The sequence below is a fragment of the Miscanthus floridulus genome, chromosome 17, assembly GCF_019320115.1.
Source record: "Miscanthus floridulus cultivar M001 chromosome 17, ASM1932011v1, whole genome shotgun sequence".
Lineage (NCBI taxonomy): Eukaryota > Viridiplantae > Streptophyta > Magnoliopsida > Poales > Poaceae > Miscanthus > Miscanthus floridulus.
Window position 1 is genome coordinate 17,357,241 of NC_089596.1, and position 72,089 is coordinate 17,429,329.

Below are 72,089 nucleotides of genomic sequence, written 5' to 3' on the forward strand. Positions count from 1 at the left end.
TCAGCTCTCCAACAGGGCGATCATCATCAGAATCAAGAGCCCTTGCCATCTCACATGGCTCCGAATCATTAATAATTTCAACACGGTTGGAGCCACGGAATCCATCTGCACAGTGTACTTACGCAGCAACAGGGGGCACATACACATTGTCAGGAATATCTCCTGCAACATAAGTAGAGAAATAAGAAAAGAATAAACAAATGGATGTAAGGAAGGGGCTAAGCTCCCAAAAACCAGGCGGATAAGACACTTACTCGGATGATGCAGTGTCAAAGGGATCTCATGAGGAAGTTCTCCCACGACATCATGACTCTGACAAGCATCTCCAACATGCTCATTGGGGGCAGATTGAGCATCGAGAACCGTAGGTGCAACATCCACATCCATATCAGGTTCCGGGACGGGAGGGACGAAGTGTGTCTGCTGACCCATTGGTGGAAAAAACCCAAGAGGGATGGGATCAACTAACAACCGACGCACAACCACGTTCAAACATTGCAGCTGGCTCTTCATAGCCGATCTCACATAGTTCTCCCACTGATCCGCACAACCAATTGGGATCATTCGCCTGAGAATGTTGGGAGGAGAACCTAGGTGCAGTACACCCTCAATTGCAATGCCATCATCATCATCTCCAAGGCAATGCAGCTCCTCCCGAGCCCTTGCAACCATTTCACTAAATGAAGGCCTATCATTAAATAGCACAGGCATGCTTTGCATGTCAACAAATTCAACATATCCATAGCGATCTCTTTCCATGGTGTCTCCATGATAAATGATCACTAGGTTGTCCATCTAGTTCAAACACATAACGAAACACATTTCCTTTAGTCCAAATTAGCCGATAATTTGTACCTAACAAGTACTTTCTAACTACAAACTAAGTAAATAAGATAATAACTACGTGTGTGTATATATATATAGTGTACCCACTAAAAAGCTACATTCTATTTAGTTAACTAAATATATAACTAACTATCTAAGTACCGAACTTACTGTATCTATGTACCAATGTATCTATATTTCTATCTATGTATATATCTATCTCACTACAAATAATCGAACTACTACACTGCAATTAAAGCTTACTAAGTAGCTACATTGCATTTTCACAATTTTTACATGTTCGACGAGTTCAAGAGCTTGAGCAGACAACGACGACGGCAGGAATTTGGACGGGTCCCGGACGTCGACGGAGTCGCAGTCGGGCGCTGCAGGGTCCGGGGCCAGCAATGGCACGCCCGAGCGATGCAGGGGCCGGGGCCAAGACCGACGGTGGCGCGGCCGGGCGCACAGGGGAAGTGGCCGGCCACGCAGGGACCGGGGCCGGGCGCAGCCACAGCGGGCGGGGCGTGGCCGGGCAGGGTGCGGCGGACGTGGGCAGGGAGCAGGCCGAGAGAGAGAGAGGAGAGAAAGGAGAAAGGGAAAGAGAGAGGAGAGAAAGGACTCGGGCCATATGGCAGCCGGCTTGGCGCCAACTATGACGCCAAGCTAAGGATCTAGATTCTAAAATGTTACCACTAAAGGCATATTTTTGAGAAACTTTCGAAAAAAATAACTAAAATATAAAAATTTCGGTCACTCCGTCAGTCCCGGTCGCCAAACCAAAACCAAACTGCCGACTGCGGGGGCTTATCCGCCCTCCGACCGGTGCCACCTCCTCTCAGCTCAGGCTCAGCCCGCCCCCAGTCCCCTCCGCAGTCCGCACTGCCGCCTCGCCATGGAGGCCGCCGCCGCCGCCGCCTTGTCCCCTCCCCGCGTCGCCCTCGACGCCCGCACACTCTTCTCCCCGCCCCCTTCCCTCCCCGCCTCGTCCTCATCCCAGCTCCGCCTCGCCGCCCGCCCCCGCGCGCTCGCCGCCGCCAAGCCGCGGTTCCTGAGCCCCCACCGAGAATCCGCCGTCGACGGCGGCCGCGGCGCCAGGGATGTTGTCGCGATGGTACGGTCCGCGCTTGGCCGAGCTCCGGGGAGCGAATTCGGCGTGTCTGGAGTGCGGTAACGCCTAAATGGTGTCTTTGTCTGTTGTTGCCGCCTGCAGGTGGTGCCGTTCCTGAGGGGGACCGCGTGGGAGCAGCCACCGCCGGATTTGGCCTCGTTCCTGTACAAGAACCGGATCGTGTACCTGGGGATGTGCCTCGTGCCGTCGGTCACGGAGCTCATGCTCGCCGAGTTCCTCTACCTCCAGTACGACGACGCCGAGAAGCCAATCTACCTGTACATCAACTCTACTGGCACCACCAAGGTTTGGTGCTGCTTATGATCCACCTTTCCTTAATTTCCTTGTATGGCGATTATTACTTGGTTGTATCAAATGAGTGCGGACGTAGATCAGAGCTCACAACCGAAATGGAAACACACCTACCTAGGAAAACAGTAAACATGATGAGGCTAGGAGCTTGAACTGTGCCTGGGTTATTGAGGCTTTTATCTGTGTACCCTTAAAAAAGATGTCACACTCCTGCGTACCCCTCAAAAGTTGGTCGTCACCTATATGCCCTCGCTCGAACTTTTCTTTTCCCTCACGCCATTCCGTCGGCATTCTGTTAGGTTTTGGCTGTTTGACGGCTCTGACATGTGGGACCGGGCTTGAAAAATATCCTCCTTGCCCTCCTTCCCCTTTCCTCCCCATTCTCCCATTCCACAAGCAGCGGCAGCAGCGGGTGAGCCCGCGCGCACGCGCGTGTCGGGGAGAGCCAGCGCAGAGGCGACGGCAGCCGGGATGCCCTCGCATGCCTGCTCGCCGGCGAGAGGGAGTCTGCGGCGCCGCGGACGCCCGGTGGCAGCGGCCCATCCGACATCGTGCTGGGGGCGCATGATCGGGATCTGGACAAGGCCACGGCGGCGGTCGCCGTTCACGACGGCGAGCTTGCCATCCATGACAGTGAGCTCGCCGCGTCGCACAATCACAGCGAGGCCGCAGCAGCGCTGGTCCGGCTGGGAGGCGGCGGCGGATCAGGCCGGCGCTGGTGCAGACCCCTTTGGCGAAAATCACAAGGTACCTAATCATTTGTTTTCTTGCTTCAGCATCGTTTTCAGTTCTTGCAGATCCTTAATCCTGTATGATAACACATGTACGTGGGTAGGATGAGGGACGAACGCAAGCATTTGTACATGGTGGGTGGTGTTGTTTCTAGAAACCAGGAGGCGTCGGAACTGCAGTAGTGATCATGGATGGTCAAGGACAAGGTGCCGCAAAAAAATAGTTTTCTTGCTTTCGGTGCCTTGTTTTCAGAGATTAGGTTATGTAGAAACCAGAATCATTGCTTTGGTTTCAGTAGGCATCAACCAAATTCAGCTACTTGTTTCAGAGAATACTGATTAGGTTCTGTAGAAATTAGACTCCATTGTTGCTTTATCTCCAGAAATTGATGCATTCTTCTTTTTTTCAGGCTGAGCAGCTGCCAGCAAAACATCGTAGGAAACATTCGTGCAACACAGCAGGGCATTAGAGCACAACAGATTCCCTTCTATGAGGTGCAACCAGGCAGCAAAATTAGTAAGTTGAGAACACTGCGACAGGTAGTCTATAAAAGTAAGTATTAGGAACCCCCTGAAGCTTACATGCCTGCAATATGTGATAGCCCATGATCTATATGCTATTAGTATGCCTGCAATATGTAATAGCCCAGGTTTATGTCAAATGATCATTTTTTCTGCTCCAATGATGAGTGATTGTCTTGAATAGCTGTTTTCAGTAAACTTATTCTAAGAGTAGCTGCAGAAATGTTCTAACAATGTTTTCAGTAAACTTGTTGTAAGAGTAGCTGCAGAAATAAACTTACATCTAATTTATTTATTTTTTGTGGTTTGCACATTTAGTTTTCTCATGTTTTACACATTCAGTACCTAGCAAAAGTGTGACTGGCTTTGTGTATATACCAAGTTGCATTATTCAAGTATTTTACTGATAAACTGGATATGGCTTTGTGCAGCAAAGAAAATAAAAGAAAATGTGTATATACCCCGTTGCATTATTCAAGTACTTTACTGGAGTAATAAACTGGATACTGCTTTGTGCTGCTGCAAAGAAAATAAAAGAAATGACCTTTTCTTATTGCTGTATCATGTCCTATAATTAATACACTGTTAAGAGTGGACAATAAAAATAGAAAAGTATACCTGGTTATTTTCTCCATACCTGTTAATGACCTTTTAAGCGGTTTGTTTTAAACAAAAAGGACAGCCAAGGTTTTTTTAGGTCTGTTTAGCATAGCTCCAACTTTAAGATCCTTATAGCATCTGAAGTTTTTTTTTTTGGAAACGGGCATCTGAAGTTTGTAGGACTAAATACGCATAATCCTTCCGTTCTGAATACATGGTACTGGCCTGGCAATGGCACAGGGGAAACGAAAAAGTTCAGACACCCATACAAGCCCAAGGGCAACTGAGTCATTCTCCAGAGCCGTTACCCACCGTTAGGAGCAAATGCCGACGGAATGGCGTGAGGGAAAAGAAAAGTTCGAGCGAGGGCATGTAGGTGACGACCAACTTTTGAGGGGTACGCAGGAGTGTGGCATCTTTTCTAAGGGTACACAGGTAAAAGCCTCTGGGTTATTTGACAGACCTTTGGCTCCAAAAACCTTTTGTAGGCTTGAATTGGACATCAATTTAGTTTAGCCTGTGGATTTTCGGTTCTTTAATACCTAACTTTGTTCACCTAGAATATGTGCAAGTGTATTTGTTTTCTTAGCCTGTGGATTTTTTGTTGTAGCAACTTGTCTCTAACAATCACAGATTATTTCTTGTTCTAATTCAATCTTCATATCATCTGATATGCTTTCTCCCTCCTTATTCAGAATGGCGAGAAGTTAGGTTATGAGACAGAAGCTCTTGCAGTATATGATGCTATGAGGTCAGCTTTGACATACTATGTATTTATACTGCTTTCTTGTTCCTTGCAAATCTATCTCTATTCCTAATCCCCCTCTTAAGGACTTCACTTGGCTGATGCTTTTCACATGTTCTTGAATCTTGATGTGAACTTGTATTGTATTTAGCTCATTATAAGAAACATGCCTATTTTTGTGGCTGCCTGGCAAGCATATGGCCTGAAAATCTAAGATTGAGCTCAAATATTTTATCTTCTATGTAGATCTGAGCCCTTTTGTATGGAAAACAATAGCTATTGAGTCCATGCTACTTATAAGAAACATGCCTATTTTTTTTGGCTGGCAAGCATGTTGTTATGGTGGGTCAAGTATATCAGAGGAAGAAGAGGAGCCGTGGCTGAAGGTCTGCGCGTGGGCCTGGGCGCGAACGTGCGGGACACGTTCACCACGGAGCTCCTCCGACGTCGTCGCTAGGATTAGGATCGGTTTGTTCAGTTTGTTAGATCTCCGAAACTTTGCATGAGTTGTTAGCTGGTTGTTAGGATTTAGCTATAAGTATTGAAACACTTGGTTAATGAAAGGTTAGCTGGAGATTGAGTTAATCTCTTCCGCTCTCTCGCTCTCTGCCTCACGCTCTTGTTCTGTTCGCCACGCACATCACCGAGACGCCGGGCCAGCAGCACGGCGTCTCAACCCCCCGCCGCCGGGAACCCAAACCCCGGCCTCCCACCTCACACGCATACTACCTACGCCACAGCAGCGGTTCCAACACATGTGGCTTGAAAAACTCAGACTGAACTCAAATATTTTATCTTCTATGTAGATCGGAGTGCTTTAGAATGGAAAACAAGCTGTTGAGTCCATGCCACTATCCCATTTTCACATCCCACCCATGCCTGCTTACCATCTCACCCCACTAGAAACTAGGAACTTTGTCCATGACCAAATACTATAACTACAACACATGTCCAAGTTCTCTTCGGGTCAATTCCATGTTTATTGCACTCCATGTCAAGATGCTATTTTGTCCATTTAATTCTTATCGCAGTACGTTAATAATCTGGCATTATGGAAGTTTTTTTAGTAATGAATCTGCCAGTACTTTTTTATACAGTCTTATTACTTTAATATGTTGTTAGTTAAAGCTATTAGAGTTCAATCATACTCATATTTCTAAAGTAACATATATGCTGGAATAAAGTGTGAAGCCGCATGCTTGGTGACCGGTGTTATATACAACAACAACAACAACAAAGCCTTTAAGTCCCAAACAAGTTGGGGTAGGCTAGAGTTGAAACCCAACAGAAGCAATCAAGGTTCAGGCACGTGAATAGCTGTCTTCCAAGCACTCCTATCTAAGGCTAAGTCTTTGGGTATATTCCATTCTTTCAAGTCTCCTTTTATTGCCTCTACCCAAGTCAACTTCGGTCTTTCTGCCTCTCTTCACGTTACTATCCTGACTTAGGATTCCACTACACACCGGTGCATCTGGAGGTCTCCGTTGCACATGTCTAAACCATCTCAACCGGTGTTGGACAAGCTTTTCTTCAATTGGCGCTACCCCTAATCTCTTACGTATATCATCGTTCCGAACTCGATCCCTTCTTGTATGACCGCAAATCCAACGCAACATACGCATTTCCGCGACACTTAGCTGTTGAATATGTCGTCTTTTCGTAGTCCAACATTCTGCACCATACAACATAGCAGGTCTAATCGCCGTCCTATAAAACTTGCCTTTTAGCTTCTGTGATACCCTTTTGTCACATAGGACACCAGACGCTTGCCGCCACTTCATCCACCCTGCTTTGATTCTATGGCTAACATCTTCATCAATATCCCCGTCTCTCTGAAAAAGGGAATGCAACACGAGGACTTCCCAGGAGGTCACCCATCCTAGTACTACTCTCGCCCAAGCACGCTTAACTGCGGAGTTCTGATGGGATCCGGTGCTTTAGTGCTTAACACGGTGACTGGTGTTATATATAACTACTTATTGGACTTCTGAGGTTTTGCCCTTCTATAACTGCTAAACTGATAAGCTTTCTACAAAAAAAGCAGGGCCAGGTGCCTTTGGTCCAATAACTGTTAAATTTCAAGAGTAGTTTAAGAACCACTTGTTTTTTCAAAAAAGGGATTTGGCTCAGGATTGCCCATTTTTCATTCCAGTAGCCTATGGGACTTTGCTGAGGTTTGAAGTTCTCCAAAATTTTGTGAGTCACACAGAATGACGTTGAAGTCTAGCACATTAAACACTACCCATATAGTTAATAAATAAAAATTAAGGTACAATGTTGATTCAGCTTCTTATATTTTGTCCCCTTGTACAAAATAGAGTAGTCCATTAGGTGTGCCTTCTTCAGTGATTCATAACATGCATTACTTTACTTGTAGTAGTCTGTTAACTTCCCCTTGTTCCAATTGGCATTACCATGCCAGCTCTTATTCCTTTTTTTTCTTTAAAAAATAACTATGGAGTACTAGCTTAATATCTCTACCCCCATCGCAGGTATGTTAAAGTTCCTATTTTCACTCTGTGTGTCGGTAATGCATGGGGAGAAGCTGCTTTGCTCTTAGCTGCTGGCGCTAAAGGTAACCGTGCTGCACTTCCATCATTGACAATAATGATAAAACAGGTTATTTCTTTTTCTTCTGTTGATATATACACATTCTAATTTCTTTGTTATTTGAGGTTGTTAGCTAATCTACTGCCACCTTGTGTGAAACACAGCAGAGGAAGGCGGCGCCGACTTTGCCCCCTGCTGTGATACTGTAGCCGCTGCAGGTGCAGGCGCCGCACGGCTCACCTGCAACACTGTAGGCACATGCAGTGGCCGGCGCAGAGTCAGCCCTGTATGCTTATCTAGTTATTGTTACAGCATGTGCGCTGTACTTTTTAGATAGATAGAGTTGTATAAATAGGGCACCAAGGCAACTCAGTAAAGAGAGCTCAGATTTGCCATCACACAGACAGGGCCTCGGCCAACGTTGTTGTCTTGTATTGTGCGTGCTTGCTCTGTTCTCCCTTCTTTTTCTAGCTCGATCCGTAGTGTGTGGGTACGGACACAACCGGTATAGTGGTCTGGGAGACTAGTGGTCTGGAGACTAGTGGTCTGGTCTGGGAGACTAGTGGTCTGGGAAGACTAGTGGTCTGGGAGACTAGTGGTCTGGTCTGGGAGACTAGTGGTCTGGGAGACTAGTGGTCTGGAGACTAGTTCACTGTCGTCAGCCGGTGATCCCATGGGCCAACAAGTGGTATCAGAGACGTACAAGCGCCGTCGTCATTCTAACCGATGGCGAGGACAGGCGGTTTGGAGTTGGGCGATGGCAGTGGCACTGTCATAGCTGCCCAGCCACTACCGGAGGTGGTTGTCCGCACGGTGCGGGAGGTCAGCGGCACCACTTGGCCGACGCTGACTCGCACTAACTATGGAGAGTGTCGGACATGAGCCTCAGAGCCCGACGGCTCTGGAATGTTGTTGACAAGGGCACCGACGTGGAAGAAGACGACATGTCAACGTTGGAGGCTATCCTCGCTGCTGTACCGGCGGAGTACAGGGAACCCTTGAAGACGAAGAGCTCAGCTAAGGAGGCGTGGGAGGCCATTGCGGCGATGCGCGTCGGTTCCGACCACGCAAAGAAGGCAACGGCCCAGCTTCTGAAGCAGGAGTATGCAAACCTCAAGTTCAAGGATGGTGAAACAGTGGAGGACTTTTCCCTCCGCCTGCAGACGCTCATCAGCAAGCTGAAGAGCCACGGCGTCACCATCGACGAAGAGGAGGCGGTCTCCAAATTCCTCCACTCCGTGCCGGCAAAGTACATCCAGATCGCTCTCTCCATAGAGACGATGCTGGACTTGTCCACCCTCACCATCGAGGATGTGGCAGGCCATCTGCGGGCGGTGGACGAGCGCCTGGAGCAGGCGACAGCAACGAAGGACAGCGGAAAACTCCTGCTGACGGAAGAGGAGTGGGCTGCTCGGCGAAACTCCGGGAAGGCAGCCTCCTCCAGTCGCGGTGGCAACGGCAAACATCGCGGCAGGGCTTCTTCGGAGAAGAAGCAAATCGACTCCAACGCCTGTCGGTGTTGCGGGAAGATGGGCCATTGGGCACGGGAGTGCCCAAATCGCAAGAAGGAAAAGAAGGCTCAGGCTCACCTGGCGAAAGCCGATGATGAGGATGAGGCCACTATCCTTATGGCGACGTTCTGTGCACTGCACGACGTCGAGGCCATGGAGAGGGAAGAGGCGACGACGGTGGAAGGATCTAGCAAGGCCCTGAAGACCGTCAACCTCGACGAACCACGCGCCCAAGTCCATCTTGGGCATGTGGGCGTCGACCAGGAGCAGCGGTGGTATCTGGACTCTGGTGCCAGTAACCACATGACGGGCTCCAAGGACTCCTCTCGAGCTCGACGGTGATGTTACCGGTACGGTGAAGTTTGGTGACGGCTCAAGGGTGGCTATCCAAGGGCGCGGCACCATCATCTTCAGATGCCAGAACGGGGAGCACCGCGCGCTAACGGATGTATACTACATCCCGCAGCTGCGTTCCAGCATCATCAGCATTGGTCAGCTAGGATGAGCGCGGTAGCGAGGTTCTGATCAAGGACGGCGTTCTGAGGATCAGAGACCGGGAGCAGCGACTTCTCGCCAAGGTGAAGAGGTCCCTGAACCGGTTGTACCTGCTCGACCTGAAGGTAGAGCAGCCGGTTTGCCTGGCGGCAAGGCACTCCGAGGAACCGTGGATGTGGCATGCCCGGTTCGGACATCTCAGCTTCGACGCGCTTGGTCGGCTGGGGAAGATGGTCCGAGGGCTACCCCACATCAAACACGGAGGCGAGCTGTGTGACAGCTGCCTGGCCGGGAAGCAGAGGAGGCTACCTTTCCCAAAGGCGGCCAAGTATCGCGCGAAGGAAGCTCTCGAGCTAGTTCACGGCGACCTCTGTGGGCCGATCACGCCTGCTACATGCGGTGGTCGGCGGTACTTCCTCCTACTCGTGGACGATTGCAGTCGCTACATGTGGCTGCAACTCCTGACGAGCAAGGACAAAGCGGCAGGTGGCGATCAAGAAGTTCAAGACGCGCGCGGAGGCCGAGAGCGGCAAGAAGCTCCGTGTACTGAGGACTGATCGGGGTGGCGAATTCACTTCGGTGGAGTTTGCTACGTACTGCGCGGATCAAGGTGTGGGGCAACATCACACCGCGCCGTACTCGCCACAACAGAATGGCGTGGTGGAGCGACGGAACCAGACAGTGGTCGGCATGGCCCGATCCATGATGAAGGCCAAAGGGATGCCGGCAAAGTTCTGGGGAGAGGCGGTGACCACGGCGGTGTTCATCCTCAACCGCGCTCCAACCAAAGCCCTAACGGGCAAGACGCCGTTCGAAGCTTGGTACGGGAGCAAGCCGAACGTGTCATTCCTCCGGACATTCGGTTGCATCGGCCACGTCAGGAAGACGAAGCCGAACCTCACCAAGCTGGAGGACAGGAGCACACCCATGGTGTTCCTGGGCTACGCGGAGGGTACCAAGGCGTACCGGCTCTATGACCCACGCGGAGACAAGGTGACTGTCTCGCGCGACGTTGTGTTCAACGAGGAGGCAGCTTGGGACTGGCACAGTCCGAGCACGGGGGAAGCGGGAGGCTTCACCAACACCTTCGTCGTCGAGCACTTGGTCATCCACGGCGGTGGAGACGCTGCGGAACAGGTGCCACGCACTCCGGGAGGAGCGCCGAGCACTCCGGCGGTAGAGTCGAGCACTTCTGGGGCAGTGCCGAGCACTTCAGGAGGGATGCCGAGCACTCCGGGAGGAGTGTCGAGCACTTCTGGAGGAATGCCGAGCACGCCAGGAGTGGAGCCAGGAGGTTCTGCAGTGGTGGCGACCACTTCAGGACGGGTGCCGAGCACTCCCGTGGCGGAGCCAAGACGTCTTACTGTGGTTCCGACCACTCCAAGACTGAGGCTGGGCACTCCTACAGTGTGGCCGAACACTGCAGGAGTTATGACGAGCAGTCCAGAAGCAGTGCCGAGCACTTCAGGTGCTATGCAGGGCACTCCGGCGGAAGAAGGAACTCCATCACCCCCGATCAAGTTCACCTCACCTCCAAGTGACATCACTGAGTTCGTGGACGCCTACCACGAAGGTGAGGAGTTGAGGTTCCGCAGTCTGGACGACATCGTCGGCGGCACAGGTCCCTCAGGTCTGGCGGGTAGGCTGCTCAACGACGCAGAGCTGCTACTCGTCAGTGCAGAGGAACCACCCACGTTCGCGCTAGCCGAGCGCGATGGAAACTGGCGACGGGCAATGCTGGAGGAGATGAAGGCGATCGAGGAAAATGAGACTTGGCAGCTCGTCGATCCACCCCCAGGATGCCGTCCAATCAGCCTGAAGTGGGTATACAAAGTCAAAAGGGACGAGCTCGGCGCCATTGTCAAGTACAAGGCGCGCCTCGTCGCCCGAGGCTTTGTCCAGCGCGAGGGCATCGATTTCGAGGAGGTCTTTGCACCAGTAGCGCGCATGGAGTCGGTCCGTTTGCTACTTGCTTTGGCGGCAGCAAAGGACTGGCGCGTCCATCACTTGGACGTTAAATCGGCCTTCCTCAACGGCGAGCTGGCGGAAACGGTCTTCGTCAGGCAACCTCCAGGGTTCGCTGTCAAGGGAGAGGAGCACAGGGTGCTCCGACTGCGCAAAGCGCTCTACGGGCTGAGGCAAGCCCCTCGAGCATGGAACGCCAAGCTTGACACCACGCTGGGCGAGCTTGGGTTTCAGAGGTGCGCAACCGAGCACGCGCTCTACACGCTGACGACGGGGGAAGGAAGAACTCGTGGTCGGCGTGTATGTGGATGACTTAATCGTCACCGGCGCGCGCACGGAGGATATCAACAGCTTCAAGCGAGAGATGGCAGCTCGTTTCCGAATGAGCGATCTCGGCGCTCTCTCCTACTACCTCGGCATCGAGGTGAGACAGGGGAAGGAGGAACTCACGCTCGGGCAAAGCGCGTATGCCTCCAAGCTGTTGGAGAGGAGCGGCATGGTGGAGTGCAAGCCATGCGTGACTCCGATGGAGGAGCGGCTGAAGCTGACGAAGGACAGCACCGGCGAAAAGTAGATGCAACACTCTACCGGAGCATCGTCGGCGGTCTGCGCTACCTAGTCCACACAAGGCCGGACATTGCGTTCGCCGTGGGCTACGTCAGTCGCTTCATGGAGGATCCCAGAGAGGATCACTGGGCTGCGGTGAAGCGGCTACTACGCTACGTCAAGGGGACGGTGAATCATGGAATCATCTTCCCAAAGACCAGGGGAAGTAGGCTGCAGCTCACGGTATTCAGCGATGCAGACATGGCGGGGGACATCGACGGACGACGGAGCACCTCTGGCGTACTCGTCTTCCTCGGGTCGGCCCCAATTTCATGGCTGTCGCTGAAACAGAAGGTGGTGGCGCTATCTACGTGCGAGGCAGAGTACGTAGCGGCGGCCACAGCGGCGTGCCAAGTTGTGTGGCTACGCCGGCTGCTGGGCGAGCTAACCGGCGTGGAAGCTCACCCACCAGCACTGATGGTGGACAACCAGCCCGCCATCGCCCTCGCGAAGAATCCGGTTCTGCACGACCGGAGTAAACACATCGACGTGAAGTTCCACTTCCTCAGGGACTGTGTTGATGGAGGGCAGATCGTCATCGAGTTTGTCGAAACTGGTCGGCAACTCGCGGACGTCCTCACCAAGCCGCTCGGACGACTTCGACTCACGGAGCTGAAGGAGATGATCGGCATGGAGGGGGTGCAAGGGTTAGCAGTAGGATTAGGGGAAGATTGTTAGCTAATCTACTGCCACCTTGTGTGAAACACAGCAGAGGAAGGCGGCGCCGACTTTGCCCCCTGCTGTAATACAGTAGCCGCTGTAGGTGCAGGCGCCGCATGGCTCACCTGCAGCACTGTAGGCACATGCAGTGGCCGGCGCAGAGTCAGCCCTGTATGCTTATCTAGTTACTGTTACAGCATGTGCGCTGTACTTTAGTTAGATAGATAGAGTTGTATAAATAGGGCACCAAGGCAACTCAGTAAAGAGAGCTCAGATTTGCCATCACACAGACAGGGCCTCGGCCAACGTTGTTGTCTTGTATTGTGCGTGCTTGCTCTGTTCTCCCTTCTTCTTCTAGCTCGATCCGTAGTGTGTGGGTACGGACACAACCGGTATAGTGGTCTGGGAGACTAGTGGTCTGGGAAGACTAGTGGTCTGGTCTGGGAGACTAGTGATCTGGAGACTAGTTCACTGTCGTCAGCCGGTGATCCCGTGGGCCAACAATGCTCATGGCACACAAATAAGAGTAACATTATACTGCAGAATGTACTATGATCTTACACCCTTGCTCCAATACCGTGCTGCACTTGAACATACTTTGTTTATGGACACACAAAATACGTGCAGTATCATTGGTATTTGTTTGCTAATAATGTGAAGCTAGAATGTCTTACCATTGTGACATGCAATGTGCAGCCAATTGGTCATTTTCAAGTTCAGGCGACAGATGTTGACATTGCAAGAAAGAGATTCGAAATGTCAAGATAGAAATGGTATTTTTCCATCTCTTGTATAAATAAAGATTTTTTTGAGGGCATGTATAGATAAAGAATTAATAAAATTATCGTGGATTTAAACTAATCTAGCATAGCTAATGCTACCTTGTTTTGAGCAGTTGATATTATTGCTCCACATTATCAATGTACAAACATAGAAAGTTGTGCTTGTGCAGTGTCAAACTTATATTTCTTCAATTCATTCACTTCATTGGTGATTGGAAGAACTATTGAGGAAAAAAGAAAGAAAATGACCATCCTACTATCGTTAATATGACCATCCATTCATCCAACTTTTTCCTAGTCTCGAAGTAACTCTTTTAGTTTCCAAATACAGGCAGGCCACATAAAGATCAGTAATTGTTGTTCATGGTTACTGGTTTAAAATGAGTTTGTGTTAAGAAGAGTTTGTGCATTGGGAAGCCATCTTTATGGTTTCTGGCTCATAGTGGTAGTCATGTGCCCTGGGAAACCTGGTTGTGCAGGGGAACTATGGTCCCCATGCTGCCTTGGTCATGTTCCTGTCTGTATAGAATCACAATGCAGTAAGAGGTAATTACCCCCAACCCACCCCATTTCTTTTCTAAAAAATAAAGTAAAACAAACCAGAAGGAAAGAGAGGGTGGGGTGGGGTGAGGTTGGGGGGGGGGGGGGGGGGGGGGGTTCCCTACTCCCTACCCTGGCTCACTAGCTCACTAGCTTTATGTTATATGACTAGATTATAGAGTAAGATTGTTTTAAGACCCAGCACAAGTGTTAAAACTTTTGACCAAGCTTTGCGTGAGAAAAAAGAAGGGGCTTCCATTCTATGGATAGGGAGTTGATTTTTCTATTTTAGGTATTATCTAATTTGCTATGATCTTATGTCCTCAAAATAAGTGAGATACATGAATGTGGAATTATGTACTTCATGGTTATTTTTTCACTGTATTCCACTTGATGTATATAAGCCATTTCCATCTGTAGTAATTGATCACAACTCAATTTATGAAGTTCACTTACATGGAAGTTATCTGAAGCTTACACCAAACTGTAGTGTGTAGTGACCATGGATGTTGAGGACAGTACTTTGGCCTAATGTTAAGGAAACCTGAATCTCTTGGCCTAATGTTGGGTTGTTGGCTGAAACGCATTGCATCTAGTTTGAATATACAGATCTCAGTCACTTTGCATTGGGAAAATATATCTCAAAACTGTAGCCTAGATATTTCCTTGCATGAAACTTAGTTATTCTTTCTTGCATCAATTCCCAATGGGGTGAGAAGTTTCTTCCAGAATACAATTTACTGTTAATTTGCGTTCAGGTTAAGCTGCTGGCAAGACACATTGGTAAACCGGTTGAAGAGATTGCTCGGGACATCAGACGTCCTAAATACTTTAGCCCCAGTGAAGCTGTGGATTATGGCATCATTGACAAGGTAAACAATCACCATAGCAGACCAGAAGAAATTACTCAATCTGATCTGACAACAACTGATAGTAACTACCATGTTCTACAGGTGATATACAACGAGAAAATCCAGGAAGATGGCGGTGTCGTGTCAGAACTCAAAAGATCAAATTTGATAGTGTTCTTTTTTCACAAGTATCGTCTTTGTATGTTTAGTGGTCATTCACATGTGTTTGAGTATTGAGTAGTTACCATTACCACTCAATCACTCATTAGCTGGCTGTAGAGGCGTAGAGCACATAATTGAGTAGCCAATGCATTGAACAAGCATTTCCTTCCTCTGCCATTTCAACGCTGTATTGCCCTTACCCAATGGGCGTGCTGAAAGATGAATTTTGGTAGGTTGTTGAGCGTTGGGGTTTGAGTGTTTGTTTTAGCTTGCAGGGGAAGCATATAGTTGGATCGTGGCAATTTGGCTTGTGGCTTGTTACAATCTGGGCCCTGATTATTTCAGCTCAGCTCATAGCTTGTAACAGCCTGCAAGTAGCAATCCACAAAATTGCAATAAAACAATCAGGGTCTAATCTCCATAATTTGAAGCAAAGGAAAAAAATATAGAAAATTCATAGGGTTTGAATTATGTAGGGAAAAAACCTATGGAATGTGAACCTATAGAATTATTATGGAATTACATGTTCATAGAAATTTTGGAGAATTTGTAGCACGAGGTACAGTATTTTGGAAAAAAAAAATTTGTCTTACTCTTCAGATTCTTGTGTTCTTTTCATTTTTACATCTAAGCAATCATTCTTGCAGTTTTTATGTGCTTTTTTGTTGCCTAATTTTGCTCTGGGTATTTATGTTTTATTTGTTAGTATTCCCTACTCCCAAGGATTTGAGTGTTTAGGCAGTTTAATTCTGTGTTTTCCTATTGTTGCACCTTGAAAATCCCGTATTACAAGTAGATTTGTAAATATACTTGTGAAATTTACCGGTTTGATAGACTTGCTGCATCATGGTGATTAGTGAAGCTGATGCCCTATTTCGATCCACATTTGAACTGTAAAAGCTAGCTTAGCAATCTGGATAAGGCGGATGGAGGGTGAGAGAATATGTTACATTGTTCCTTTTTTTTTTTGGCAAATGCTTGCTTTTCGCCACCAAATTGTCAGGTTGACCATTTTGTTATACTGAGCCACATCTCGCATATTCTAACTATGTTTCTAATTGTTTTATTTTGTAGTTTAACAACACAGGACCATTTAATTATCAATTTAAACTCATAAGTCCATGCATAGTGCAACAAATAATGCATTCAAAATCGTGTACCTTTTTCTCATGCACTTAGCTTCATTTCTTATATTCATAAGATGGGTAACAAAGAATATGGATGTGGGTATTTTGGATTAATTTTTGTTTGATCGCAGAAGTAGCCAATTTAGCGGCACACACGTCTCTTTGGTCCTCCCGTTCGTTGGTCTTGGCCTCTTGGGGCTTTGGTTTCTTTTTATTTGGGTTGCATGATACCCTGTTCGTTTGAACTTATCAGCTATGGTACAGTACTTTTCTCTCATAACAAAACAGCATCAGCCGGCTTATCAGCCGCAGAAACCATCAGCCGAACAGCCCGAGGAGACCTTTTTACCTAATTGCAGCAACATTTATCCGATTTGCGTTCTTCCAAAAAAAATGATTTGCATGATAAATGTTGCAAACAAGAATTCGACTTCTGCAGAAACCACTTTCCAGGCATACAGTATGTGTGTGCTAGTTTTCTTCTTAAAAAAAAAAACTGTGTGCTTGTTTTGAAAAGCCTCCGTGTCTCGCAAGCAGGCGAGCCGCTGCCCAAAGTGTGTATGTGTGTGTGTTTTTTTAAATGTGTGTGCTTGTTTTGAAAAGCCTCCGTGTCTCGCAAGCAGTCGTGAGGCCTTTTCAGAAAAGAAAAAAAAGTTCACACTTGCACACATGCATCTGTGTGTGATCTGTCCAGTGTTGCAACGGAGGCCGCCACGACATCCCTCCCCCCCGGACCCCGGTCATAAAAGTTGTTGCGAAGCTGCGGGAGCAGGAACACATTTGACAAAGCGAAAGCGAGCCTGCGCCGCCCAGCGTGACATGGAATCGCACTCGCATCACCAATCCCACTATTGTTGCTGATACAACCATGAACCATCCATTCATCCAACTTCCTTAGTCTTGAAGTAACTCTTTTCAGTTTTCAAATGTAATAAATAGGCAAGCCAAAAAAAGAGTACTAGTAGTTTTTATTGGTTTAAAATGAGTTTGTGGTAACAAACGTTTGTACATTGGGAAGCCATCTTTATGGTTTCTGGCTCATAGCGGTAGTCATGTGCCTTGGTTGGTTCCTGTATCTAGAGAATCACAATGCCAAAGTGTGGCTCGTGTCATCGTGTGGCCTTTCCAGCTCTAGTGTTTCACAACTAGAGAATTGACTAAAGGCTCTAAGTGAAAGGTATGAAAAATTATCAATTGAGCATGCTTTAGTTACTAACTCCTCTTCTAGTGTTTCACAACTAGAGAAGGAAAACTTTGAGCTCAAGGCAAGGCTAGATGAACTATCAAGCAAGTATAATGTGCTACAAGCAAACTATGTTCATCTAAAGTGCTCCCATGATGAAATAGTAGAATCAAGCATCATGCTTGAGGTAGCTCATGAGGTTGTGATCACATCGGTAAATTTTTTTCAACCTCTTACACATTCACTCACTAGTATACCATCTCAATTAAATATTTCTGGTACTAATGAGTGTGCTCCTCAAGCAAGCCAATCTTCGATTGAGCTAAATCTCATAGAAAACATAGAGCTCAAAGAAGAAGTGCAAAGATTAAATAAAGATGTGATTCGGTTGAAGGGTAAGGAGAAAGCACAACCTTCTCAAGATAACCGTGATTACATGGTGAAGAAGCTTGAGAAGGGTTCAAACCTTGCTTCCTCCAAGGCCCAATAAAAGAATCACATTTCAAGTAAGGCCAACACAACCAAGAGCAAGAAGCACGGAAAAAGAATGTGCTATGGTTGTGGATTGTATGGACATGAGTGTGCTATGTGTCCACACAAGAGTTGGGCCGACAAGTGTGAAGTGGCCGAACAAAAGGCCTCAAACAAGTTGGCCAACCAAAAGAAAAGTGATGGACAAAGAGCTTGTCTCATGAGCAAGAAATTGGGACATCCTACCAAGAAATGCCCAATGTACAAAGAGGCAAGAAAGGAAGCCCAAGTTGCAACAAGAAGATGCTATGGATGCAATGAGATGGGCCACAAGGTTGATAGATGTCCATACAAGCAAAACAAGCATAGAGCAAACAAAGGCCGCATATGCTATGCTTGTAGAAGAAAGGGGCATCTAAGCAATGAATGCCCAAATGGTAACGCTCCTAAGCCAAACACATTTGTTTATAATAATATGCTTAGGAAGACCACAAATGGAGTTAGCACTAGCAAGGTGGTGTGTTCACCACAAACTAATACTAAAACCATTTGGGTACCTAAGCACTTATTGACTAACCCTAAAGGACCCAACAAGAGTTGGGTACCAAAATGTGCTTAGGTTGTTGATGTAGGTACTTGGTGATGAGATGAAGGCTTCGGGGTGGTTGAGCAAGCAATTTCAAAACATTTACTCAATCTATCAATCAATTCTCATCATAATTTCATATATGATTGACCCAAAGATAATTTAATGAATAATATCATCTACTTCGTCCACACCATCGGTAACAAGTACCTAAACCTTATAGGATAGCCACTTTGTTTGTTTTGTGCTCAATAGGGTCACAAATAAGTATATTTGTGAAATATTGAAAGTGGATAATTAATTTCATATGAAATTTATCATGTTTGCCATGTGGTGCTTTTTATAGCTCTCTAGTAGAGTAATTTATTTGTTGAGATGCAGGTGTACAATAAATACTAGAACTAAAAGAAAAATCACAAGCAGCGAATTAATTGGTTCTGTTCTACACCTATCGGACGTGTCCAGTATGGCCAGGGACAGAAAGAAAGTGTTTCTGTTTTGTGTATTCCGGACATATCCGGTATACTACCGGACGTGTCCGGTATTGCTAGAACCAGAACACTAATAAGATTGCAACTGAGTCTTTGATCCATATTTTTTTTAAATTTACTCAGAAGTTTGTGGTTCATCAAATCTAAGTGGATTATGAGCATCTCTTATACTCAAATTTAAATATGACAAATTATTTGGTTGTGGTTTAAAATAGAAAATTGACTCCTAAATTCTTAATAGAATAAAGTGCTTGTTGAAAGTCATTCAAATTACTTGAGGCACTTATTTAGGGGGAGCTAAATCTCTATTTTGCACTTTGTGGACTAACAAATTTTTCTAGCATTCTTTGTAGTCCTTGGATGAAAATGTATCTAGCATGATTATTTGGCAATTAAGGTCAACATAAAGATTATCATGCTATGTATCTACTTAGTGGTATTCTTGTGGGCTCAAGGCAAAGGTATGAATTTACATACATGCATTGTAAGTGCATCTAAGGCCCTTTATATGTTAGAATGTGCATTTGTGTGATATAGGGAAGATGTTTTTCGAAACCCCTAACTAGCATGAGTAGGAAGTGTGAATTTGAAAAATTATTTGAATCTTGGTCTTTGTGACCTAGCCTTGTCATGTGATGATTATAGCTCTCCTTGATTATTTGATTGGCTAATCACACATGACATGGCTTTCTTAAGTCCACAATCTACTATGTCTCACAATATCTCTCTCAAAGAATCAATATCTATATATGCCAAATTTTTGAAAAAGAGAAGTGACACTCATGGCATTTGGATAAGAAAAGTATTTACACCTTATTTGGATCAAGAACATACATGTTTTTGGATCAAGAAATAACTGAGAAAGGGATTGGAAGAGAGAAAACATCTTTTGGAACAACTTGAGCTAGCCCGCGTATACCGAACGTGTCCGGTATGAGCGGGGCTATAAAACAGCCGGTACCCCTTCGGCCAAATCAGTTTTTCCTCCTTCCAGCCAACCTAGCCGCCTCTCCTCTATCTTCATTGGTGATTTTGAGTTTCCACCATGAAAAGGAAGAGAGGGAGATTAGATCGGAGGAGATTTGCATCAAGATCAAAGGCTCTGAGACTTGGATTTCCAATCACATCCTCATTCACTCTCGCAAGGTACCCTAATCCCTGACCTCGTCCGATCTAAGTGGTTAGGGCATGATTTTGAAATTCCTTCAGTAGAGATGCTACATTACATGTCTTGAAGCAATGCCCAGAGTTTAGATTGAATTGGTTGAAGATTTAGCCAAGGACCCCGATTAAGGTTGATGTCCGCTCATACCGACATGTCCGGTATGGGACAACAGAGCAGATTTTGCTCCCTTGTTTTCAATCTTCTCAGTGGTTGATTCTTAGGACTAAGTTTAATTGTCTATTGTATTTTGTGAACCTTTTGACCTAGTTTGGTTAAGGTGATTACAAAGCATAGGATAATTATTCTTATTTCTATATTTCAACTAAAATAAGCTATTATTTGGGCATGTATCTAAAATTCCTTGTAAATCTTTGGATACAGGACATTAGCTATGAGTGGAAGACAGGAGCCTAGGTCCAAGCATAGGCATGATCCAGCCTTGGAGAAATATAAGAAGGCAAGACAGGAAATGCATCCCAAATACAGTTAGCAGGAGCAGGGTAGCAGCAAGGGACTCTCTAGGGCTACTAGGGGTGCTCCATAGTACAAAGAGGGAGACAACAGTTCTTCCTGTGACACAGATATAGAGGAATATAGAGTGGAACCCAGTACCAGAAAGAGGAAGAGCACTGATAGAGGGTCAGATGGTGGCAGCTCAGATGATGAGCAGGATATTAAGGAGGAGGAGCAGGCAGTACCTCCAGCTCAGCACCAGCCTGGTCAGGGGATGCATTATGGACTTCTTGAGACACGTCTGCCTAATGTACCCTCTTATGTTCCCAGAGTTGACTACCGTGGAAAGGGAATGACCAGGAGAGCCAGAGATGAAAGAAGAGTAGATCCGAGAGGCTTACCTAAGGTTCAGTATGATCACCGCTTCCAGACAGCCTTTCACATGGACTTCTACTCTAGTGTGATCCTCACCAGGAACCCAGTGATTGCTAGGTCTTAGTGGATTGACTGGCAGTACATCAGAGATCCGCAGAAGGCCTCCATTGATCATGCTATTGCTATCTGTGAGCATACAAGGGTATATGAGATCATGGAGTTCCAGCATGACTGGAACACAGAGGTGGTAGCTCAGTTCTACGCCACCCTATATGTTGAGGAGGATGAGAGGCGTATGCACTAGATGCTTGTGGGCCAGTGGTACAGTGTTGATTATGATGCTTTTGCCGCCCTGCTCAGTTTTTCAGAGGAGGATCTTCAGAGAGATAGGATCCATACAGAGCAGGTACTCCCTCTATAGCAGCTGGCCTACATGTGCCCACCGGGGGTGAGAGAGGAGCAGTGGGGAAGGTTCTAGGTCTTCACCCTACCTACAGATACCTGGACAAGATGTTCAGGAAGACCATTGACTGCAAGGGTGGAGACAAGGGCAACATTGCAGATTACTCTAGGAACTTGCTCCACAGGATGGCTCCAGATGCACGGTCCTTTAGTGTTTTTGATTTCATATGGTGCGAGATCAGGAGCGTTGGCGAGAGGCCCCTCAAGGGCTGTGGTTTTGCTCCCTACATCATGCACATGATTGAGCAGGTCACAGGGCATACCTTTGAGTATGACAAGGTACATAAGGCCCTAAAGATTGTTGCAGACTTGCCTGAGGTTGGAGTACCTCCAGCAGGACCAGGAGGAGCAGCAGCACTAGAGGTAGATGCACCTACAGGTGGTGCAGCAGCAGGAGGTGGTTCCCCTCTACCACATGCTCCTTAACATTCTTCTTCACGTCACCGCAGTCCTCCTTCTCCTATTCGCAAGATGTTCAGTGCTATCTTTGGGATGTGCAAGGACATACGGACCTGTCAGCAAAAGGAGAGGGAGGCTAGGAGGAAGGATACTCGGACTTTGAAGTAAATTGCTTCTAGACTTGAGCTTGATCCTCCTAGGTCTCCACTATTAGATGAGGCAGCTAGTGAACCTGAGACTGAGGAGCAGCAGCAGGGCAGGTACAACGCAGAGTTTGCTGAGTTTCTTCAGCGGCAGCATCAGCAGGCTCTAGAGCATCCCGACACTTTACCACTATAGGCTCGGGTGCCTACTCACTCTCAGCCACGTCCTAGTGCTGCAGACGAGTATGCTTCAGACTGGTGGAGTGACCTCACGGGTAGCTTCTATGACCCATCTGGTGCGGGTGGTTCTCGTCCAGCCGGTGCTACACGTTCAGATGATGAGGATGCTGGTAGAGATGAAGATGATGATGAGTGATCACAGCTTTCAGAGATAGCTTGCAGCCCCTTTGTCCTTAGTATGTCATTGTTGCACCTTTGTGGTGATAGATGACAAAGGGGGAGAGAGACTGATTAAAGCTTCAAGATTTTTGTTTCATTTGCTTATCTTTACCTGAAGATATGTACTGTAGGCTGTAGTTTTTGTTTTTGAGCTTCATCTATGTATCTATTGAGACATGATCTTTATATCAGTGGCTTGTGGACTTGAGAAAATATGTAATGAGTGCTATGTGTGAGTTACATGTGTTATATTTATTTTCATAAGGACTAGGCATGCTAGAATGAAAATATTTGATGTGATGCCTTTATATTTATTCTTGTGTGATATATCTTGTCATATGCATCACGGTTTTACTTTGTCACACACACATGCACCCCATGGATGTAATGATTTAGGGGGAGTCTCCTATATGTTTTAGTATGTGCAATTGATATTTGAGGTCATTTTGTGAATTCTAATCATAAGCACATATTAAGGGGGAGCCTCTCATAAATCATTGAACCCAAAAGCTTAAATGTTTATATTCTTTTGTAAGCTTTAATCAAGTTGTCATCAATCACCAAAAAGGGGGAGATTGAAAGTGCATCTAGCCTTTTAGTGGGTTTTGGATGATTGAATGACAACGTGATTAAAAGTCTAACCCGTTTGCTAAGTGTGGACAGGTTATAGGTTATCTCACGAATACTTAATGAAAGCCAAAACGATGTGTTGTTGTATAAACAATCTAGTTCAAGTACAAGACAACAATGCAAATGTAATTTATGCAAAGGTTTATTTATTATGGGATTTCCATTTACTATATGAAAGCAAGCTCGTAAGAATTAATTAGTGAGACATGAGGGATTGCATATGGAATGGTCTCATATTTGAAGCTTGCTAAATTGAAATGAAAAAGATAACAATACAAATGAATGGATGATTCAACACAAGATGTGACTTGATGGCTTGAGATGGTGAAGATAGAAAGGAAAGGCTTCGAGGTACTAAGCAAGGGTGAAGGGCAAGCGACGGCTTGGCGGCCGAAGAACCTAGCTAGGGTGAAGAAGGAAGTACTTGCATTTAGTTGAGGAACTAATCAAGCTATGATGGCCATGTTTATGTGGAGGATCAAAACACTATTGTAGTATTTGATGGAAGTGACTTGATATATTTGGGATTATTCAAATTTGATGAATGGAATCAAGTCACGTGCTCAAGATGGCTATGCTCAAGTGAAAAGATCAATATCAACATGTTAACACCCTTACTTGTTGAAGATTGAAAGAGACGACATCAATTCAAAAGAGATCAACTCAAGTGGTATAAATTCATTTTTCCTTTGATTTTGAGTTTAATAGGTATGCCGTATTATTAAGAAGGATGCATCATGTGTGATAGATAATGTTTCATAAGTGTTCAAGCCAACCCAAGTGAGTTTTGAGTATTTGAGCGACAAAAGAGCTAACTTTATTTTTGCTGGACTGGCAATACCGGACGTGTCCGGTATTTGCCCAGCAGTGGTAACTTTGTTGTTCTCGGGTTGGTTCGTCGGGAGTTCCGACGGTCGGAAGTTCCGACAAGGGTCGGGAGTTCCGACGTCTCACACTTTAACTGACTTGGAGGGTTCACTGTCCTGGTCATACCGGACGTGTCCGGTATGGATGACCAGAGGCCAACGACTAATTTTCAAAAGCCTAGAGGATCGGGAGTTCTGAGGTGAGTCGGGAGTTCCGACGGTCAGAAGTTCCGGCATGAGTCAGGAGTTCCGACACCTCACATACTTTAACTCAGTTACATGGTTTTCAAATATGCTGAGGGTCGGGAGTTCCGACGTGAGTCGGGAGTTTCGACGATCGGAAGTTCCGGCATTCATTGGGAGTTCCGACGCCTCATATTGTCACTGTAACTTAGTTACCGTTGGGGCAGTGTAAGTCATACCGGACGTGTCCGGTATGCATATCGGATGGCAACGGCTATAATAACGGCTAGTTTTTCAAGGGGGCTATAAATACCCCCAAGCCTCCACCTTTGGAGGCTGCTGATTCTGCTGGTCACAATACACGTTTTTGAGCCTTGCCAACTCTCCCAAACCCTCTCTTAGTGAGTGTGTGATCCAAATTGCCAAATCAATTAGTGGGTTGAGTGAAATTCAAAAAGAGAGCAAACAAACCACTTGAGCACTTGTGCATATTGTCAATCTCGTGATTCACATTTGTTACTCTTGGACTCTTCGGTCCTAGACGGCTAGGCGTCGCCGAAAAGCACCCGAGAGATTGTGGTGTGCCTCGGAAAGTTTGTAACGGTCGATTCCATCGCCTCGGAATCAACTAGTGGAAGGAGGAAAATGAGTTGGAAAAGACTCCGGCTAGAGCGACCTTCGTGGTACCCTCTAGGGCTGACCTTCGCTGGGTCTCCCGTAGCCCCCTCAATGGAGAGTAGGACTCGAACGAGTCCGAACTTCGGTAAAACAAATATCGTGTCTCAATTCGTATTTCATTTGATATTTGTGTTGCTCCAGCTCTTGTGCAGGTTCTCTGTGTATATTGTTATCTCTAGAAGGTGCCTGCAGTTTGGTTTGAAGATAGAAATCGAAAGGAGCAAGTTCGGGGCTGCTCTGCAGAAATCGTGTATACCGGACACGTCCGGTATTCATACCGGACACGTCCGATATTGAAGCTCTGTGCTGAAAATATTTATTCTTTGTTCTAACTTTGTGTTGCAGGGTTGTAGCTTTTAGATATATTCTTATATACCTTGTGTACACTGTGGCTAACCTCTAGGGGTGGTATTACTCTTAATTTGGAGTTTCCATTTTGGAAACTCCCTTGTCTAATTGTTTCCGCATTTAAAGGTGTTAAATTTCAGAAACGCCTATTCACCCTCCTCTAGGCGGCATCCTAGGTCCTTTCACATATTTGACTAGAGGGGGATCAAAAGTTACATTCTTTTACCAACAATAAATCAAAATATTTTGAAGTCTATGATATAAAACTTGCGTCAATAGATTTGTGTTTAAAGTGCCATTGAGATGCTATTGTTTTTTTTAGCAATTGATATAGACAAGATTTTTTTGTATGACTTCCCTAATCAAATGCCCTTATCAGTTCTATATATTGTTATCTGATCTATTAGCTGGATCTATTTAATTCTACTCTAGCTAATTTTTATGACCTACTCCCTCCGTCCCTAAATAACAGTCACGTCCCTAAATAACAGTTGCCGTTGGTGTGCGTGCCGTAAGTTTGATTCGATTTGTAGAAAATACGTGCAACATTTGTATCTTCAAATAAATTTATTAAAAAAAACTAGATTCAAAGATCTTTTCAATAATATTAATTATGTAATATAAATGTTAATATTTTTTAATATATATTTAGTCAAAGTTATTTTCTGAGAAAACGACAAATATTTCGAGGGAGAGGCGTACTCCGTACTCCTTGCAGTCTTACCAGAGAAACCACTTGGGAATGGGATGCATTGGTTGTCACTTGTCAGTGAGTCACTCTCTCAAGTTGCGTGTTTCTGCTCGGCCTTTTTGCCCAATATTGCGCTGTAAAGCAGCTAGTACTGCCGGGTATAAAGGAAAGGGTTTGTGAAAGCACCCAGCACGTTTCAACCAAAGTGATCCAGCACTCGCACGCGGCACGCACCATCGCACCCATCCTGGCTGACATGGAGATGCGAACGCACCACCCGAGCAAGCGCGGATCCATGGATGAGGAGGACAGGCTGAGCAGCCTCCCCGACGACCTCCTCCACTCCATCCTCCGCGAGCTCCCGCTCAAGCACGCCGTTCGAACGAGCGCCCTCTCCCGGCGGTGGGCGCCGCAGTGGCTCCGCGCGCTCGCCTCCTCCCGGGTCCTCGACTTCACCGACCTCGACTTGGCCGCGGTGGCCACGGTGCGCCGCTGCCTTGAGCTCCACGCCGAGCACGCCGCGCCACTCGACGTGTTCCGCTTGGCGCTCAGGTCCCCGCCAGCAGGGTCGAGCGACGGCGCGTTCGGGCGCGACGTCGTCGGCTGGATCGCGTCCGCCGTGGCGAGGGGCGCCAGGGAGGTGGAGGTGGACCTGCACCTGACGCCGACACCGACACCGACACCGACAGGGTCAGGACGACGACGACGACAGAGACGACGACAGAGCCGCCATGTTCTGGACTTCGACGACGGAAGCGCGGCGTTCGTGGAGCTCCCCGGCGGCCTGTTCCAGGCCAGGAACTCGCTGGTGCGCCTCGCGCTCGGCGGGCTCAGCCTCCGCGCCGTCCCGCTCGCGGCGCCAGGCCTCGCTGGCCTCCGCTCGCTCTCTCTAAGCCGCATCGGCGTCACCGACGAGGTGGTCCGGGGCATTCTCGCCAGCTGCCGGGCGCTCGAGTCCCTCAGCCTCAGGAGCTGCTCCCTCCTCGCCTCGGTGAGTATCGCCTGCGAGCGGCTGCGGGACCTGCAGCTCCTGGGCTGCCGGGCCGTGCAAGAGGTGAGTATCTGTATCGCCTGCGAGCGGCTGCGGGAGCTGCGGCTCCTGGGCTGCCGGGCCGTGCAAACGCTCCAGGTCGCCGCGCCCGCGCTGGAGTCGCTCACCCTGTACGGCCAGGTCTGCTGGAGCGAGCACGGAGGTAACGACCCGGACCCCTTTCCTGTTTTCTTTGACTTCGTCGGCGGCCTGCCGATGCCGGCGCTGCGGGACGCGTACCTGTCGCACCTCGGCTGTGGTGCCTGCAACGTCGTTCACGACTTGTCCTACCCCCGACTGTGCTACGTCGTCGCGCATGCCCGGATCGTGACGCTTTGCTCCATCGGCTTGCTGGTACCGATATCTAATTGATTGCAATAACTCATATATAAAATTTCTCGCTCACAAATATATATACTTCAAAATTCAGTAGACACGGAAGAAGATAACAGATTAATGTACAGGGCAGGCTAATTATATACTACTCTCTTGTCGGTCAGCTTCTTTACAACCACTCCATGCATGACATCGTATATATGGAGATGCCGAACCTAGAAGAGCTGCAGCTGCTTCTGGCCTCGCCAGAGTACTTGGACGATAAAGACCAGATGCATGTGTCCACTTTCTTCATGCTCACCCCGCTTCCGGTCCTCCAACGTCTCTTTCTCCACGTATGTAAAGCGCGCTCTCTCTCTCTCTCTCTCTCTCTCGCCCAAACTCATGAACTTTGAGTCTGCACCTCTGATCTGAGAAAAATGCATATGTTCTATTTGGAACTGAATGCATGCTGAATATATCCGCAGCTCCCCAGCGATCTTGGATACGGATGGAGCAGGGACCGGGACTCGGACGACGAGGCGCAGCTCCCCAGCGATCTTGGATACGGATGGAGCAGGGACAGGGACTGGTACTCGGACGACGAGGCCGACAGCGCAGACCTGAGAATCGAGCACGAGATCGTCCTTGACCAGCTGACTCTCATCAAGGTTTTCAATTTTATGGCGACAAGGCGAGAGCTGCGGCTGCTCACCTTCTTCCTGACGAGGGCCCCTAGCCTGGAGCAGCTGGTGCTGGTCACGGCGGAAGGAGAGAAAGCTCCCGCTGACGACCAGCTAAAGGCCATGCAAGAGCGGGTGTCGGAGTTGCAGAGGTCGTCGCGCGAGGCACGCATCTCCGTGTGCCGGCCCAAGGAAGACGATAGCCAGAACCATGCACACACCAGGTTCTTCCACGAGGATGATGAGTATGTAAAAATCTATGATTTTCTATAAAAAATGTAACTAACTATGCATAATGCATGCGCCGATCAGGCACGATTTGACGATATATAACCACTGCAGCTCTGTACCAAAAATTAAGGTGTTTATTGATCGGTCGGCCTGCTCTACTCTCTTTTAACATCGTGTGTACCGTTCCAAAATTATAAGTCATATCTTAATTGTGTCTAAAGTCAAACTTTCGTAACTTTGACCAACTCTATAGAAAAATGCATAAAAATATATAAAATCAAACAATATTCATTTGATACATTATGAATTACTAGCAAATGTGTCCATTCATTGCACGGAACTCATTACGTTTTAGAATCTGACTCTATATCGACGTGAGTTGTTCTGGATACAAACAGTCAGGTGGTCTAAATTGACACACGCGTTGCAAGAAAGTAGCTGGAAGCTAAACTTTCATCTAAACAAAACCCAATTCTCAATTGGTGGGTGTCACTTCTTTTTTTAGGGAGGCTACAACTAGGACGTCCTGAATGAGCTTCCCAAACCCTAGGATGCCCCCTCTTGGGCTCCACTAAAATACAAGGCCCAAGACCCAAAAACTAAAGTTGTCTTTAGCCTGGAGGTCCGAACGTTATTTAGTCAATTCTACTCAGCTTCGGTTGAATATGATAATAAGGTTGGATCCATGTGAAAGTATACCTCGTGTGCTTTCCAACAAGTACTCATGGGCCTTCAGCAATATCCGAGCTCAAAAGTTATGGCCATCTCAATCTAGCGTTGCCTTCAGGTCCAAACTTGAATTCCAAACATCTAGCTCGGCCCTTCCCTTGATGGCAACAAAACCTTTTTCATTGTCCTCTTGGTTGGTCATGTGCTGATCTGATTCTTCTCCCTCATTCCTAAGGATAAACAATCCATCACAGAAATTCAGTAGCATCCAATTCTAATAAGAACATATTTGGATAGCTAGGATTGAATTTACTTGAGAATTAAGCCAGCGAGCCTGAACTATATTTCCTGTATGTGGTTGCTCTTTGTGTCCCTCAGGTGTGGTTATATCAATGCCAGTGATGTCCTTATCGATGTGAACCATAGTAGATGTCAAAAGAGTAATCCCTCCGTCCAAAAATGGTAATCGTATTAGACCAGTGGAAAAAATAAATTTTATAAGTTTTGACCAACAATTAATCAAGTTGTATGAAAGTTTAGAGCATAAAACTTAGATCATAGATTTGTGTTAAAAATGCCTCTAAGATGATATTGATATTTTAGCCGCCACTTTATATTATAAAACAAATTAATGATCAAAATCTATTTTGTATGACTTTTTATCTGGTCTAATACGATTATCATTTTTTGGACGGAGGGAGTATTATTATATAGTAGAGGGAGTATATGCTAATACATTTTCAATAAACTTGTTTAAGTTAGACAAGTTTCACTCAAAACAAACTAAAACAACTTAAAATTTGAACGGAAAAGTACAATCCACGAGTGAGTATGATGTATGCGTATGATAAGGACCTGTTTTTTTCAAAGCTATATATGTTGCAAAAGCTGCCTTTTGAAAAGCTAGAAAATCTATATTTATGGATGGAGTTTTATTAAATAAATCGTTTGATATGTCTAATATCCTCCGAATAATATCTCACAAAACCTAGAAAAAACACTTCTAGACTACCTTAGGCCTTCTAAGTGCAACTCTAGTGTATAATTTTCTAGTAAGATACAAGGCGGCATGTCACAACTCATAAGGTGTTGTAGTAGTTAAACAAGTCAAAACGAGTGTAAATATATTACTCCATGTAAGGGCTTGTTAGGATGTTATGGATTCACCTCAATCCACATGTGTTGGAATGGATTGAGGTGGAATTTAGTTCAATTTCCACTCCAATCCACTTCAACACACGTGGATTGATACGAATCCGACTACATCCAAATAAGACCTGGACTCTGCATGTAATAAAATATATAGTATTCTAACTTCACCGATGAAGGGAGAATAAGTGGTGATGAATATTATCTATTTATTCTTGGCATCAAGTATAAAAACAAGTAAAACACACCATGTGAAAAACTGTAATATCTGCCAGCGCCCTCTACAGACGCCGGACGAACGCGCGTCTGTAATTTTCCCAACACGCGCCTGTAATAAGACGCCGACCAGGGTCATCGGTCCGACAAGGTCAACACGTGTCTGTAATAAGTGCTTACTACAGGTACGTGTTGGTAACAAGCATCTGTAATATAACTACAGACGCGTGTTTATAGAATGCGTGTGTAGTTAGACGATAAATCACAGACACGGACAGTTAACACGCATCTGTAGTTCATTCGTGGTTGGGGCGCGTTTGTAACATCAGTTCCTTACTCAGCGTGTGTTTAGTTGGGTGAAAGTTGGAAATTTGGCTATTGTAGCACTTTCATTTTTATTTGGCAAATAGTGTTTAATCATGGACTAATTAGGCTTAAAACGTTCGTTTCGCAATTTCCAACCAAACTGTGCAATTAGTTTTTTTCCATCTACATTTAATGTTCTATGCACGTATCGCAAGATTTAATGTAATAACTACTGTAGCACTTTTTGAGAATTTAGGATGGGAACTAAACACTCGCTCACAGACGCGAGAAGAAACCCGCGCGTCAGCTGGTTGTCCCACGGACCCAAAAAAAAATATTCACTCTAGCGTATGACCGAGCCCTCACGTCCTCTCCCTGACTCTAGCCCCACGCGCCCTCGAGTCCCCGACTCTGGGCCTGATTTAGATTAGGGTTAGAAATCAGTATTTAGCGCTATAGTATTTTTATTTGTATTTGATAATTATTGTTCAATCATGGTTTAACTAGACTTAAAAGATTTGTCTCGTAATTTATAATTAAACTATGTAATTAATTATTTTTTTTATCTACATTTAATATTCTATGTATGTATCCAAAAATTTAATGTGATAAAAAGAGAGGAAAAAACTTGCAATGACGGCAGCGGCGTGGATCCGGGCGCCCCATCCCTATTGACTCGTCTCTCTCTATCTTCCTCTCTCTCTCTCTCCTCTTCTCCAGCTCTCTTGGCTTCACAGCGACGCGGATGCCCAGCGCGGGCGGCGCCGGCATCACAACGCGGGTGGCGCCGGCTGCGGGATCCAAGAGCGGGCGGCTGGATCCGGGCGCGGCCGGCTGGATTCGAGCGCTGGCGCCGGGATCCCAGCCTGGGTGGCGGCGACGGCGGGATCCCAGCCCGGGCGGCGGCGACGGCAAGATCCCGACACAGGGGCGACGGCGGCGGCGGGATCCAGGTGCGTGGCCTATAGCCCAGCCATGTCAAGTCTCCTCCTCCATGGTGCTCCGCGTGCTCATGGGTAACCCTAGCCACGCCTGTGATGCCCCTAACCCTAGCTGCATTCTGGATCAAGGGGTCATACGTGTGTAGTTCATGGATTTCATTTGGGTAACCCTAGCTGCTCAGGTTTTGCACATATGTCCCTTCGTTCTCTCCTTCTTTCCCCAAATTTATATGGTTCCTTGATCTATGATGGCTGCAGTTTCCTGTGAATTTCCCCAAACTAAGAACTTAAAGGTCCTTTACCGTGTGATTTGGGCTATATGATAATTAATTGTTCTTAAGTGTCAAACTCTTGATGCTTGTGAGTCTTGGCCATGTATGTTTTTGTGCAATACCCTGAACAAACGCAGATATAATTCTAATAAGTTGTAAGATGTATGATGCATTTGGGTTGATGATGGTGCCATAGGAATAATTAGCTGCAAATAACATCAGCTTTCTGTTATGGAGATTAATACTGAAATTTTTGGGCAGCAACCTCCTTAGGATTTTCTAAAATATTTGTTGTCGCTAACATGTTACTTGGAGATGAAGTCTGGAGTATCTCACTCGTTCTTACTATAATTGAGGTTTGCTATTGTGTAAGGTTTTCTGGTTCCGTGTCTTGTTAGATTACTACTGTGTCAATTTCAGCTGAGATGTGATGCAATTCTTTTTTTAGTTTTTACCCCTTGACAGGCAGGTTGTTGTGTCATTGGCTTTGGTATATGTAGAGAATAGCTCAAGAACAAACACCTTTTCTTCTTCTTAACTGATCATAGTGCTTAATCATATGGCTACAAACACCAGGATATTAAATTGAGAACATTGCTTGTCATCCAGCTGATGGAATCTTAGTGCTTTAAACTCTTGTCTTCATGCAATTTTAGTGCTTTAAACTCTTTGATGTCACAGGAACCAAGCAGTATGGAAGAAGTCATGGAAATTGATGAGCACATAGGCTGTGCCATGAGTGGACTTATTGCTGATGCTAGAACACTAGTCAAGCATGCTCGTGTTGAAACTCAGGTACTTTCTTGGGTCATATACATATTTACATGTTAGGAAGCTTGATCCATTAATTAGCCTGCAATTATGATGTAAGTCCTTTGTACTTAGTATTCCATTCCTGCAATTAATCAGCCACTGCAGGGGAGACAAATCGGTTTAGTTGGGCAAATGAGGATGGCGCTGCAAAGTGGTGGGCAATATATATCACATCCACTTGCATTGGCAGTGATGATGGATACTTTGTTAATATAAGTAAGTGACTCTCCTATTTTATATGGTCTATGCTAAATTCTTAATACCTAGAACAATCCTGCACATGGTCTCTCAGTTTTTCAGTCCATCTTTGAGCTACTTACTGCTCTGCATATAAAACAAAATATGCTAGTGCTATAGGATGCTTTCATTTCAATGTTTGGCTGATAGATGCCAGTAGACATTAGCACAGATCTCTGTTTAATTTATTTCCTACTTTAGGAGTAAGCAACTAAGCATATATACATGCCAATTACCTATCTGTTGAAAGGAGTAAGTTGCTGCTATGTCTACCTTGCTCCTATCTGAAGTCTTAATAAGAGCGACAATGTAATAAGAGCCGACATATTTATTTACTATGCTTTTGTGTGTTTACAGCTGTGCACCTTTGCACAATTTTGATGATGTATATGACTACCTAATGGGGCAAATCTCAGTTTTATTGCCTGGTAAGTTCATTCCTTTATCGCAAATTCATCTCCTAACTGAACATCAATAACATAGATGCACCTAGGTACTGGACATTAGTGTAGATAGTCTGCAGTGTAGCGCTGCAGTAGGTAAACAAGCTGGTTTCATGTCCAGACCAAAGTCCTGCTGTCCATTTGATTCTAAGTTTGACTGTACTATTCCCTCCGTTCCAAATTGTAAGATGTTTTGGAGGATCTGCAAACACTAGAATAGTTGGCATGCATAGTTCAATTTTGGAGATGTTTGCCTTTCGGAGCACTTCTAACACTTATATTTCTTGAAGTCTGGTTGAGAATGCATACATCTTTGTGTTTGCATTATAGATGAATAGTACTCTAATTTTGGTGCATACATTGCAGGATAGTGGCAGCAAACAACAAACCATGTCAAGGTCAAGCATCTATTGGTTAACCGTGGCATAAATTTTATTCTGAGGAGATGGATCTGCACAGTGACATGTACCTCAGGAGCACAAGGTAAGCAAATGCAATAGCTTGTTCATGACCAACTCCTCGCTGTAAGAAAAGCCATTCCCCTTTTGTATTCTATTGATCTGCTGATTGTGGGAGCACAGTGGTGTTGTATTTTAATGGTTGTCATTTTGGTAGGTGAACAAGGCATGGTTGATGAAACTTAGAATGCTTTGGAAGAAGGCAGAAACTCTAGAAAAGGTAGCCAATGTTTGATATGTTTAAGTTCTCTTATCTATATATGCTAATTCATTAAGTAACTGAACTTAGTACTACTGATTTGACAGGATGAAGAAACAAGCCAACAAATTGAGAAGGCTCAAGAGCTAGCAAAAGCTGAACTGGCTGCAGCTGTTGCAAAAGAGAAAGCATCCCAAATTGAACAGATTGCTGAAGCAACCTCAATGTAAGGACTAAGGACTTAATGCATTTTGTTTAGGGCTGCTCTCTAAATGGCTATTAGGTTTACATGATCTGAACCGGCCTAAAATGCATGTTGGGCCTACTGGTTGTGAACTAATGGACTTAAATGATTTAGTTGGCGCACATGTGGCTGTGAACTCTCTGATTTGGAGTATTATGTACTGTTTTGGATTGCACTGAATACTGATTTGGAGTATTATGTGGCTGTGGTTGCAAAGCAGAGGTCATCTATTTTTCTTTTTTGTTTTTGTTTTTGCAAATCGTTACCACAGACGCGTGTTGGCTATGCGCGTCTGAGATAAGGAGTCATCACAGACGCGTGTTGGCTATGCTCGTCTGTGTAAGGTGTATCACAGACACGTGTTGGTAACGCGCGTCTGTAGTATAACCTTATTACAGACGCGCAAAAATAAGACCTTATTACAGACGCGACCCTGAACGCGCATCTGTGATGACGTTTTTTACAGTGACAGGTAAACTATGGTCCTAAACTAGCACCTGCTATCCAATATGTATTTTACATTTGTACCTCATTTTTGTTCTCTTATCTTCACACATTTTTAGCCTAAATATTGGAGCTGTCCTAATATATAGAGAACTTTTATATTTCCAAATGTTAACTTTAAAAACCGACCGTTTGTTTTAGCTTTTAGCTATCAGCCAGAATATATGGTTGTGGCGGCCGGACATAATCCCGAGTGAAGAAGTCGGAGAGTAGGAGTCGGTCGGTAGATGTGCTGTGGCCATGACGAGTCTATGTCAGTGAGTGTGGGCGCGAGCACGGGCAGGGGCATGCGCTGCAGTGTTTGGGACAACTAGGCACCAGAGGACGAGCCGGGCTTTTAACTCCGTGCGGCCCAGAGAAATGGACTCTTAGATTACCGCCAAGCATGGATGACAACGATTTTGAGCGGTAAAGGCACACCCAAGTTGAATCATACACGGGCTTACACGTGATTTGTGGTGGGAGGAGAATATACCGGGGATTCTAGATGTGATAGTAGTAGTAACTTTTTATAATATTATAATAGATAGAGAAAAAACATTTCCTCAAAAGTTCCTCAAGGCTTCACATGCACAAAATTCCTTTTGCATGGCTTCAAATGGAACACAATTAAAGATGGCAAGGAGTACGAAATACCTGCATGCCCGTGGGCAATAGGCCCGCTGGGCAAGGATACGGGTGCTGGCCGCTATGTTTGGATGGCAAGCAGATGTAGGTACCCTCTTTTGAATGGCACAATTCCTTCTCGGCTATATTTATAGGAACAGAGGCTGTCCTATACCCGTCTCGGCAAACCCCTACCACTAACAAGCTAGAAAAGGTCCTTATACTTGACTAAAGCCAGAGCCATGTAGAACTCATTGTTGTACTGTAAGTCTCGGACGATCACTTACAGATAAGTCCTTAAGGAGAGGAATCTAGAGCATAACAAAAACTATACTCCAGCCCCCTTGTTCCTTGTTGCTAAAAAACATCTTTTAGTGTTTATTGTATATTCTATTAGTCAAGTTACAAGATCATGATTTTTATTAGAGCACTAGCAGCAAACTATCCAATGCATAACCCATAGGTGGCAAGGGACAAGTTCAAATGCTAGGATACCTAAATGATAACAAGGTAGACACATGCAGTATGAATTAACTGATTAAAAGTGAATATGTATCAAGGATGATCCCATGCTATACTTGCCTTACACTTGCTTTTCACCCAAAGCAACTTGCTCATAAAATATTCGAACTTCATCTTCCGTTCTGCAACTTCTGGTCTCCAACGCTCATATACAATTCTCGTTCTACTCGTAGCAAACATCACGCATTGGCAAACATACAAGCAACAAATAAAAGCAACTAAGAACAATACACATGAGAGGAAACAACATACTAAAGAGAGCTAGTGCTATGGTCACGAGATCACAAGAACGCCGATAACGGAACTAACGTTAAAAAGATACGACTACCAGAAGATTATATATTATAAAAGAAACAACTACAAGCTTGATTTATGTTGGTTAAGGAAACTATGTGAGTAGTATTAATTCAGATTAATCAAAACATAATTTAATTAAAAAACCAAGATAAATCTAGTTATATTTTATTTATAAATATGGCCATATATTTAAGCAAATTAAACATTAACCTTGCAACATAAAAGGACAGGTGAAACACCTACTCGAACTGCATATGTTGCGGGTTTAAGCTAAACAATTTATAATTTAAAAACACATTGATGATAGCAATTAATAATATTAGCATTTGTATATAAAACATCGTATAAAATCTATGTTGCTTTTAATTATGAAACTAATTGCATAGATATTAATCAAATTAAGATTTAAATCATAAAATTCAGAAACATGTGATATGGTAAACATCAACACTAACATGTAGATCGCGTCGACATGATCCTAACTTAACAAGAACGAACTAAATCGGAGTTAAAATGGTTAAACGGTGGAGATTACGAACCAGTGGCAGATTTGTAATTACCTTCGTCTTCTTTCTTGGAACACCTGTACGTACATAACATGGTGCCTCCATGGCCATGGCCGATTGAGAAGCTCGGTAGGGGAGGGAGGGTCTCTGGCTAGCCGGGCTGGGCTGCAGCCGGCCGCGGCGGCGCATTGAGCCGCGCGCACGCGCGCTCCAGGGACAGGGCTGGCGGCAGCGGGCACGGTTGGCCGGGCCAAAGTGGTGCCCGAGACCAGGCTGAGCACAGTTATGCTGGTGACGAGCAACGCCGGCTGCGGGGCTTCGGTTGCGGGGCCGGTAGCGGCGGCTGCTTCGACGGTGACAGGGAGGAGCCGCAGGGTCAACGGCTGCCGGCGGTGTGGGGCCGGGATGGCCGGAACACCAAGGAGTTCCATGTTTGTTGATGGAGGTTCGCCGGAAAACCTCGCCGGAAAAGAGAAAAACAAGGGAACAGGTCATACGAGAACGGATTGATACCAAGAAAGACACTATGGCGTAGAGAACGACGAGATGAACCTCATGGTGGCGGCGGTTTTCGCCTGAGACGCCCGAGGTGGCCGGAAAAGCTCGCCGGAGTTGTAGGGTTTCGAAACTTCGGCTTTAGATCTACGGAGATAGAAGCGACGGCTGCGAAAAACGGATCGTACTTCTGGAACCAGCGTGTCGAGAAGATCACCAGCATATATATTTTGGTAGGGTTTGCATGAGTCTGCCCGTGGGCACGGATACAGGTACGTCCCCAAGCTTGACGGATATCAGCTGATGGGCAAGAAAATGTTCTACCCGCACCTGCAAACCCGCCACACCCGCTCCACAAGACCACAACATTATCCCTTGAGATCCCCATTCTATTTCCACCGCAGCCTCTCGTTCTATCTTTTTCTTTTCTTTTCCACGGACGCAGGCATGCAGCAACAGCTACCCAAGGGCAAGTGGACAGCGGTGGCACGCGGTGGTGTTCGGCGGCGGCCACAACGGCCTCGTTGCGGCCGTCTTCCTCGCCCGTGGGGGGCGCTCTGTTGTCGTGTTGGGGCGCCTGCTCTGTCCCGCCTGCCCCTCCGCGACCTTCCTCCGTCACCTTTCTCAGCCTCCTCCATCCCACCCTCCTGCGACTGTCGGTGTTTGATGACCAGCAACTCGTCACGGGGTTACCGTAGAAGTCCTGGTAGGATTACATTGTAGTAGTCCTACTGGATTACATATGGGGAATCCTAGACGGACTAGATCTTCTCCCTTCCTTGTGGGGTACCCGGGGACTATGTCCCACAAGCCCCCGAGCACTGTTTGGTTGATCTTGGAAGTCGTCTTGAATCTTCTGGAGCTTACCGAGTAGAATCAAGCATTTTTCGAGTACCTTCTGAGAGAAACCATGTAATGCTTCTTGAGATCTTTTAGTGGTGTACACTTTCTGTTTGGAACAAAGAGTTTGAAGGTCATGTCTGCATTTCCTTGTCAAAGAAATTTGAATGCATCCTATGAGGATATGTATCTCGCAGCCCTCGAGTCTAAAGGACTACTCGGAGTCGATTATAGGATCTTGTAGACGTCCTCAAGGGTACAACCGAGTAATCTCCCAGGACAATGATTAGTGACCGCTCGTTCGTGTGGTTGAATGCTTGTAAAGTTGGTCTTCCATTCTTGAATCCAAGCCTCCGGGCGTAGTCGGAGTGACGCCGACTAAGCCGAGGCAATGACCGAGCCCTGAGTTTAATGCCTGACTAAGTCGTGGAGGCGAAGAAGCCTGATCTAAGCGGCGGAAGTAGCCAGCGCGGTAGCCGAGTAAGGAAGCTCTCAGGAGCGTACCTCACCTAGCGGCGTGATGGCCGTGTAAGGCGGCTCTTAGGAGCGTACCTCACCAGCGGCGTGGTGGCCGAGTAAGACAGTCCTCGGGGGCGTGTACCTCACCTGGTGGCATGGTCCAAATCTGGCCCCCTGCAAGGTAAACATAGAAATATGTTGTAACTGATATTCAGGATATCAGGTCGAGAATAGATCCCAACGTTGTGAAATGCATGTAAGATAATGGGTCAGGAGCGGATCCTAGCATTATGAAATACATATAGGCCCCGTTCACTTCGCTGGAAAAAGAAGCCAAAACATTGTTCCAGCTGGTTTGTTGTGAGAGAAAAACACTGTTCCCGCTGGAACTGCTACAGTATGCGAGAGGGAGAAACAGCCGGCTGCTTCTAGCAGCAGCTAGCCGAACGGGGCCATAAATTTTTTTTCGTGTCTTGCTCTTGGGCTGTGTAATGTCTTCGAGTAGTTGACCCCTTATGTGTAAGCACTTTATCTCTAGCGTATGGTCGTGAGGTTCATGACCTGTAACCATGTGAGCCGTGCGAGTAAACAGTACGTCACTAATGTGAGTTCGTACTACTCGAGTATTTATGTAACCGTTAAGAGAAGACTAGAGCAGTCGGCGCTGCACGAAAAAAAAGTATACGCATGGAGCGCATGTTATACACCCGTTAGATATAGTCCCGACTACAAGCTCGAGCTGTATGAGTAGTCGGGAACATAATTATGGTATGGTCCGCAGAGGCACATGTATACTATCTGGAGATATAATATAAAGAATATTAAAATATAACTTAACTGATTCACGGCCGAGCGGAGTAGTCCGCGAGGCGTAGAGGCCTAGTCGGACCGCGTTGGCCGTGCAAAGGCCGGAGTCTACGGACGTGCGGAGTGGTGACGTAGCCTGACGGAGTCCACTGCGTGGTGAGACATACGTACATATTTGCATGCTTGATAGATGCGTCCGTGCACACTTGCATGCCGGTCCGGTCAATATTGTAGTCGGCTTGCATGTTCATGTACGCCACCTGCTTTTTGATGCATGTGGTGATTAAAACCAATGACCGTGTCCGGTTGAAGCTGTATAGCAGCGCCTGTTGAGGCCACGCGTCGAATAACATGAAGTCGAGACGGATGAGGTTAGCACATCCGAGTTGGACTTGGCTCTGGGATGCATGCATGTATGCATGATTAGCTTGCATGGTCTTGTGGTACGCCTCCCTGTTTATTAGCCGCTGGTTGACCCTGACATCTTTAGCACTGGCGTATCAGCACTCATCGATAGAGTGTTGCTCTATGTTGGAATGCCACGTCGATTAGAATCTTCTGGTGCTGCCGTGTTGATGCACGTTCTGGCCAGGAAGACAAAGTTGGGCGTTTGTAGATGGATTTGTCCTTTCGATATATTCTTGCTTGCTTGTGTCATTAAGCACGCATGGTGCTGTACGTGGGGCCATCCTGCTTGCATGTTGCTGCATGCATGCAAGTCAATCTCATCTATAGCTGGCTTGTACATGTGTTCGTACGTCCTTGTCTGTTTACTTGATGAGAGTAACGTCACGATGATGAAGTGCCACTTGATCTCATATGCTGTTCCGCTGAGCTCGATTGGATCTCGCCAACTTGACACTGCTCTAGCCACGCGTTCTGTGTAGGCCGGAGTAGGATTGTCCGTAATTATCTCCACATAGTGATCTCACGGCCATCCTTGACGTAGTTGGCTTGTCTTGCTCTGTATGTTGACGTGAGGCTACATGACTGTGTAGATTGATCCTCCACATGTGCTCATGCAAGATCAGCCAGGTTGCTCAGTAAGTTGATGACGGATGACGGCGGTGGTGCCGACTAAGCCGTGGCTTTGTCTTTGAACCAAGTCGCTTTGGACTTAGTCTTTCGAACAAGAGATGTAGTCGACCACGTTCACTACAGACTTGATGCGTTGTGTAGGACGGGTCTATCCTAAGTGCGTCATTGAGCACTTGAAAGTGAAGGACCTAGTTGACCGCGTCTTGACAGGCTTGAACGCCGTGAAGGATGAGCCAGTCCGGGTGCGTCATTAAACATTTGAAGGGTGGACATAGTTTACCAGGCGTCTTGACCGACTTCAGAGTCGCGAAGGATGAGTCTGTCCAAGTGCATCATTAAGCATTGTAGGGGTGGAGGTAGTTGACCAGACGTCTTGACCGACTTCAGAGTCGTGAAGGACGAGTCTGTCCGAGTGCGTTATTAAGCACTTGAGGCATGGACGTAGTTGACCAGACGTCTCGATCGACTTCAGACTCGTGAAGGACGAGTCTGTCCGAGTGCGTTTATTAGCACTGTAGAGCAAGAGACTTATTGACTGCTTCTCTACTGGCATACGCGCCGAGAAGGACGGGTCAGTCTTCTTGTTACCGGAATTCATCAATCCGGGTTGACATGTATTAGCTCATGGCTATATGTCGAGGTGCGATGATGAAAGGTCCTTGTTTGATTTTGGTAATTGAGTGACAACCTAGGTGAACTAATATGTGTTTATATGAGAATACACAGGAGATTAGTCCACAAGTACAAATGCAATAAAGGAGCTTATTGCATATGAGATGTGACATGGAGTCATGTGGCTAGGTGGAGAAGACCAAGACAAGGCTTGGCTTGATGGGCCGGTTGCAAGTGTGAAGGGCAAGTTGGAGGCTTTGAAGCGATAAACCGCGTGGCGTGGAAGCTGGAGCAAAGACTTGACGCCGATGGACCAAGGCAACGGTGAAGAGCAAGTGAAGTCAAGATCGATGAACCAATAAGGACACATGGTGATATGAAGTGGATCATATCATTTGGTGATGCTTGTGTAGCATCAACATTGGAGGAGATGCAATGGATGCGCAAGGCAAAGATATAACCTATAGGGAATTCATTTCACCGGTCATAGGTGTGTAGAGAAGTTTATGACCGGGTTTAGGATAGATGGCCATAATATCAAGAGGGGCAAACTTGTTTGCATACCGGTCATCTAGTGCCACTTGAGCGATCTAACTTTGCGATGTCGGCCGACCAGTAGGTCCCTCCTGTCAGTCCCTCCTTCGACGCTGAAGCCTCCACCACCTTTGAGGATCAATCTCCACCGTGCTTCCATGTTGGTTCGAATCAAGGCACGAGATGAAGCCATGACACGGATCGATGACGTGGCACTGACTTGCTCCCTACTCCATCTCTCCTATAAAAGGAGCCCCAGACCCCCTCCAGAAAGGCATCATTGGAGATCGCAGTTGAAGAGAAGAGTAGTCCTCTAGTAGGATCTATCTCTTGTACATAGAAAATAGTGAGCTATTGAGTGAGGGAAGAGTTTGGAGGAAATGCCGGGTTTGTTGGTGCTACTTCTATGACTTGTACCTTGATGGATTCAGGTTCCCTTCGAGTTTGTGTTTGAGATAACTCTGGTAATTGATTTCTGATTTAAAGTAGTTTTGTGCTTTCGTGTTCATCAGGATCACAACTCGTTTGAGTGCTTTAACCTTGCTAGCAGAGTTAGAGTAGTAATCGATAGTGTAAGCGTGGTGCTTAGACTCTTGGTTGCTTATGGATGCACCCTGCATTTTGGAACATGTGATAGACCAAGTAGGGTGAAAGCTACCTTGGTTCTCTGTAATCCACCTCCCGTTTGTAGGACTAGTAGGATCCCGGTTGCGACTGGAAGAGGCATATTTAGATATACTCTTCTTTAGTAATGTCCCTTGGCGAACACTAGAATACAACTGCTAACTTAAGTTAGAAGTTAAAAGCCTTAGAAGTCCTTTCTACACTCCTATTTATCCTAACCTTGTTGCTATCCTTGATCAAGCTAGAGCTGTAGTTAATCTCACACGTTTCTCTGTGGATACGATACTTGGAATACTCCAGGTGAAAAGCTACTACGATATCCATGCGCTTGCAGATTTTTCTGCGTGCACCCACTAGGTGTCAACAGGGGTTCGGACCAAGGAGCGCGGGTCTGGTTGCTTGGTTCCTTGTTGCGGCGTGGACATGTGGCACGATGGCGTGCGAATGCAAGGGGTTCGGACTCGGAGGCGTTGGTCCAGGACGCTTTGATCGGACTGGGTCCGGAGCAGTTTTGAGCTCTCTAGACTGCTCCGGACTCAGCTGTGTGTTGTTCTAGGACGGTCTGCTATGTGGGTCCAGAGACAACATCTGGAGGTGGCTGAGCACGCACTGTGGGGTTGCCGTTGCACGCTAATGGCTCTCTTCAAACGGTCGGCTACACGCAGGCGGCCATCCGTGCTTCCGGAACTCGGAGTGCTTGGTCCTAGACCATGGGTCCAGGACCCAGGGCCCAGATGCCCCATGGCTGCTTTTTAGAGCAACGGACTCTATTTGTTGTTTGGGCTATAAAAGCATACCTTAGCTAGGCTTTGGCCGGCTGCTGAGCACCCTTGGGCCTTGTTGGCTTGTGTAGGTGTGCTTGGGAAGCCCTTCTACTCACATACGCTTGATAGTGATCCATCCAATTGCGTAGTGAGTGCGATTCCTAGTGCATTGCTTTGTGAGATTGCATTGAGTGGCACTAGGTGTTCGTGTTGCAAGTCGGTGGTGCTTGTTACTCTTGAAGGTTGCCACATCCTAGATGGCTTGGTGGCGAGTCTCTGTCGTGAAGCCCGCAAGAAGCTTGTGCGGTGCTCCAGAGAAGTGCTTGTGAGGGGTATTGTGCTCACCCCGCGGGAACCACGAAGAGCAACTCTAGTAGAGTGAGACATGAAGGGCGAAAAGTGGTCCGACCATGTCAAAGTGCTAGATCTTGTGGTAAGCACTCCACATGGGAGAGTGTGACTTGCGGGTCACCACTAGCAAGAGGACTGGCACCAACCTTAGAGCTTGTCTCAATGGGGATTAAGTGGTTGGCAAACCACCGAACCTTGGGATAAAAATCACCGTGTCAACATTGTTCATCCCATTGGTTTTCAATCTCCATACACAAGCTTGTATTTACTTCATTCATATATTGTGCTTGTGTAGTTGCTCTTGTAACTAGTTAGCTTGAGTAGCTTGCTAGTTGCTTTCTTTGCTTGTGTAGCTTAGAATTAGCTTCCTTGCGTAAATAGTTGGCTTGAGTAGCCTTGCTAGTTATATTGCTTAGTTTGTGTAGCTAAGTAATTGTTGAGCTCTCTAGTTTGGCTTGAATAGCCTTGCTATTGAGCATTGCTAGTGAGCTTAGGCTTTGTGCACTTTATATCACTAGCTTGTGTAGTAGTTCCTTGATTTTCTTGAAGTACTAGTTGCATAGGTTTGTGTGATATTGCAAGCTAGAATTGTTTAGGCGAGCTCTACCTAGCCCGGCACCTTGTTTACTTGTTTAGGATCTTTTATAAGGAGCTTGAGAACATAGATAGAGGGGTGTAGTCTTAGCTAGACCAATAGTTTTAATTCTGCATTTGTTTTAGTTAGCCTATGCGATTAAGTTTTAGAAAGGACTATTCACCCCCCCTCTAGTCCACCATCTTGACCTTACACGTGGTATCAGAGCAAGGTCTCTCATTTGTGGTCTTCACTGACCCGAGAGGATGGCGACTTATGGGCTAAATGTTGATTGTCCACACATTTTTGATGGCACACACTTTACATGGTGGAAAAATTGGATGATTAGCACTTTTAAGTTTATTTGCCCTCAAATATGGTGGATCGTAGATGTAGGCTTTTCTCATGTATTGGATGAAGAGAACCTAACTCAAGCATAAGAGAAATGCCTAATCTTGAGATCCAAGCTACTAACATTCTATATCTCTCTATGAAAGATAACATCTTTGGAGAGATCATTCACATGAAAACCGCCCATGAAATTTGGTCCTATCTCAATGAAAAATATTGGACCTATCTCAATGAAAAATATTGGACCATCTCAAATGATGATGATGATGATGAGTCCAAGGAGGAGGTGCATGAGGATGTTGAGCATATCTACAACACCGTGATTGTAGAAGATTGCTCCACCTCATGGTCAAGTGATGATGATGATTGTTCTACCACAAGATCACTTGACAAGATTGATAATGGTGGTCCAAGCTCAAGTGATGCAATTGATGATTCTACCCAAGCACACTTGATGTTGATAATGATGATTCATGCTCGGGATATGAAAGTGATGTCTTTACAAGCTCTCCAACACCACCACATCGCCTCATATCACAAGATGACACTAAGGTATCTATTGCTAATGTGGTTGATTGTAATGATCCATGTTTTGAGCTTGTTTGTAAACTCACTAAAGCTTTAGACAATGAGATGGCTAAAACAAAGAAATTAAAAATTGAAAACTCATTTATAAAGAAAACATGTGAACAACAAAAGCATATACTCTATGTTACTACTTGTTCACATGAGAAGCTAAAATTGACTCATGAGGAACTTAGTGTTGTTCATGATAATTTAGTGCAAGACCATGCTTTTCTCACTAACAAGCTTTATAAAGTAGAAACTAAAACTAGTGAGAGCTCATCACATGGGTCAAATGATCAATCACATAATGTTGCTAACCCTTGTTATGTACTCAAGAAGCATGTATCCACCTCTTGCTATGACTTATTAGATATGCCATGTTCTTCACAAATAGATGCTTGTTCTACTTCCATGTCTAGAGACTAACCTTTTGAAGGAGAACAATGAGCTCAATGAACAAGTGAAGAATTTGAGCAACAAGTTAGAGAGGTGCTACAACATCAAAGTCACCTTTGAGCACATGTTGAAGAATCAAAGAAGCTATGGTGACAAGAGTGGCATTAGCTTCAACAAGAGCAAGGGCAAGAAATTGAAGAAGCAAGAACAAAAGAAGCTATCTCATTTCATGTGCTTCAAATGACATGAGGTGGGATATCTTGCAAATGGTTGCCCTACCATGAAAAGCTCAAGTTGAAGAAGGAAGAATAAAGGTTCAAGCATGTCAAGTGCTTCAAGTGCCGCACTTGGGGTCATCTCACCTCAATGTGCCCAACCAAACAATTGGTGAAGCAACAAGTAGAGCCTGAACCAAAGCCACAAGTTGAGCAAGAAAAGAAGCCCCTAGTTCAAATCAAGATAAACCATGAAGATGGTGGTGTTATGGGGAAGAAGAAGAAGACAAGAAGAGGTGGCAAAGCAAGAGCAAGGCATCCAACTCCTAACGAAGATGCCGAGATGATGAGTAAGAATCAAAAAGAGAAAAGAGATTTGGTTCACATTAAGTTCTACAAGTATGGAGATATGAGACACTTTGCCTCGAGGTGTCCTACCAAGCTTGACAAGAAGGCTCAAGCAACTTATGAGAGGCAAGGCAATGAGAAGCACAACATGAGCAAGGAAGAGAAGGCTCAATCAAAGAGAACGTGCTACTTGTGTCAGGAAAGGGGACACATGGCTAATTCATGTCCCTTAGGTATAACTCCTAAGCCCATTTCAATTGATGCAAATATTATGCTTAGGAAGGATGGTGATGGTACCTCATTGGTGTCTATTGCAAAACATCCCACTATCCATACTAAGGCAATGCCTAAGTATGTTGCTTCTAACTTGAGAGGACCCAAATTAGTTTGGGTACCATCGAAAAGTGGATGAATATATGTGTGTAGGTACCATCGGCATTCGAGGCTTGATTCAATTGAATCCATTTTTTTTCATCTTATGTTGAGTCAAGTATTGAAGCTTAATGCTATTCTCATCCCAATGCCATGACAAGTTAGTGAAGTCCAAAGTGCTTTCAACATACAAGTGCAAAAACAAGTTGTGGTGATGATTTATTGAATATTTGATGGCTTGCAAATAAGTTGAGTTGAAGCTTGAAAAGTTGATCATGAGATATAAAGGTATATTCTTTGTTGATCTAATTCATTTGGGTGCATATGAGTTGATTGAATTGGATATATATGTATATGTTGCTTGCTATAAGATGATTGAATGGATTAAATGCTTAGTAATCAAGTTTGAGTTGATTTAATTGGATATGTTTACAAGATGACCTTTAGTAAGTGGATTGAATGGATTTATGTCTTATGACAGTGTTCATGCAAATTGATCTAAAGTTTGGTTCAAATTGAAGTTAGATAGCTCAAGTGCTGAAATCTGTCCTTTATTAAAAATCTGAGTGAGCTGTGATCTTAGTCATGATTGAGTGATTAGATCTTATTGGATTGACTTAAAATTTGGTATGCATGCTCTACAATTATGATACTAATTTTTGTGCAGATTTCATGAGTATTGGATACGGGATACTTTGGTTTTGGAGTGAATCCTATCAACTATAGTGCATCAGTTTTTAGCATGTAGCAGTGTCGGAAGATGTGATTGCTGGAAGCAAATGAGAAGTACAATGAAGCTCAAATTATTATGTCTGAAAGAAGACTTAGTGAAGCACATATCCATGAAATTTTGTGGTCATTGTATCTGTATATTGGGAGATATGGATTTTTCTTTGGAGTGTACAGAATCTGCCTAGAAAAGTGACAATTATTGGATTGATCAAAAGTCACTTGGATTGAAAGGTCCTCAAGTTGAAATTCATGTTTATAAGTGGTTGAGGGACCTAAGTTTGGTTTCAGTGTGATTTATAAGCATGACAAGTGATGGGTACAAGGCCATTTGACTGAGAAGTATATTTGGCACACGTTTGGTACTCAAATTCAAGATGAAAATGAAGTTTAAGTTCTAGTAACAATTGAAGATCATTTGGTAGAAAGAAAAAGACTAAACAATGAAGAGTTTGACTCAATCTAGGATTAAAATTCATACATCAAGTTGAGTTCATCTATCGAAGGATCAATCAATAAAAGTAATTTCAATTGAGTATCAAGAATGGTTCTTTGGAGAAAGGTTGCTTTGCCCTAGTGTAGGGATGCTGCCCTTTGTGGGATAACCGAGCACATGGCTTGGAAGGCTAAATGGAGTGGTGATCTAAGGGACATTTGAGGTATTTGGTTGAATAAATCAAAAGATTGATCAAAAGCAAGCAACACCCAAAAGAGAGCAAGACATAAAAACTCAAGTGGTATTCTCAATAAGTCTCTCAAGCAAGCATTGATCAAAAGAAGAAGCAAGCCAACCATAACTCAAGAAGAAGTGCACTTGATCATATATAAGTGGTTCTTGTTTCATATGGGTGAAGAATGGGTTCTATATATATAATGATTGGTCTTCACCAAGCTTATAAATGGACTTCACATTGCTATTACGGAGCTAAATTGGAATCTAATGACTATCTTCTACTCCAAGATAGCAAAGGTATAATTGTAATATGCATGATCATTTCATCCCTTACTAGTATACTGGTTTGTGCATATATTACATGCTTAATAGGATCATGCATTACAAATGAAAAGTTTAAATTCATTAGCCTACCACTATTGCTTGAATGGTTAATTGATCTAGTGGTAAGCATATGAGTTTGTTCGTGAGCTAGTGAACCCATGTACTTGATCTATTTTGGATTGCAATCAAGTGGCAAGTACAATCCTTGATAAGATAACCGCTTAATGCATGTGAAGAAGCTTAGAAAGGGTTCAAACCAGACCTGGAAGCTTAGGCAAATCAATTTGGTTCAAGTCAAAAATAGAAGCTCATGATGGCAAGTGTTCAAGAAATGGTTACAAATGACAAATCCAACAAGTGGTTTCACATCACCATTAGTGTTTGCACTTCATTTAGCTAGATCATCACATTGCTACAAGGGGCAAAGATTCTACACATGGTATATCTCAAGTGATATCTAGTACTTCCAATGATGATTCCACAAGTGATCCTCAACTTTAAGTGATCAATTCAAGCAAAGTTCCCTCACCTATAAGAGCTCAAGTTTATCAAGTAGTATGACCAATGCTATGACTAAGGGGGAGATACCCAAATCCTTCACATTATATTCATGCATGTGGTATCTCTATCTTCACATGGTGTCATGGCAACATATATGGTGGTGTCCATCAAAAATGAAAGATTCAAGTGTCAACCATCTACACCCTAGTGCAACTCTTTGTGAAGATGATGCATATCTTTTAGGGAAATTGATGGCAAAGGGGGAGAAATTAGGACAAAGATATTGAAATTAGGACAAAGATATTGCAATTGGGGAGAATTGGTACAAAGAGGGACATGGACATGGACCAAGAGGGAGCAAGATTGGAGAATGCAAGGGGATCAAAATTCTTGAACAAGAGAAACACACAAGTAGGGGGAGCAAGCTCATGAACTTGATTGATTACATTTGATTTGTGCATATTCATGTGCTTTCTTGCATTTGCACAAGTTTTAATTTTGATATATATGCTTGTGTGGTGTATGCTAATTATAGGACTTGAATGATGATTTGATAACTAGCATGCATATGTTGGTAGCTAGACTTACATTTGTCAAGTAAACTAGAACCTTGTTTATAATGATGATCTCATGGGGTTTCTAGGTATTTATGATTGCCTAGCTATCCATGGTGCTAAGGATGGACTTAAATGTGCAACTCCGATTGGTATCACTTCAAAGGTCTATTCTATACACCTTAGCATCACTTAGTAGTGGTAACACTCTCACAAATTTCATATTCTTGCATGTGTGCAAAACTTGAAACCAAACCATTTAAGCACACATGTAGGGGGAGTTATCATTACCAAGTTGGGTTTTATGGTGCTTATCCAAATCCTATCATAGAGCTTAAATGTTGGATAAGTAGCATAAAATCCAAATCAAGTTAGCAATTTATACTTGTGTGAAGTGCTAGCTTGAAATAAGCTTAATTTCCATATCTTTGTAGAGTTGCCATCAATTACCAAAAAGAGAGGAGATTGAAAGGTCCTTGTTTGGTTTTGGTAATTGAGTGACAACCTAGGTGGACTAATATGTGTTTATGTGAGAATACACAGGATATTAGTCCACAAATACAAATGCAATGAAGGAGATTATTGCATATGAGACATGACATGGAGTCATGTGGCTAGGTGGAGAAGATTAAGACTAAGGCTTGGCTTGATGGACTGGTTGTAAGTGTGAAGGGAAAGTTGGAGGCTTTGAAGCGATAAACCACGTGGCGGGGGAGCTAGAGCAAAGACTTGGCGTCGATAGACCAAGGCAACGGTGAAGAGCAAGTGAAGTCAAGATCGATGAACCATTATGGTCACATGGTGATATGAAGTGGATCATATCATTTGGTGATGCTTGTTGGTGCTTGTGTAGCATCCACATTGGAGGAGATGAAATGGAATGCGCAAGTGAAAGCCCTAGTTTGGTTTTGGTTAATTGATGAAACCTAAGTGTACTAACCTTTGGCTCTAAGTGTATATGAGATAGGTTTGTACACACCAAGTGGTGGATCTAGATGGCAACCATGGAGGAAGATGGTGATAGCCACATGATGATGGATTAAGTGCTCCACATTTGGAAAAGAAGAAAGAGAAAAATAAAAATAGGCTCAAGACAAAGGTACATGCATAGGGCCATTTTTGGTTTAGGTGATCAAGACACTATAGAGAGTGTGATCACATTTAGGATTGATAGCTATACTATTAAGAGGGGAAAATCATTTGTGATTGTAGTTATCAAGTGCCACTAGGTGAAGTCATACATGTATATACATTAGGACCTAGTGTGAGCTAACTTAACCCTTGAAAATGCTTTGAAAAATGCTAACACACGTGCACAAGCAGTGGAACACTTTGGTGTTAGCACATGTGAACAAGGGGACAAGAAACAAGTTGAATAGGAGCTGAAATTGTGCTCCAGACCGAGGGGGTTAGGCGATGGGTCTGGACCCTAACCCTAGGGTGGTGCAGTAGGCAGCGTTCCGGACTAGACTCTGCTGGGCAGGGGGTCCGGACCAATCGGCCTCGGTCCGGTTGAAGGGGGTTTCAACAGAGGTGGCGACGTGGCACTAGGAGAGCCGACGAGGGAGGTCCAGACCCTAGTGATTTGTCCGGACGGCTCGGCCGGACCGAGTCCGGAGCCATTTGGCCCTCTCTGGACCTCTCTGTGTTGCTCTGGACTGGGCTACGCCTTGGTCTGGATGCTCCACTGTTGGAGTCCGGAGCAAGGAGTCCCGATGAGTGCAGAGAGCCATTGCTCGCACGACAACGGTCGAGTTTTTCAATAGGGACATGTGGCATTGTGGAAGTGGCTACGGCAGGGGTCCGGACCCAGGCTCGTTGGTCCGTACGGCCCCGAGAGATGTTCTGGACCCTCAGTCCGGACGACTTTGTGAGAGGTAATGGCTAGTTAACCCTTGGGGTGTTATAAATAGTTGTTGGCTGGCTCTAGCTCACTCTCTTGAACATTTGGATCATTGATACATCCTTGTGAGCTAAAGCAAACCTCTCCCACTCATCTCCTTGCTTGTTTGTGCATCCAAAGTGAGATTGCATCTAGTGGCACTTGGTGTTCGTCATTGCTGTGGTTTTCTTATTACTCTTGGTGGTTGCCACCACCTAGATGGCTTGGAGTAGCAGAAGAGCATTGGCATGAGTTGGTGATTGTTCATGGCCACTCTCGGTGATCTTGTGAGGGGTTCTTGCACCTATTCCCCCTGGGTGATCGCGAAAGGTGACTCTAGTGGATTGCTCGTGACATTGAGCATCCTCATCTTGTGTTGGTTGTGTGGCACCCAAGTGTGGGGTAGGCATGTGATGCCTATTAGCGTATGAACCTCCAAGTTGAGTGATCGTCACAACAGGGGACTACCTTGCCGGCAAGCAAGTGAACCTCAGGAACAAAATCAGTTGTGTCAATTGGCCCCTTGATATTCTTGTTTGATTGATCTCTTGTCGGTTTGGTATCTCACTCACTACTCTCTCTTGTATTACATTGTTAACTTGTGTAGTTGAGTAGTGGTAGCTTGCTTATCTTGTGTAGCTAGTTTAGTTCCTTTAGTGTTACTTAGTTGTAACTAGCTCACTAGTAGTAGCTTAGCAACATAGCTCTTGATGTGCCATAGAGATTATAACTAACTAGACTTATGGATAGGTGGCTTGCAACACATTCACTATAGCTAGAGAAAAAATTGCTTTAAGCCTTTTGTTATACTAATCGATTTGTTCTAGTGATTTGTAGATTTTTAAATTGGCTATTCACCCCCCTCTAGCCATATTAGGACCTTTCAAGTGGTATCGGAGCCGAGGTCACCAGTTTAATTGAGGCTTAACAACCTTAGGTGTCAAAGATGGCTCAAATTGTGTTCAACCATGTTGGGGGCAAACCACCGTTCTTTGATGGCATTGTTGGTATTTAATAGTGCAAATAATAAAATAGGAATTCTACAAGCGCACAGATATACCATTGTAGCATTTCACCAGGAGTATTCCAGGTATCGTTATTTATATTTTACCACTAGGAGGAACATTGGCAAGGAAGAGATTGATAAACTTATACTTATGATAATATCATTACTAAACACTTACTCTAAACAGGGGTAAGTCAAAGAATATTTATATGATAAGTGCATAACAATTCAGAGAAAGAGATAGATACTCATAAATGTAGTATAACTAAACTAAGTAATAATCAAGAGAGTAAGATTTCTAAGTTAGTTCTAATCATAAGTTAAAACATATACATTCTATAGTAATAATGAGCTCTCTATCTATACATAAGGGACATCTCTAAGGAGGGGTATATAATAATATACTACTCTGTCATGACCTAGGTCCCGCTAGTCCTACAAACGGGGGGGGGGTAGAATATAGAGGATCTACGAGGCTGTCACCCAAATAGATCTACCACACCCTGGAATGGAGGGTGCATCCACAGGCAAAACAATGTATAAGCACCATGCTTACACAGAGTTTGGCTACTCAACCCACTCGAGTAATGAGTTGAGCGCTCTATGATCTTATGTATAAACTTGAAGATAACTATGACTATATCATGCATGAACTCACAGGAAACTAAGAACATGATAAAGAGAAACATAATATGGATTAAGAACAAAGTCATAACAAGATAAAAAGGATACAAAAGTTATACCAAGCCTTCCAGAGATGAATCCAGAACCTTGATGCACTCACACTAATCTACTTGAATCTTACTTTAGCTAGACTATACTAGAACTATGGATAACTAGGAGTTCTACTCTCTTCTCTTGAATTAGATCACTGAATGACTCAGAATTCAGGATGATGGCCTCCAGAAGGGGGTCTAGAGGTCCTTTTATAGGGGATATGAGTAGGGGGCAAGCAATTGCCACACCATCAATCCATGTCATGCCTTAAATTTCGTCCTTCAGATCAAACCGACTTGAATTAATGGTGGAGATTTATCCTCAAAGTCGGTGGAGGCAACGAGGGCTGACAGGTGGGGTCAGAGGAGGTCGGCCAACCCCACCTTGGCCCCCTTATCAGTCAGGCTTCATTCCTTCGACATGTAATGATGTTTAGGGCCTAGTAGAATTGGTTTTGTGGTGATTGGATCTTGATTTGTTGACATAATGTGGCCCAATTGTCCTGTTTTCTGAATAAATTCTCCTGCATTCATAAAATCACCAAAACTTATGAAAATACTTAGTTCTAAACCACTAAACCTATATTGGTGATTGATTTTAAGAATGAATACAAGGTATATTGATGGTTTATGATTGACATTATTGACCATCAACAGGCACATCATATGACTATTGGAAGAGAAAGATGAGAATGTATTTGGGTTCAATCAATGACAAGGTGTGGGATGTGGTTGAGCATGACTTTGTTATCCTTGATCCTACCAATCCAACCCCAAGAGAGGTAGAGAACAAGCAATGCAACACAATAGCTCTCAACAGCATATATAATGCAATTGATCCAAAGTTGTTTGAGCAAATCAAAGATCTTGAGAGAGCTCATGAGGTATGGATAAGACTAGAAGAAACATATGAGGGCACTTCAACTGGTAATGAGTGCCGAGCTATATATTATAAAGGACAAGTTGACAAGCTTCAAGATGAAAGATGATGAAACAATCCCAGAGATGTTCTATAGATTGCAAGTCATCATCAATGATCTCAAGGCTTTGGGTGAGAAGACAAGTGATGAAGATTTCTCCCACCGGTTCTTGAGGTGCTTGCCACCAAGATTTGGTACCTTGAGGACTATTATTGTGAGAGGTGGCTTGAAGGACATAACCCCCAAGCAAGTACTAGGTGATGTCATGACCTGAAGAGACATACAGTGTGGAAAGTGAGGGGGTTGATCAAGATGAGGACAAGAAGAAGAAAAGTGTGGCATTTAAGGCCACATCCTCATCCAAGAGCAAGGGCAAAGCAAAGAGGGAAGAGTCAAGTGGAGATGAAGGCTCAAATGCTTGTGAGGATGATGATGAGAGTTGGCTTTCTTTGTGAGAAGATTTGGCAAATTCATGAAGAAGAAGGGCTATGGTCTTAGAAAGAAGAGAGCATCATCCAAGAACAAGGAAGAACCAAGAAGGTGCTTCAAGTGCAAGAGCAAGGATCACTTCATTGCTGGATTGTCCTTAGAATAGTGACAATGATGATGATGACAAGAAAAACAAGAAGAAGGACAAAAAGGAAAAGAAGATGACCTTCAACAAGAAAAAGAAGGGTCATTTATATGTGGTCACTTGGGATAGTGATGCTTCTTCAGATGATGATGATGATTCTAGTGATGATGAGAAGAAGATCACAAAGAAGAAGGGGCTTGCAAGCATTGCAATCAACAACAAGCCTTCTCTCTTCGACACTCCATCATGCTTCATGCCTAAGGCCACTAAGGTACAATCCAAAGATGATGAGAGTGATGATAGTGAGAGTGATGAAGGATGAGGAGTACTCAAAGGAGGACCTGATGGAGATGTTGGAAGCGTCTCATTCTCTCATGGACAAGAAGAGAGGAGAGCACAAGGAATTGCGCAAGTAAAACAAAACTCTTGAGCAATCCCTTGAAGATCTACATGCTACTCATGAGAGGCTAAAGGAAGCCCATGAGAAGCTTGAGAAAGCTCACTCTTCTCTTCTTGCTCAAGAGAAGAAGGAACCACTTACTACATCTCACATAGGCATCACTTGTGATATAATTGATGAATCTTTCTATAAGCCTATTGTTATCACTCCCACTAACCCTTCATAGTAGCTCATCCACTACTACTTCTACTATGAGTGATGGCTTCACTTGTGATGTCCTCACTAATGGTGGAGAATGAGATCCTTGAAGAAGGAGGTTCAATGAGCTCACTCACATCTTAGGCAAAGCCTATGGTGGTGAGGCCCGCTTGCTAAAGTGCTTAGGGTAGTCAAAGGTTCTCTCTTAATAAAGAGGATTAGGCTATACCCCAAGAATGACAAGGCGGCCTTTGTCACTCACAAGACTAGTTTTATGAGGAGCAATGGTCATTTTTGCAAAAGTTGCAAGCAATCCGGGCACATAGAGCAATATTGCAAGAACAAGAATAAGAAAGCTAACAGTATCCTCAATTCAATTTGATTCTTGTTACATGCTTACCAAGGGTGTGAATGGTGTGCAAGTTAAGTTCATTGGTACACCAATTGTGGGCTCAAAGAAGAAAGCCATTTGGGTACCAAAGAGCCTAGTCACTAACCTTTAAGGACCCAAGCAAGTTTGGGTACCTAAAAAGAATTGATCTTCTTTCATAGGTTAATTATAACGCCGAAGGAAGGCATTGGGTGCTTGATAGTGGGTGCATATAACACATGACCTGGAGATTCAAGAATGTTCAATTCAATCAATTCCAATGACAATGGTGAATTTGATTAAATCACATTTGGTGACAATGGTAAAGGCAAGGTTAAAGGGCTTGGTAAGATTGCAATATCCAATGACTTGAGCATTATTAATGTGCTACTAGTAGAGAGCTTGAACTTCAACTTGCTATCCATGGCTCAATTCTGTGATCTTAGATTCAAATGATATTTGGAGTTGATGATGTAGAGATCATAAGTGTAGATGGTTCTAACTTGATATTCAAAGGATTTAGATATGAGAACCTCTACTTGGTAGATTTCACTGCTAATGAGACTCAATTGTCAACATATTTGTTCACTAAATCTAGCAATGGGTTGGTTATAGGCATAGAAGGCTTGGTCATGTTGGAATGAAACAATTGAATAGATTGATTAAGCATGATCTAGCTAGAGGCTTGAAAGATGCGGTGTTTGAAAAGGATAAGCTATGTAGCTCTTGTCAAGCCAGAAAACAAGTGTGAAACACACTTCCAAATAAGAGCATGATGAGCACTAGTAGAGCATTTGAGTTATTGCACATGGACTTGTTTGGACCAACAACATACACTAGCATTAGTGGAAATAAATATGGCTTTGTGATAGTGGATGACTATACTAGATACACATGGGTCTTCTTTCTTATTGATAAAAGTGAAGTCTTTGATACATTCAAAACATTTGTCAAGAGATGCCACAATGAGTTTGATACTAGAATCAAGAAAGTAAGAAGTGACAATGGAAGTGAGATCAAGGACACTAGAATTGATGAGCTTTGTGGTGAGTTTGGAATTAGACATCAATTCTCACCAAAATACACTTCACAATCAAATGGTCTTGTTGAGAGAAAAAATAGGACACTTATTGACATGGCAAGATCAATGCTTAGGTGAGTATAATGTGAGTGATTCTTTTTGGGCCAAAGCTATCAACATGGCTTGCTACTGTAGCAACCGACTCTATTGTTATAGAATGCTTGAGAAGACACCATATGAGCTATTGAATGGAAGAAAGCCCAACATTGCATACTTTAGAGTGTTTGTTTGCAAATGCTATATCTTGAAAAAAGACACTAGATTGAGCAAGTTTGAGAAGAAATGTGATGAGGGGTTTCTACTTGGTTACTCCACTACAAGCAAAGCATATAGAGTATGGAACAACTCAAGCAAGATAGTTGAAAAGTTCATGATGTTGAGTTTGGTGAAACCAAAGACTCTCAAGATGAAGATGAGAATCTAGATGATGTAAGAGTCACTCAATTGATCAATGCAATGAAGAATATGGATATTGGAGAAATTAGGCCAATGGAAGTGGTTGAGATTGAAGATGACAAAGATCAAGTGCTCACTTCTCCAAATGTGCAAGCTAGTGGTTCTCAAGCTGCAAGATCAACAAGTTGCTAGTTCATCTCAAGTAAATCAATCAAAAGATCAACCAAACTCAAGCAATCAAGTGCAAGTGCTCCAACCAACCAATATTGCAAGAGATCATCAATTGGATCATATAATTAGTGATATTATAAGTGGTGTGCAAACAAGATCAAGATTGGCTTCATTTTGTGAACATTACTCATTTGTCTCATCATTTGAGCCAACCAAGATTGAAGATGCATTGATGGATGTTGATTGGGTTAATGCTATGCATGAAGAGCTAAACAACTTCACAAGGAACCAGGTTTGGGAATCGGTAGAAAGACCAAATAACTATAATGTGATTGGTACCAAGTGGGTGTTTAGAAACAAGCAAGATCAAGATGGCATAGTTGTGAGAAACAAAGCAAGATTGGTAGCACAAGGGTACACTCAAGTATAGGGTCTTGACTTTGGAGAAACCTATACACCGGTTGCAAGATTGGAGGCAATTAGAATACTATTAGCCTATGCTTGTGCCCACAACATCAAGTTGTATCAAATGGATGTCAAGAGTGCATTCTTAAATGGATACATCAATGAGTTAGTATTTGTTGAGCAACCTCCCTAGTTTTGAAGATGATAAGAAGCCCAACCATGTTTACAAGATCAAGAAGGCATTATATGGTTTGAAGCAAGCACGAAGAGCATGGTATGAGAAGTTGAGAGACTTCCTACTCTCAAAGGGATTCAATATGGGCAAGGTTGATACCATTCTCTTCACCAAGAAGCTTGGCAAAGACTTATTTGTATTGCAAATATATGTTGATGATATCATATTTGGATCAACCAATCAAGAATTTTATAAAGAGTTTGAAGAGATGATGGCAAGTGAGTTTGAAATGTCTATGATTGGAGATCTTAGTTACTTCTTTGGACTTCAAATCGAGCAAATGAAGAATGGTACATTTGTTAGTCAAGGCAAGTACATCAAAGACATGATCAAGAAGTTTGGATTGGAAGAAGCTATGTCAATTCATACATCTATGGGGACAAATGGTCATTTGGACTTGGACTCAAGTGGTGACATGGTGGATCAAAAGTTGTATCGTTCTATAATTGGAAGCTTACTATATGTGACCGCTTTCAAGGCCAGATGTCATGTTTAGTGTATGCATGTGTGCAAGATTCCAAGCCTCACCTAGAGAGAGCCATTTCAAAGCAACAAAGAGAATATTGAGGTACTTGAAGTATACACAAAATGTTAGATTGTGGTATCCTAAGGGGTTAAACTTTGAGTTGATTGGATATTCGGACACATGTCAATTACTTGGAAGATCACTTGTGTCATGGTCATCAAAGAAAGCAAAATAGTGTTGCATTATCAATGATCAAGGCGAAGTATATTTTGGCGGGTAGTTGTTGTGCACAATTGCTATGGATGAGAGCAACTTTGGATGGCTTTGGAATCAAATTCAAACAAGTGCCATTGCTATGTGACAATGAGAGTGCGATGAAGCTCACAAACAATTTAGGTTCAACATTAAGATCAAATCATATTGACATAAGACACCACTTCATTAGAGATCATCAACAAAAGGGTGATGAAAGGATCAAGATGCCCAAGAGGGGGGGGGGGTGAATTGGGCTAATTCTAAATTTCTTTGCAATAATTAAATCCTACGGTTAGCCCAATTAACCCCTTGTGCCTAAAAAGTGTTTTTAGTTATTCTATCGCACAAAAGACTTGCAACCTAAGTTCCACTCCTACTCTAGCATGGCAATTCTATGAATTGTAAAAACAAGAATTGAATTGCTTCAATGTAAATGCTCAAAGTAAATAGAGAGGGAGGAACTGCGGTGATGTTTTGCTGAGGTATCGGAGAGGTCGCCACTCCCCACTAGTCCTCGTTAGAGCACCCGCGCAAGGGTGTAGCTCCCTCTTGATCCGCTGCAAGGATCAAGTGCTCTCTACGGGTTGATTCTTTGACACTCCGTCGCGGTGAATCATCCACAACCGCTCACAACTTGAGTTGGGTCATCCACAAGCTCTCCGAATGATCACCTGTAACACCTCTGGTGTTTTGACCTATCATTAAAATTTGACATGTCATCATATGCATTGCAAAGCATTCATGAAGTAGAAAATTTTGAATGCATTCACTAAATAAGCTTTATTTCATAATGTTGTTATTTCATGTGATGTGTTTCAAAACCCTAAATAAAGATCATGACAACAAGGGTCAAATTTCATGTGATCATGTGAGGCCATGTGTCATTTGACTCAAATACCTAATGGGCCATGTTACTGGTCAAAAATCAAAGTTAAAGTAAAAGGAAGACAAATCAAATTTGAATTCAAATTCAAATTATAAAAGTCCTTTTTGCCCCTTTTGACTAATTCAAAATCCATGTGGAATTTGGGTTGAGGAAAAAAGCAAAGTTGAAGATTATTTTATAAGGGTCAACTTTGGTATTCAAAGTTTTTCAAGTTTACATATAAAATTTGGAGTAATTTTGAAATGATTCAAATACTCAAATGCACCCCGAATTCAAATTTCAAAATGGAGGCAGAATTTGAAAATGTTCCTTAAAGCAAAGTTGTAGAGTTTGAAAAATTGAGCAACTTTCATTTTTGGAGATTTTCAACTTCTTTAGAAAATTTGTGAGTAATTTGCAAAATTGATGTAGTGGCAATTATGTAAATACATCAAAATTAAAAAAACAGCCGAGCGCCACCTCTCTGCTTGCCGCCGGCGCCACGCGGATGTCGCCGCCGATCAGATTGTGCCGCTTCCTTGCACATTGACACGCAGCTGGTGCCGTGGCGGGTCCGTTCGTGCGCTGTCGACGCCGGGCAACCCCTTCCCGGCTATAAATAGCAGCAGCCACCGTGGTCGTCCCCGTTTTCCCCTTCTGCTCTGCTCCGACGCCAGCTAGCTCCACCGCTCGTCGTAGCCATCGTCAAGCCGCGTTCATCGTGCCTAGCTATGCCAACGTGATCACCTCGGTCTTGCGCTTCTCTGTGGCTTGGTCACGTCGCTTGGGTTGGCCGGAATCGCCCGGCGCAACGTCTTCTTCCCCAAGCCCGGCCGGAGCTCCGCCACCATCGACTCGACGTGGCCAGGCCATTCCAGACCGTCTCCGTCTTCACCAAACGTACCAGCGTGACCGTGGTGAGCTACTGAACACGATACTCACTTTGTTTTAGACTCTACTACACCATTGCCGGGGTTATGCCATGAGCCGTCGTGCTCAAGCCGCCATGGCTGGCGTGGAGTCTTCTCCAGTGTGCCTTCTGCCATTCAAAGGGCGGGGATGGGTTCATAGGAGTGTGTAGACCATTTGGGTGCGGTCTAGCCTCGCCGGAGCAGTCATCTGTCGGACGCATTTTGGGCTGGCCAGTGATGGCAGCGCCGCCGTGACCTGTATGAGTCACTGACGAGTGGGGTCGGGCTGTCAGTGAGAAGGAAGGAGAAGAACAGTGAGGTTTTATTATTTTCTGAATTTTGAAATAGTGCTAAAACTTTGGGAATTTGTAGGAAATTAATCATAGCTCCAAAAATTCTGAAATTTTGTGTGTAGCTTCTGTACATGCTCTAGTATGGTTTAAAAATTTGAAACATGAAATTTGAATAAATTTCTAATGTTCAAATATTCAGTCCATTAATTAATAAATGCAATTTCCATGATTTTTGTAGGCCACTTGTATAATTCCAAAAATTATGAAATTTGTTTTGGTACACTAATTTGACATAAGGAAGCTTACATAAATTTTTGAGGTCATTTGGAACAAGTTCATTTTTGGACTTAATTCCAAATTTATTCAAAAATAAATAAAGGCAAATCCTAAGTGTTTGATTAGTGTTGGATCTTGTTTTGGTCATGTTTTGTGACTAGTAGGGTTTCAAGATCCATTTGGTCAAATTACATGTGTGGTTCTTGACTGGTAGAATTACCAGTTGGTTTTGTTGGCTTGCAACTGTACCATGAAGGAAAATCATTTTCGAGGTGTTTTTACATTTCATGTACCATGAAAGCATCATGTTTACATTATCATCATGTTAAAGCATATGTTATCATTTCGTGTAGAACCCGAGAGTGAAACTGATTCTAGTTGAGCAAGTCCTAGAAGAATCCCCAGGTTGTCACGGGATTCGATAATTATGGTACTGATCCGGAACCTGAGATCGTCAACGAAGGGAAGCCCCGGTTTATGCATTAAACCATTACCTTGTTTACTTCAAAAAGTTTATCACCTATGTTACCTATTGCATTAAGTTGATTTACTTCAAATGTTGCCTACTTGATGCATTGCCTACCTTGTTAATTGTTTACCTTCCTTGAAGATGTTTTCATTTACAAAGGCGTAGAATGCTTAGAATGCTTATGGTAGGTTTTCAAAGTAAAAGTTTCGATACAATCAAAGATGGCATACTGGCCAAAGAAAGAAAGAAGGTAGAATGAACTAGAGACTAGTCGGGCGACTTATCTTGAATGTTGAGTAATGTTGTCGACTATGTCACTTAAAGGCCACTCATTGTGGATCTTCTGAACAAGACACTTTGTAGTACTGGTCACATACTCCGGTAAGCCTACTTTGGCTAATTCGATACTAAGACTGAATGCCCATGCATTGGGATTGGTGAGATGGCGGGAGTAGCATGTACCCTCATGGCTTGAATGTGGCCTGGATTTGAGGCGTGCTGTGCTCTCGGGTGGCGTGGAGATGACTTAGTACGGGAGGATTCGGTAGCGAGGTTGATATATGCAAGATTAAGTTCTACATATGTCAGTGTGATAAGGAATCCCCAGCTAGGAACTTGAATCAATTCGAATTGCCGGTGCTCCGCGGATATGGAGACTTGATTCATTACAGAAGCAATGCAGGACTGGTGAATTACTAAAACATGAGAAAAAGAATGGAATGAGAAGGATTAGGAATATGTGATATGAATACTTAGTTTGAGATAATGAACTAAAGTACTTAGGGGTAAAACTCGAAAATAGGAACAAGAATAGTAAGCTTTTGGCAAAGAACTTTTGAATTTTGCTACATCCTTACCTTGACCCAACACCTGCATCCCTAAGACCTTCGCCCTTTTTTCATCGGGTCAGTCTTGTTGAGTACTTTTGTACTCAGGGTTTGTTAACCCGTTGTTGCAGGTAAGTTCACATGCAGCAGGCTTGTTTTGGTCCCTACTGCATGTCAGTGTTTGAAGTCGATGACGATGAGGAATGATGAATGGCCTTTAGACAAGGCACTAGTTTGTGTGAAATAAATAATGTTAATGTAATATTATCCCGCTACTATGGTTGTATGACACTTATGGGTTTGTAAGTTTGAAACAACTGGTTTGTAATATTAAAACTTAAGTCTTCCGCTTTATAATCTCTGGTATGTATATTGAAAACTGTTGTAATCTGCAATGACTGTGATTGAGATCCTATTTGAAAAAGATTCATGGATGATTCGGGTTTCCCGAGGACACCCGATAGACCTATTAAGTTGTTGGGAACTTGTGTACGCTATCTGAGGTCTGTTGAGACATCGATAGGTGTACGTGGGCCTTAATTTCTTAGGAGGTTCTACCACAGCTGGTATTAGAGCAGGTCCTATCTAAGATCATTGTAGGTTACTTTTGAAAACCTTCAAACTGGATTTGGATCAAAGAAATTAAACTGGATATTTTAAAGTTCAAATTTCTTTCTTCTTACCTCTGATCTAGCCTCAATCTCATCTTATTTGAAAGTTTGTGGCGGATAATATGATTAGGTTTGTCCTATGTATTAAAAATCTAGTACTTTTGATTGTATAAATCTTTTGTACTCAGATTCGTAAGATCGATTCATGCATTCATGCTTGAACACCTTGCATAATAATTCCCCTTAAAAGTGGTTGGGTAAGTAATGTCAATCCCATTCTTGCTAACCTCTATTATCCTCAATCTATCCTTATAGTCCTACCCTAACTTCTACGGGCTATGGCAAAGACCAAGATAACCGCACACAAGTCCACTGGACCTCACGGAGTCCCGCGTCACCAGTTGGCATCGCGTAACCATGAGCTTGGTGAAGGAAGTTCCAAGACCCTAGCAGCTGAAGGATCTTCAAGCAATCCCGCCAACATCGAGAACCTTACCAAGGAGCTCAACACTCTTCGTTGAGCTCATGCCAAAGATCAAGAGAAGCTGGCGGAAATGGAAAGGGACATCACCAAGAATACCGAGTTGCAGAATGAAGCCTGGACACGAGAGGATGTGGCCAATGAACGCGTCCATGAGTTGGAGTTCTACGTAGAGGACCTAGAGATGGACAATGCCATTCTTCATGAGAATGTCCACATGCTATACGCTCAATTTCATCCTCCTCATGGGGATGGTGAAGTTACAGATGAAGAAATGATTGTAGATCCAGGAGAAGTCGAGAATGAAGAAGAGGAGGAGGATCCTGAGGAGTTAGTGTACTTTTTCGATGAAGATGAGGTTGAGTCCGATATGGACACGGACGCCTGATGACTGAGAGTTTGGAGTAGAAATAGTTTCTTTACTGCTTTTCTAGTAAACTAGGGTTGTCTTGTGGGATATAAGACATGTAACATAAATAAGAAACCCTTTGTAGCATGAAACCTTTTAACTGCTTTCAATAAAAATAATAATGTAAATAAACATGTCTCTCTGACAGATGCCTCGTATTAACACCCGAACTGGTGCAAGTACTTCGCAAGACAATGATGAAGTCCCAAATCCTCCACCAATGCCTCCGAGTATGGCAGATGCCATAACTGCACTTGTCTATGCAACGACCAAAAATGCTAGGTTGTTAAGGGAAATGGCTCAGAACCAACAAGCACCATACCCTAATCATGGCCGCCGTAATAATGGAAATGATGAGACAACCTATATTAATTTTACTGATACACGTCCGCCTGTATTCTCTAAGGCAGAAGAGCCTTTAGAAGCTGACGATTGCTTCGGACAATGGAGCAAAAGTTTGAGCTGATTCGCTGTACCGAGATTCAGAAACCAAGGTTTGCGGCACAGCAACTCCGAGGAGCTGCTGGTGCCTAGTGGGCAAATTTGGTAGCTATATAGCCTACTGGTCACCAAATCACCTAGATGGAGTTTAAGGATGCCTTCAGGGCACACTATATTCCAGATGGTGTGATGACCATGAAGTTAGAAGAGTTTCTGGCTCTTAAGCAAGGGGGGCACCCGGTGATGCACTATGTTGGGCGTTTCAATCACCTGTCGCAGTATGCTATAGAGTATGTGAATACTGACAAGAAGAAGAAGAATCATTTCATGAGAGGTCTAAACACCAAACTTCAGATCATGATGGCAACTTGTGGCAACGCAACTTATCATGAGACTGTCAACATTGCTATCGCTTCAAAGGAGAATTACTGCCGACACAAGGAGGCGAAGAAAAAGAGAGCATTTGCTTTCAGATCGTCGAGTGGAAAGCGTCAAAAGGTGGTCTACCATCCTCAGAATCATGGTCGTGCACCATTCCGCCCACAACAAAGCCAAAGTAGGCAGCAAATCTTTATTCGCCCTACAACTAATACGCCTTATCCTAATCAAGCACCGCAGCTGCAAAATAATACAAATAATGCAAACCGCACTACTACTTCCCAGAATCACAATTATCCATGTTATAATTGTGGTAAAACCAGACACTTTTCCTGAGAATGTCCGTATCCCAGAAAGAGTAATCTTAATGTACCTAAAGCCCCGGTTACTCAAGCTCAGAATTAGTACAAGGGCAATGCTCAGAACAGTCAGAAAGGTCAGGCTGAGAAGAAATCTAGAAGGGTCTTCTATACTCAGGTGGAATCTATTCCAAAAGAAGAACCAGTAATGATTGGTATGTTTCTTGTTGCTAAGCACCCTGCAATTACCTTATTTGATTCTGATGCATCCCATACATTCATCAATCGTACATTTGTTGTGAAGCATGGGATAACTATTGGGGAAACAAAAGAACCATATCATATACAGTCGCCCAGAGGACGACTCTGTACAAGGGAGATAGTTCAGCATGTACCTATTGATTTGGGAGGACAGGAGTTCCCTACCAGCATGCTGATATTAAAGGATCAAGATATAGATGTGATCCTTGGTATGAACTGGTTAACTCAACATGGGGCTATCATAGATGTCCTGCGTAGAACCATAAGAGTAAATGTACCTGGCAGCAAAACCCAAATTCTCATCCAACTTCCCTTTCCTAAGAGTACAGTTGGAACAGTCTGTGCAACTACGGTTGAGGAAGCCGAGAACATTCATGTGGTATGTGAATTTACGAATGTTTTTCCCAATGATCTACCTAGACTACCACCAGACCGAGATGTGGAGTTTAGAATTGACCTGAAACCAGGAACGGCACCTATGTCTAGAAGAGCATATAGGATGCCACCCAAAGAACTAGCAGAATTAAAAATGCAACTACAAGAGTTGTTAGACAAGGGTTTCATTCAACCCAGTTCATCACCTTGGGGATGCCCTGCTATCTTCGTGAAGAAGAAGGACCAAACCTTAAGGTTATGTGTTGACTATCGGCCGTTAAATGAAGTCACCATAAAGAACAAATACCCCTTACCCGAAATTGATTTGCTTTTTGATCAACTTGTGGGAGCTAAGGTGTTCTTGAAGATAGACTTGAGATCAGGCTATCATCAGATTAAGATCAGACGAGAAGATGTGCCGAAGACAGCGTTTACTACCCGATATGGTCTATATGAGTATTTAGTCATGTCTTTTGGGCTGACCAATGCCCTGGCTCATTTCATGTACCTGATGAACTCAGTTTTCATGCCCGAGTTGGATAAGTTTGTAGTGGTATTCATTGATGACATTCTTATCTATTCTAAGAGAAAAGAAGAACATGCGAAACATCTCCACATTGTTCTACAACGATTAAGAGATCACCAATTATATGCCAAATTCAGCAAATGTGAATTCTGGTTAGAGGAAGTACAATTTCTAGGTCATGTGTTATCTGCTGAAGGTATAGCTGTTGATCCAAGCAAGGTAGAAGAAGTCCTTAACTGGAAAGCACCTACCACTGTTCATCAAGTTCGTAGTTTTCTAGGGTTGGCAGGTTATTACCATCGGTTCATCCCTGACTTCTCCAGAATTGCGAAGCCAATTACTGGATTGCTAAAAAATCAAACTAAGTTTGTATGGTCAACAGAATGTGAGAAGGCCTTTCAAACATTAAAGAAGTTGTTAACAACTGCACCAGTATTAGCACAACCTGATATCAAGAGGCCGTTTGATATCTATTGTGATGCGTCTAGAATTGGTATTGGCTGTGTTCTTATACAAGAAGGCAGAGTCATAGCATATGCTTCCAGACAACTCAAGAAGCATGAAGAACATTATCCCACCCATGATCTTGAATTAGCAGCTGTTGTTCATGCACTCAAGGTTTGGCGACATTATTTATTGGGCAATATCTGTCATATCTATACGGATCACAAAAGTTTGAAATATATCTTCACTCAGTCAGAGCTGAATATGAGGCAAAGAAGATGGTTAGAACTTATCAAAGATTATGACTTAGAAGTGCATTATCATCCGGGCAAGGCTAATGTGGTTGCTGATGCCCTGAGCCGCAAGAGTCATTGCCATTGTCTGACTGTGGTTGGGATCCTGTTTGAAAAAGATTCATGGATGATTTGGGTTTCCCGAGGACACTCGACAGACCTGTTAAGTTGTTGGGAACTTGTGTACGCTATCTGAGGTCTGTTGAGACATCGATAGGTGTACATGGGCCTGATTTCTTAGGAGGTTCTGCCACATCACCAAGCTCTCCAATCACCACCAAGCCGTCTAGGTGATGGCGATCACCAAGAGTAACAAGCACGAACTCTCACTTGACCACAACAAGCCTAGGGAGAAAGATGGATGCACACTTTGCTACTCTTGATCTCACTAATGAGGGCTATCTTTGGGATTCTCAAATCTCAATCACCTCACTAGGACCTTGCTCTTCTTGGCACTCTCTAAGGTGTGTTTCAGCTGTTGGAATGAGCAAAAGTCACTCTACACACGAGTGGAGCTTCTATTTATAACAAGGGCTGAAAAATGAACCATTATGTGCCTCTGCGGGGTGACCGGACGCTCCGGTCAGTTCAACCCACACACTAGTGTTTAAGTGATGACCGGACGTAGGCAGGGTCCGATCACCACTGACCGAACGCATCCGATTGCAAATATCCCTCACTAGAACCTTACTGGAGTCGACCGGACGCTGGTCCTCAGCATCCGGTCACTCGACCACTCAGCGTCCAGTCGCACCAGACGCAATCTCCTTGGTCAAATGAACTAACCGGACCCTGCGGCCAGCATCCGGTCGCACCGGAAGCCAGTGTCTAGTTAGAATTTGACCCTTCATTCACTTCCAACTCTCGATCATATGTGAATGAAGTTTGCTCCAAAAGATCTTAGGCAAATGTAGGAGCTACCTAGCGCTAGTTTTAACAAGTGTGCACCACACCTAGCTCACTAGACTCATCTAGGTCAAGCTACCCGTCCATACCCCCCTTAATCGTACGACCAAAGGAAAAACAAAGTCTTAAACTACTCTAAGTGTCTCTCCAACTCTAATCGACACTTAGAACTAGTCATTCCTTAACCTTGTCGTCCATCCTTTGAAAACCGAAACAATTTCCATCATAGGGGCATGACATCCATGATTGCCCAATCGATCTCCATTACCATGACCTAACTTAGTTGCCTCTGCAAAACACACGTTAGTCATTGTAATCTTGTATTGCCATTAATCACCGAAACTCAACTAGGGGCCTAGATGCTTTCAATCTCCCACTTTTTGGTGATTGATGACAATACCACCTCAAGTATGTGAAAGAGTTAAGGTTTTTATCATGCTTGGATCATATAAGCTTTTGTTAATAAGAACAAAAGAGTTAGGCAAGCTTATATGACCCAAGCCAACATAATGTACTCAAAAGATATTAAATAAGCATGAGTACAAGTAATAAAGCTCATTTGCATCAGAGTATAAACGCGGAAGCAAGGCAAATGAGCATAACACAAGTGATATGGCATATAAATAGTTATGAAGTAGAGAGCACACATGTCATATATCACAATCACATAGATATAACTATCACATAGATATAGTTTAATGCATGAAGGTAAACACACGAATGCATAATATTAATAGTGTATCACACAAATAAAACTCCAAATGTATATAATAGACTAATAGCTAACTAGCCCCCCCTAAAAGTCGCTCCCCCTGAGTCTACATACTCGAACCCTCTCCCCCTTTGGCGTCAAACACCAAAACCTAAGGGCCGGTCGGCGGGGCTGCAGCGGACGAGTCGGGCGCTGAAGTACGAGGAGCAAGCTGGAACTGGGCGCCATCATCATCTGACCTTGAGCTCTGTGCTGACTGACCCTCTGTGGCTGGGAGCATCGCTAAAGTGGTCTGGGTTTGAGCTAGGGCAGGTGCTGCCTATGATGCTGCTGGTATGCCTGTCGTAGGATCTAAAAATACAATAGAAGAAGGAAGCCTCTGAGTAGTCATGGTGACGGGAGCTGCTATAGAAGGACCTAGGGCATGCATATGTGGCGGTGTAGGCATCCCTGTCAACTCGCTAAAAGATGCTCCAAGACTCCTAGAGACTAACGTGTCAGGCACAAATAGCGAGGGTGACTGATCCGGTGTGAAGCCCGTCTGAAATGGTGTGAACTGTGGGCTACCACTGGCGAGGATAACCACTGGGACACCTATACTGTGGGAGAAGCAAACTGAGCTGGAGGCTATCCCTGACTCTAAAGTCCACTGGGCTATACTGCTGGAGTCATCATAGTGGTAGCAGGCTGACCAATCTGGGGCGAAGGCTATGGCTATGGGGCCCCAATGGCTGTCACTACATGCTGCATGAATCCCAAAAGCTGCTGCTGCATGAGTAACTGTTGCTGATGCATCTACTTACTGCTGCTGCTGGAGGACCTGCTACTGTCGCTGGAACTCATCCTGACAAGCCTGAAACTGTGCAAAGTTGGCAGCGGTCTTCCTGAGCCTGTCTAGCCTGATCCTGCTGCATCCGCTCAAGGATAGCAATCAAAGTAGGGGTCCTGTCTGCGGTGCAGGTGGAGCGGAGCTAGGAACTGCCAGCCTCTGCATCATGTCTGCAGTGGAGGCATCCGAGGAATAGGCTAGTAGTCATCGTCTGAGCTGTCACTAGGCTCACTCACCTCCTGCTGTGCCTCAAGCTGCTCCTCCTCAGTAGTGGCTATGCCTCTGATAATCTCGTCCTTGCTGAGCTACGGACTCTGGTACATCTAGACGACGGCGAGGCTGAGTGGGTGCCTATGGTGTGCTATGCCTAATCCTCTGTGCCATGTTATAAGCTAGAAACTCTGTGGTGGCACCTCTGTACTTTGCAACCATCTCTGGTGTCCTAACTTGCACAGCCTTGAGAATAAGGAATGTGATCCAATGTGCATATGGAAGCTGCCTGCGACCCTTGAAGCCCTCAGCTATAGTATCCTCCATCTCTGATAGAAGGAGATCCCAAATATCAAACACTGTCTGCTACATCAGGGCGTTGAGGAGCCAAAGCTAGTAGGCGAGTCAAGCCCTCTCTGTATCCCATCCTGGGAAGTAGTGTCCTCCTTATGATAGCCTCTAGCACTCTAGCTGTAGGAGTAAGGTCACTGGGGTTCCTCCTCGACCCCTCACCAAAGGGCTCCTTGAAGCAATGGCGCACAAGATCTGTAAGGGGCACCATACCACCATTGAGGACGCCTAGGAGGCTCTTGCTAGTCCATAACATACCTCATGTAACTTGACAGGCTACTCCTATAGCCTCAGTATCTCCCTGACCCTCTGACTCATCATCCTGTAGTCTCTGCCTCTTTATGCAAAGTGTATAAAGTTATGATGTGGGTCAATGTAGAGCGAAGCATAGAACTACCGAACCTAAGACTGGTACATACAATCCTATCCAGCCAATCAGATCTGTCAGCCCCGATAGATATGCAAGGTAGGGGCAAATGTGCTCTCCAGCTGCTATGACTATAGCCTCTATGCTGTAGACTCTCTGAGATCTGAAGACTACTCCACTGTTCAGATAGGCATTATAGAAATCCTCCTGCAGTGGCGTGTAGAAACCCTCTGCTGCTCTCTCATCCCTCTTGGGTGGAAACCACACATCAAACTCCACAAAGCGAAGCTACTGAACCTGCTTGGCTATGGCAGGCCCTCAAGTCAAGGTGGGTCACTGGAGGCAGACCCTATGGTCTAGGCGGTGGATGAGATCCCCTCTGCTGTGTCGGTGGCCTCAGTGAGACTGGAACACGGGTACGACCAGAGCAGCATAGCTAGGGCTATGGTGCCTGCTCTATCTCCTCAGCCTCCTCGGCCTGCTCACCCTTTTGAGTCTGCTTTGCTGGCTGGGGCTGCTGCTGTGAAGCCCCCTAAGGTTGACCCTCATCAATAGTATAATGCTGTCCTGTAATAGTGATAGTCCCAGGTGGACTACCAAGAAGGCGCTCAACTCGCTCTATCCTAGCCCTTGCTTCCGATGAAAGTGGTGGATCCGCAATCACAACCCCACTGCGAGCACCTCCTCTCTCGGCACGCTCTATGGCCTCTGCAACTGCTACTGCTCAAGCTGTCTCTGCATCTGGGTACTTCCTCTTCTTGGATGCAATCTTCTTTGTCGCCTTACCTTTTGGATCTACAGGCAAGCGAGGCGGGGGCCTCCGATCATCATCTCTAGGACCACCTCCTACATTCTTGGTGCGAGCCATCTAATCTGACAAGAGAAACTACTGCTGACAGGATCAACTATCCACTGACACTTTTGAGGCTTGGCCTCGATCCGTACTCGTGAGCTTGGCCTCGAGTTGACTAACAACTGCACCTGACACCTCAACGGCACCAACTCACTGCACGATGGAATAGATAGATATACAAATAAATACGATATATCTAATAGATGCAAAACCCTATGAGAGCAAGCAATGTAGGTACAAAATTGAATTGACTGGCTTGCTACCTGACGAACTGACGATCCAAAGAAAAAGGAGAGAAGCATAACGCGGGGGATCATCGGGACCGCTAGGGTTAGGGTTCACGATGAATCGATGGCCCTAGTTGCAATTTGAAGTCAATGCTTGTAATAGCAGGGCGGGTTAGGGCATGATGGCGTTAGAGTAAGGCCTTACCGGCGCTGGTGGAGTGCAGCATGGGCACGGCGGTGCAAGTCCGGCTGTGGTGGCGCTGGGAGGCGCTGTGGCGCACAGGAGCGACGGCGTACGGATCTGGCGTGATGGAGGCGCTGCGGTGATGGTGCGGTGGCTATGGAGGCATGCGAGAGAAGCCTGGGAGCATGGGGAGGCACTGCGGTGGTGAGCTAGACAGCGCAGCACTGCTGAACAATGGCTAGGGCTTGAGTGGATGCGGTGCAAGGTTCGGTACGCGTGAATATATGGGTCCCCTGACGCGACGGGAAAGGAAAGGAGAAAAGAGATTGAAATCCACATGAGATCTAATGACCAAATGCTCCGGTGGTAGCGACCGGACGCTACCACCCAGTGTCCGGTCGATTCTAGAGAGGTCCAATTCCTCTGGAATCATGACCGAACGCGTTTGGTGGACACCGACCGGACATAGCCAGAGTCCGGTCAACTCAGCCTGATTCTTCTCCAAACGACCAGACGCTGAGACGTCTTCTAACCAGACATAGAAAGGCAGAGTCCGGTCACTCCTTCGCAGCAAGTTCACCTCCTGTGAACTGACCGGACGCTAGACATCAGAGTCCGGTGCAGCATCTGGTCACTCTTTTCTAGCAAATCTTCAAAGATCCTTCGCGCTGCCTATTCCCAATCAAGTCCCAACTTGAATAAGATCCAAATAAACACCAATTGGGACTGATGTGAGTGACCTCTCTCAAACCCTCAAGTTTTTCAAAATATTTTGCCTTAGGCTATAATTCTTTTTATGAAAATAGGCAATAAAAGGGCAAATGGAACAAAACGACAAAACAACATTCATGCATATGCAATACTTGTAAGTAAATCTAGTTGCTTGTCAAGTTTGATCCAAGGTTAAGCTTCTTCACACACTTTTCGGCGGTTATCTTAACCATGTTAGACAAGCCCTATATGCATTACCAAAAATTAAACATGTTGTATATTACAATGAATGCAAGGAACAACATAAGCTCATCTTTTAGTGAAGTTATTAAAATCAAGTACATTGAGCTCATTCCATAATCTACAAAATGTAGCCTCATCTAGCGGTTTAGTGAAGATATCCGCTAATTGATCTTCGGTCCTTACACCTTCTAGTGATATCTCATTTTTAGCAATATGATCTCTTAGAAAGTGATAGCGGATATCTATGTGCTTGGTGCGAGAGTGTTGAACCGGAATTATTTGCAAGTTTTACCGCACTTTCATTGTCGCACAAAAGAGGTACGTTATCTAGAACTACACCATAGTTTAGCAAAGTTTATTTCATGCAAAGTATTTGTGCACAACAAGCACCCATGGCAATGTATTCCGCTTCGGCAGTGGACAAGGCCACACTATTTTGTTTCTTAGAGGACCAAGACACAAGTGATCTACCAAGCAAGTGGCACCCTCCGGATATGATTTTTCTATCAACTTTGCAACCTGGCATAATCCGAATTCGGAATAGCCAACTAATTCAAATATAGCTCCTTTGGGATACCAAAGGCCAATGCTTGGTGTGTGCTTAAGATACCTAAGGATTCTTTTTACGGCAATTAAATGAGTTTCCTTAGGATTAGCTTGAAATCTAGCACACATACTCACACTAAACATGATGTCAGGGCCTAGATGCGGTTAAATATAACAAGCTACCAATCATAGAACGGTAGAGAGTTTGATCAACCTTGTTACCTCCCTCATCTAGGTCGAGATGTCCATTAGTAGACATTGGTGTCTTGATTGGCTTACATTCATCCATCTTGAATCTTTTGAGAAGGTCATTAGTATATTTCTCATGT

At 44.5% G+C, this 72,089-nt stretch overlaps 1 protein-coding gene, 1 long non-coding RNA gene and 2 pseudogenes across 2 annotated transcripts; 3 read left to right on the forward strand and 1 right to left on the reverse strand.

Moving 5' to 3' along the window:
- The first annotated feature begins 1,616 nt into the window (after nt 1-1,616).
- LOC136514919 (ATP-dependent Clp protease proteolytic subunit-related protein 4, chloroplastic-like) lies at nt 1,617-15,534 on the forward strand (annotated as a pseudogene).
- Nucleotides 6,688-6,807, reverse strand: LOC136519134 (5S ribosomal RNA; annotated as a pseudogene).
- Nucleotides 15,535-25,827: 10,293 nt separating the features above from the next.
- LOC136517275 (uncharacterized) lies at nt 25,828-28,040 on the forward strand. The gene is made up of 3 exons (XM_066510812.1): nt 25,828-27,002; nt 27,149-27,319; nt 27,452-28,040. The coding sequence occupies exons 1-3, from the start codon at nt 25,875-25,877 to the stop codon at nt 27,917-27,919; spliced, it is 1,767 nt and encodes a 588-aa protein (XP_066366909.1). The 5' UTR covers nt 25,828-25,874; the 3' UTR covers nt 27,920-28,040.
- Nucleotides 28,041-30,858: 2,818 nt separating this feature from the next.
- Nucleotides 30,859-34,056, forward strand: LOC136517810 (uncharacterized). Its single transcript, XR_010774344.1, has 7 exons — nt 30,859-31,170; nt 32,112-32,225; nt 32,340-32,459; nt 32,838-32,908; nt 33,290-33,406; nt 33,539-33,601; nt 33,688-34,056. It is a non-coding gene; the product is annotated as an uncharacterized lncRNA (long non-coding RNA).
- Nucleotides 34,057-72,089: the final 38,033 nt, after the last annotated feature.

Excerpts from the sequence above, each read along its gene's own strand:
- LOC136517275 (XM_066510812.1), top strand. The coding sequence starts at position 25,875 with ATGGAGATGCGAACGCACCACCCGAGCAAGCGCGGATCCATGGATGAG. Across the intron at positions 27,003-27,148 it reads TTTGCTCCATCGGCTTGCTG|CTTCTTTACAACCACTCCAT; the intron begins GTACCGATATCT and ends CTTGTCGGTCAG. Across the intron at positions 27,320-27,451 it reads TCCAACGTCTCTTTCTCCAC|CTCCCCAGCGATCTTGGATA; the intron begins GTATGTAAAGCG and ends ATATATCCGCAG.